The following is a 72,089-nucleotide window of genomic DNA, read 5'->3' on the forward strand; positions in this document are numbered from 1 at the left end:
GAAAATTGGCTGGGTCCTTAAGGGGTTAAATGCTATTTTCCATCCAGTCACTATTTTCCAGTGTATGTGCTGGATTATTATCCTTTTATTTGAGGATCCAGTACAGTTACATTTATTTTACAATATTCTTATTAGGGTTAGGATATTTAGTGCTTATCGGTAGCACTGACTAATGGCAATTGCCTGTGAGCAAGTGCTCTTTTATTAAACTTGTAGATAGTGGTGCAGTTTAAAATCTGTGTGTACTGCTACATCCTACATGTTTCGCCACTAGAGCGTGGCTTTCTCACGGATGACAGTAGCAAACTTATTTTACTAATTCAAATCAAAAGTTAAGTTTTATGGTGGAGGAATATACTGTGTGAGGGATTAATGCCTATTGGGCATCCTTGCTGTTGGAAAATAATGGTGGACACACAAAATATTGATACTTGGGGCCCAATTTGGTAATACACAATGCGCTCCAGCCACTTGCGCTGGCCGTGAGCACATTGCTACCCTCTCCCCTGCTGTCGGCAAGGCTGGGATTCGTATTGCGGGATGCGCCCGCATGCAAATCCCAGCCTGTCAATTATCATGGTCCTCTGCTGCCTCCTCCACTGTGTTTCAGCTATGGCGGCCGTGTCCCAGTCTCCTAGGGTGTGCGCGCCGGAGTTCTGAAATTTAAAGGGCCAGTAATTATGTGCAACACCTGACACTACTCTATAAGTCCCTGCACCTCCCACACCTGCCGAATCTTTAGTTCCCCTAGCCTGAGATTAAGCGTTCCTATTGTCTGTTGCCTTGCCCGTGTCTTTGACCCTTCCGCTACATTATTTGACCAGGCACCTTTGCAGCCTGCCTGACCTTCTGCTAAGTCTGACTATGCCTGTACCTAAACCTTCTGTATCGCGTCTTACCCAGTTACCTGTGTGGTTGAGTAGTATTGGGAGTAGTGACCTGGGTGTTGCCTGCCGCAGCAAGTCCATCCTGCCTTGCAGTGGGCTCTGGTGAAGATCAGCAGCACCTTAGACTCCGCTCCCCGATACGGCCCTTGTCATCTGCCACACAGGTTGGAGGATCCACATGCAGCAGCACTACTTCCACTACCGTGAGTGTTACATTTCGACATTTCCGCTTAGGGGTGTACTCATTTTTCTTCTCAAGGCTTAGACATTAATGGCTGTGTGTTAAGTTATTTTGAGGGGACAGCACTCAAATTTTTTTTATCATTTTTGATCACCTTATATTCCAGAAAAAAAAACTGAATAAAAAAGCGATCAAAAAGTCCCATCTACACCAAGATTTATTAATAAAAACTACAAATCACTGTGCAAAAATAACCCCTATATAGCTGTATAGATGCATAAATAAAAATGTTTTAGGGGTCAGTATAAGGTGATTTAAAACATGTTATGTATCGGATGACAATACCAGCTCATACAATGTAGTGGACAGTCAATAGAAAATTTAGAAATGCCATAAATATAGGATTTTGCATTCAGCTATTCTCACAGCATGTTAAGCCTTCCCGTGTGACATTCTGCAGCATTCTGTAAATTGTATCTAGAATGTCAGCATGCTAAAACTGATACACTTCTTCAGTCAGTACCTTACTTGTTTCCCTAGAAATAATTTTTATTCATATCTACAGGCTTACAGAGCTTTATGTAATCTTCATAATTACAATCTATCCAAAGACCTTTTGAGTCAGAGGATTCACAGCATATAACAGTCACATTGTATCTGCAGGTGGTAAAAATAATATTACATATTCTTCTCAATATTGACAGCACTTTGTATTCTTGTAATTTCTAATTCTTTAAAAGCTATGGTTTTCTTTCAAATGTTATATTATCGAAGGCACATATGATGCAAGCATTATTGTAGAATTAAAGTATGTTTTTCCTTTAGAAACAGTTTGCCTGCTTTTATTTTTAAATAATCCAACTGCATTTATTCTTATTATTATTTATGTACTAGCTGCGTACCCGGCGCTGCCTGATTTTTCCTACTTTATCCTTGTGGGGGAAAAGCAATAAAGGAGAAAGCTTTTGTCCTCATATCCCGCCCCTAAATTCCGACCCTCTATCCCCTCCTCATATCCTGATCCCAAATCCCCTCCATATTCCGACCTCATATCCTGTCCTCATATCTTGTTCTCATATCCCGTCCCCATATCCCATCCCCATATCTCGTCCCCATATCCTAACCCCATATCCCGACCCCATATCCTGACCCCATATCCTGTCCCCATACCCCGTCCCCATATCCATGTCACGCCCCTTCCCATAGGCTTGCATTGAGGGGGCGGAGCCTTGATCAACAGTAATCAGTCCCAGAGCGAATTCGCTCCTGGGACTGATTTTTTAACGGGGTGCAGCGTGCAAGATTATGGGGGTCCCCAGCGGCGGGACCCCCGCGATCAGGCATCTTATTCCCTATCCTTTGGATAGGGGGTAAGATGTCTAAGCACCGGAGAACCCCTTTAACTATCACAAAAGGATTCAATATTTTATTCATAAAAGTGTTGAACTGTACAAAATGTTTTCAGGTTAGAAAACAAGTTACTTTAACACACCACAATGGTAAACAGTCCCCTGTTACAAATTAGTGTTGCTCGTGAATATTCGCAATGCGAATTTTATTCGCGAATATCGCATATTCGCGAATATAGCACTATATATTCGTAATTACGAATATTCGTATTTTTTTGTTTTTTTTCCACAGTACACATCATAGTGATCACCCCTCTCTGCTTCCAGCTTGTGTGGTGTAAAGAAGACTCTAATACTACTGTGTGAGACTGGCGTGCGAATTTTTGCATATGCGAAAATTTGCATATGCTAATTTTCGCATATGCGGAAATAAAACGTGAATATTACGAATATGCGAATTTAGCGAATATATGACGAATATTCGTCCATATATTCGTGAAATATCGCAAATTCGAATATGGCCTATGCTGCTCAACACTACAAATCACTCCATTTTTTTTATTTTCTTGTCCTCTTGGCTGTCGGTTATTCTGTGAGCCAAACTCACGCTTTTTCTGGAGTGATTTTTGATTTAACCACATCCATTTCAGTGTAAAATAAAAGCACTCCGAGTGTTTGCAAAGGTGTAGGTACTGATGGTGCAACAAAAATTTTGACGCATAAACCGAGAAAAAAAGTCTGTTGGACTTTAGTAAATCATTTTTTAGTAAAATGAGTTTTATATGTGTAAGCCTGTTAAGGCTGAGTTTGGGGGAGGGGCGGAAGAGAATAGAACGCCCCCCTGAAAGCAGGTTAGGGCGTGCCCGGCGGTTTTCGAGGCCGGCTTCAGTGATCGATGGGTGTTACTTCACCTCAGCAGATGGCGGAAGATTCCAACTACCAACGAGGCAGTCTGGCAGTTCAAGTCCCAATGGGGAGCTTCTTTTTGCGGTGTCTTTCTGCCACCCATACCAGCTGCTGGGGCAGCTCCCAACGGTAGTAGTCACATCGGTGCGATGGTGGGGGTGCGCGTCAGCCACGGCGTATCCCCTCGGTCGATAAACCTGCGGCGGGGACTGGGTAAAAACAAAGGTATGTTATGTGTTATACTTTTCTCTGTGACCTAAAATATTCGGAAAGCTATAGGAAGCTATTACGGGGGGCTTGCTGCCCAGCCGCCGCTGGCGGGGTCTCCGTGCAGGGATGAAGATGGTGCGGTCTGCATGAGAAGCAGGGCAGCCGTTAATGCACTCGGCTGCTGAAGTCTGCATGTGATCGGCACAAATTACTTACTAGGAGGGAAGACTATACAGACTCCCCATATGGCCAGTAACAGTATCAGGGGCCATCAGCAGTGTCATACTTCATACTGCACCGTTTTTAGTTCCCTCAAATGTTACTGTCCTTCACTATGTGTTAAATAAAAAATAAAAAATAAAAATAACCTGTTACTGCTGACTTCAGGTACACTGTGTCAACAGAGTTGCATTTATGTAAATTTTTTCATTTCTGTTGCCCATGACGCTGTAAATAGTAGTTGCATTACATACATTTCCGTCACTGCTGACTTCCATTACATCGTCACTATAAGTTACATTTTACTGTACATGTTGTTGCTGACTTCTGTTGCATTGTGTCACTAGTGTTTCATGTACATATTCTTTCACTATTGATTTGCAGCACATTGTGCATTTATACTTGTCTTGTCACTGTTGACTTCTGTTACAGTGTATCATTACAGTTGCATTTACATGTCTGTCACTGAGGATTTCTGTTACATTGTGTCAGTCGAGTCACATATACGTGTCCTATCACTGCTGACTTTGGTATTGTAACATCTGTGCTGTAAGTGCACTGGCTTGCTTGTACTGTACATATACTCGTAGCTTTATACTGTTCATATGCTCGTTGGCATTTATTCTGTACATGCGCTCATAGCATTTGTGCGGTATATATTCTGGGACCATTCATACTGTACCAGACACTGCATGTACGCTCACAGTTTCATGGCACGAACACGTTTAGCAAACGGCACATACACTCATAGCATTTACACTGTACGCACACTCATGTCATTGATACTGCATGCACGCTCTTAGCAGGTTGTTCGTTCACTCACTGCATTCACACTGCTCGCATGCTCATAGGATTTATGCTGCACATACGCTTGTAGCAGTTATATCGTACGTGCGCTTAAAGCATTGATACTGCTTGCACGCTCACAGAATTTACACGGCATGTATGCTCACAGCATTATACACTGTAAAAGGAGAAAAAAGGACAGACCGGCAAGGGGCGGCTAGTGTGATACCGTAAGGTACAATTGGCTGGAAAAAAGCTTGGAGTGAGTGGACCTGAGGTGCCCGTAGGTAGTGGATTCTCACCTGAGGCGAGTAAAATACTCGTATATCAACCCACAGCGGGATTAGATCCTGGAGACAGCTGCTGAGCCCGGGGTGCAAGAGAGGCATGGCCCGTCCTGGTGGACAACGTAGAAGCAGGAGGCAGAAAATACACTTTAGAGAAGGCGCTGCTGGAGTACAGTGAACAAAGGTATCCAAAATGGTAGTAGAAATGACCAGGCAGGAGGTTAGAGTGATGAACCACGCTGGGTCAGTTTATTAGGCAACAAGTAAAGAGCAAACAGGATAACGCATTTTGGGGGTCAGCGCCCCCTTCTTCAGATCAGACACTTATACTCTATGCACACTCATTAGCATTTACTGCACATAGACTCATAGCATTTTTCTGTATGCACGCTCATGGTATGTACACTGCACGCAAGCTCATAGTATCATAATGCACGCACACTCATAGTATCTTTAGTGCACATAGGCGTATTGCATTATACTGCATGCACACTCATAACATTCATACTGCCTGTATGCTTATAGCTTACACATTGTATGTACTTTCTTAGCGTTTATGTTGCACGTACACTCACGGCATTCATACTGTTTGTATGTTCATAGCAGTTACACAACACATATGCTCAAGCTGTCATATTTCTCACAGAATTTCACGGCACATTGTATATGCTCACAGTATGTTCTGCACTTATGCTTACAACAGTCATACTGCATATACACTCTTAGCGTTTATACTGCTCGCACACACCCAGCTTTGATAATGCACGTACGCCCATAAGCATGTATACTGAACGTCCGCTCATAGCGTCATACTGCACTTAAGCCCATAGCATTTATAATACACATACGATCATATCATTTACACTGTATGTATGTTCATAGCATTTCACTGCACATACGCTCGCATAGTTTTGTACGGCACATACGCTCATAGCATTCAAACTACACATTTGCTCATAGCAGTTTAGTGCACACATGTTTATAGAATTTATACTGTATATACCTCATGATATTTATACTACACATACGCTCATAGCATTTATTGCACACATACTTATATAATTCATACTGCATATGCGCTCATAGCATTTCACACATACACTTATAGCATTTCTACCACATATACGCTCATAGTTTCACACTGTATGTATGTTCATAAATCTTATACTGCATGTACGCTCATAGCTCCATACTGCATATTTGCTCTTAGCCGTTATACTGCACATAGGCTCATAACTGGTACATTGCCATACGCCCACATCATTTGTGCTGTTTCATGCCCAATAGTGTGGTGTGACACATAAGTGCATAGCCTTACACTGGTCATAGCATTGGTACTGGGCGTAGTGCATAGCATTTAGGCCGGGTATACATTCATAGCTTTCATACGGTACATACTGTCACGATGCCGGCTGGCAGGTAGTGGATCCTCTGTGCCAGAGAGGGATGGCGAGGACCGCGCTAGTGGACCGGTTCTAAGCCACTACAGGTTTTCACCAGAGCCCGCCGCAAAGCGGGATGGTCTTGCTGCGGCGGTAGTGACCAGGTCGTATCCACTAGCAACGGCTCACCTCTCTGGCTGCTGAAGACAGGCGCGGTACAAGGGAGTAGGCAGAAGCAAGGTCGGACGTAGCAGAAGGTCGGGGGCAGGCGGCAAGGATCGTAGTCAGGGGCAACGGCAGGAGGTCAGGAACACGGACTAGGAACAGACAAGGGAACGCTTTCACAAGGCACAAGTGCAACAAGATCCGGCAAGGGAGTGCAGGGGAAGTGAGGTGATATAGGGAAGTGCACAGGTGGGAGCCAATTAAGCTAATTGGGAAGATTGGGCCAGGCACCATCATTGGTGCACTGGCCCTTTAAATCGCAGAGACCCGGCGCGCGCGCGCCCTAGGGAGCGGGGCCGCGCGCGCCGGGACAGGACCGAGGGAGAGCGAGTCAGGTACGGGGACCGGGGTGCGCATCGCGAGCGGGCGCTACCCGCATCGCGAATCGCATCCCGGCTGAAGGCGGGACCGCAGCGCACCCGGTCAGTGGATCTGACCGGGGCGCTGCAACAACGAAGATGAGGCGAGCGCTCCGGGGAGGAACGGGGACCCGGAGCGCTCGGCGTAACAGTACCCCCCCCCTTGGGTCTCCCCCTCTTCTTGGGGCCAAAGAACCTGAGGAAAAAAAACTCAATTTTTCCGTGATGAGGTCCGATGCACATTAGGAGGGGTTCTGTGTGGAAACGTACGAGACAGTCCAATCTTTTATTGTAAAAACAATAGATGTAGAGGGGTCTGGCGAGACTGGTCACAGGAACGTAGAACCTGTTGAAGAGAGAGGCCAAAAAAAATTTTCCTGCAGATCCGGAATCCAAGAAGAGCATAGTAGAGAAGGAGAAGGTAGAGGCAGATATCCGCACAGGCACAGTAAGGCGTGGAGAAGCAGAGTTGACATCAAGAACTGTGTCACCTTTGTGCGGAGTCAGCGTACGTCTTTCCAGGCGGGGAGGACGGATAGGACAATCCTTCAGGAAGTGTTCGGTACCGGCATAGTACAGGCAAAGATTCTCCATGCGGCGTCGTGTCCTCTCTTGAGGTGTCAAGCGAGACCGGTCAACTTGCATAGCCTCCGCGGCGGGAAGCACAGGAACAGATTGCAGAGGACCAGAGGAGAGAGGAGCCGGGGAGAAAAAACGCTTCGTGCGAACAAAGTCCATATCCAGGCGGAGCTCCAGACGCCATCCGGAAGAACGCATGTCAATGCGAGTGGCTAGATGAATGAGTTCATGTAGGTCAGCAGGAGTCTCTCGTGCGGCCAGAACATCTTTAATGTTGCTGGATAGGCCTTTTTTAAAGGTCGCGCAGAGAACCTCACTATTCCAGGACAACTCGTAAGCAAGAGCACGGAACTGAATGGCGTACTCGCCAACGGAAGAAACACCCTGGGCCAGGTTCAGCAGGGCAATCTCGGCTGAAGAAGCTCGGGCAGGTTCCTCAAAGACACTTCGAATTTCCGAGAAGAAGGAGTGTACAGAGGCAGTGACGGGGTCATTGCGGTCCCAGAGCGGTGCGGCCCATGACAGGGCTTTTCCAGACAGAAGGCAGAACACGAAAGCCACCTTAGACCTTTCAGTAGGAAACTGGTCCGACATCATCTCCAAGTGCTGGGAACATTGCGAAAGAAAGCCACGGCAATACTTAGAGTCCCCATTAAATTTGTCCGGCAAGGACAGGCGGAGGCTAGGAGTGGCCACTCGCTGCGGAGGAGGTGCAGGAGCTGGCGGAGGAGAAGATTGTTGGAGAAGTTGCGACTGAAGTTGGTGCGAAATGGTGGACATTTCCGACAGCTGACGGGTTAGAAGGGCGATCTGTCGGGCTTGCTGGGCGGCCACCGTGGTGAGGTCAGCGACAACTGGCAGAGGAACTTCAGCGGGATCCATGGCCGGATCTACTGTCACGATGCCGGCTGGCAGGTAGTGGATCCTCTGTGCCAGAGAGGGATGGCGAGGACCGCGCTAGTGGACCGGTTCTAAGCCACTACAGGTTTTCACCAGAGCCCGCCGCAAAGCGGGATGGTCTTGCTGCGGCGGTAGTGACCAGGTCGTATCCACTAGCAACGGCTCACCTCTCTGGCTGCTGAAGACAGGCGTGGTACAAGGGAGTAGGCAGAAGCAAGGTCGGACGTAGCAGAAGGTCGGGGGCAGGCGGCAAGGATCGTAGTCAGGGGCAACGGCAGGAGGTCAGGAACACGGACTAGGAACAGACAAGGGAACGCTTTCACAAGGCACAAGTGCAACAAGATCCGGCAAGGGAGTGCAGGGGAAGTGAGGTGATATAGGGAAGTGCACAGGTGGGAGCCAATTAAGCTAATTGGGAAGATTGGGCCAGGCACCATCATTGGTGCACTGGCCCTTTAAATCGCAGAGACCCGGCGCGCGCGCGCCCTAGGGAGCGGGGCCGCGCGCGCCGGGACAGGACCGAGGGAGAGCGAGTCAGGTACGGGGACCGGGGTGCGCATCGCGAGCGGGCGCTACCCGCATCGCGAATCGCATCCCGGCTGAAGGCGGGACCGCAGCGCACCCGGTCAGTGGATCTGACCGGGGCGCTGCAACAACGAAGATGAGGCGAGCGCTCCGGGGAGGAACGGGGACCCGGAGCGCTCGGCGTAACACATACGCTCATAGCAGTCATTCTATTCATACGCTCATAAAGTTTTATTGGCATTAATAAATATATACCCCCCCCAGCGCATGTAAAATGTACCCTCGCAGCACAGTGCGGTGCATATATATATACTTATACCACTGCAGCACTATATGTGAAAAGCATTCTAGCAGTAGCATCGGCTGGCCCGATGCTGCTGATAGAAATTATTTTCATACATAGTGCTGCAGCGGCATATGTATATAGAAGCACTCTGGGGGGCAGATAACGCTATATGTCTGCCCCCCCAGCGCATCTATATACATATACCCCTGTAGCGCTGTGAATGAAAAGTATTTCTATTAGCAGCACATAGTGCCAGCAGCATAGTGAGGCCATATGCTGGTGCGGTTGGCCCTGGGTTCCTCCTAATGCAAGACAATGCTAGACCTCATGTGGCTGGAGTGTGTCAGCAGTTCCTGCAAGAGGAAGGCATTGATACTATGCCAGACCTGAATCCGATTGAGCTCATCTGGGACATCATGTCTCGCTCTATCCACCAACGCCACATTGCACCACAGACTGTCCAGGAGTAGGCGGATGCTTTAGTCCAGGTCTGGGAGGACATTCCTCAGGAGACCATCTACACTACTGAGCCTCATTTTGACTTGTTTTAAGGACATTACATCAAAGTTGGATCAGCCTGTAGTGTGGTTTTATATTTTGATTTTGAGTGTGACTCCATATTCAGACCTCCATGGGTTAATAAATTTGATTTCCATTGATAATTTTTGTGTGATTTTGTTGTCAGCACATTCAACTATGAAAAGACGAAAGTATTTCATATGATTAGTTAATTCATTCAGATCTCTAGGATGTGTTATCTTAGTGTTCCCTTTATTTTTTTGAGAAGTGTACAAACACGTCTGTCAAAAAGACAAAAAGTAGAAGGATTCCAGCTCTCCCAGAAAAGTGATAGAGTTAAAACTTAACATTTACTAGATATTTAATAAAATAGGACAAACCAAATAAAACATAATGAAAACAAAAACGAAACACCGTCTGTCATATATGCAAACAAAAGGACAAATTTTCCAATGGCACAGGGAAGGTAACAAAGAAGTTTCTTTTAGTGATGAGCGGCATAGACCATATTCGAATTTGCGATATTTCGCGAATATATGGACAAATATTCATCCTATGTTTGCAAATTTTGCATATTTGTTCACTTTTCTTCTATGTGAAATTTGTATTTAAATTTGTATAGTGCACATGCTCGATTATGTCTTTCAACTATCTATGGCCAACTCCTATGGGTTGCTAGGGATGTTGCTAACCTCTGACAACTGTATTTGCATCCTTCTCATTGGCCCACAAGCTAAAAGAAGGGAGGAATCAGTGTCCTCTGGAAGTGTCAATATTCGTGAATATTTGCATTTACGAAATATTCGCACTCCACACCGACTCACAGACAGTAAATAGTATTGAAGCCTTCTTTGGACCACAAGCTGGAAGCAGGGAGGGATGATCACTTTTTTTTTTACACAGTACATATCATTGGGATGTGTACTGTGAAAAAAAAAACATGAATATTCCTCATTACGAATACATTGCTATATTCTAAATATTTGCAAAATTGCAAAGTGCCGATATTCACGGCAACAATTCGCAATTCGAATATTCACGCTCAACACTAGTTTCTTAAAAGTAAGAACTAACCATTATTAATTTTACAAGCGGGAGGGTCCCACGTAGAATGACTTGTGCTATAATAATATTGCATCATACCACAATTTGTGGTCACTCAAATAAAACAACCCTTTTCACATTGTGGGGGACCTTTTCCCAACTTACAGAGTTATGATAGTGAACTCTGTTACCCCACGGGCAGACAGATATATTCCATACAGAAATGAATAAACAATAGCTATATAATATAAATACACAACTGCCACAAAATACTTTGTCTATGTATAGCACTAGATGGGATGACTCCACCCTGAAAACAATAAATCAAATGTGGCACAAGCAATGAGAAAGCGGGAGGGTCCCACGTAGAATGACTTGTGCTATAATAATATTGCATCATACCACAATTTGTGGTCACTCAACCAAAACAACCCTTTTCACATTGTGGGGGACCTTTTCCCAACTTACAGAGTTATGATAGTGAACTCTGTTACCCCACGGGCAGACAGATATATTCCATACAGAAATGAATAAACAATAGCTACCGTATATAATATAAATACACAACTGCCACAAAATACTTTGTCTATGTATAGCACTAGATGGGATGACTCCACCCTGAAAACAATAAATCAAATGTGGCACAAGCAATGAGAAAATGGGGGGAAACAGTACAGTCCCTTCCCTTAGCTTAGCTACTTACAGTAGTCTAGGCTTGCTTTTGACTAATGTTTAAAACAATGAAAAATTTTTGCCATGTGCACTCAGTTTGACAATAAACTATAATGATTCAGCTTTATTCAGCTAATACTGATTCAGCTAATACTGCAGGTCAAATCCAACAGAAAGTCCACAATCTGTAAACAGACAGAACACAAAGTGCAGGCACCCCCCAGTTTCCCTGGTAATCTGAGTTAGTTATCTGACTGTGTTTAAAGGTATCAAGCTAGTCCTGAACCACATAGCTAGCCGAAGTAGTGTAAGTCAGTACTTGTAGGGAACCAATCAACAGATGTTAGCATATATCGTTACCTTACCATTCCGTCGCACCAGCCATGGTCCCATCACCTCGTCTTGATTGATAGCTCGGGTCACCGCTCTGCTCCGTCTGCTTAGGGAGCAAAATGATGACGCCAGCCAGTTAATCAAGCCGACGTCCAGAGCAATGGGGAGCAATGGGTGCGGGAAAGTTCCCGCTCAAGGGACTACTTGCAGGGCGGCCGAAGGGAGGGGGATGGGGTTCAGGTGGCGGATATCGATTTTAGCATTTATAACGCGTTGTCAAGTGTCATATATGCCAAAATCTGCTGATAGGTTCCCTATAATAATTGCAAATGGTTGGACAGGGCAATGATTTAAAAACACACTTGCTGCCACCCAATGGTTCTTCCCAAGAGTGTAGGTGGCCTAGAGCCCTGCTTTGCCAGCAGCTACACAGCCATGGGTACAGCTCGAGCTGGGCAGGAGGTATACATCCTAACCAGTCAAGAAACAGTTAAGAGTTAACTCTTCAGGAAACCAGTGATTTCTATATATCTCTGGTCCCTGTGTGCCCCCCCCCTCCTCGCAGAGCTGAGTGCTCTGTGCCGTACCAGCAGGGAAAGAGTTTAGTAGCTATGCTGTGCTTTGCCAGTTAGCTCCTTTACTTCTTGTTACGCCGAGCGCTCCGGGTCCCCGCTCCGCCCCGGAGCGCTCGCTACACTCTCCTCACTGCAGCGCTCCGGTCAGATCCACTGACCCGGGGCGCTGCGATACCGCCTTCAGCCGGGATGCGATTCGCGATGCGGGTAGCGCCCGCTCGCGATGCGCACCCCGGCTCCCGTACCTGACTCGCTCTCCGTCAGTCTTGTCCCGGCGCGCGCGGCCCCGCTCCCTAGGGCGCGCGCGCGCCGGGTCTTTGCGATTTAAAGGGCCAGTGGTTCCAATTAGTGTTATCACCTGTGCACTTCCCTATATCACCTCACTTCCCCTGCACTTCCTTGCCGGATCTTGTTGCCATCGTGCCAGTGAAAGCGTTTCCTTGTGTGTTCCTAGCCTGTGTTCCAGACCTCCTGCCGTTGCCCCTGACTACGATCCTTGCTGCCTGCCCCGACCTTCTGCTACGTCCGACCTTGCTTCTGTCTACTCCCTTGTACCGCGCCTTTCTTCAGCAGCCAGAGAGGTTGAGCCGTTGCTAGTGGATACGACCTGGTCACTACCGCCGCAGCAAGACCATCCCGCTTTGAGGCGGGCTCTGGTGAAAACCAGTAGTGACTTAGAACCGATCCACTAGCACGGTCCACGCCAATCCCTCTCTGGCACAGAGGATCCACTACCTGCCTGCCGGCATCGTGACAGTAGATCCGGCCATGGATCCCGCTGAAGTTCCTCTGCCAGTTGTCGCTGACCTCACCACGGTGGTCGCCCAGCAGTCACAACAGATAGCGCAACAAGGCCAACAGCTGTCTCAACTGACCGTTATGCTACAGCAGTTACTACCACAGCTCCAGCAATCATCTCCTCCGCCAGCTCCTGCACCTCCTCCGCAGCGAGTGGCCGCTTCTGGACTACGACTATCCTTGCCGGATAAATTTGATGGGGACTCTAAGTTTTGCCGTGGCTTTCTTTCCCAATGTTCATTGCACTTGGAGATGATGTCGGACCAGTTTCCCACTGAAAGGTCTAAGGTGGCTTTCGTAGTCAGCCTTCTGTCTGGAAAAGCCCTGTCTTGGGCCACACCGCTCTGGGACCGCAATGACCCCGTCACTGCCTCTGTACACTCCTTCTTCTCGGAAATTCGAAGTGTCTTTGAGGAACCTGCCCGAGCCTCTTCTGCTGAGACTGCCCTGTTGAACCTGGTCCAGGGTAATTCTTCCGTTGGCGAGTATGCCGTACAATTCCGTACTCTTGCTTCAGAATTATCCTGGAATAATGAGGCACTCTGCGCGACCTTTAAAAAAGGCCTATCCAGCAACATTAAAGATGTTCTGGCCGCACGAGAAATCCCTGCTAATCTACATGAACTCATTCACCTAGCCACTCGCATTGACATGCGTTTTTCCGAAAGGCGTCAGGAGCTCCGCCAGGATATGGACTCTGTTCGCACGAGGCGTTTCTTCTCCCCGGCTCCTCTCTCCTCTGGTCCCCTGCAATCTGTTCCTGTGCCTCCCGCCGTGGAGGCTATGCAGGTCGACCGGTCTCGCCTGACACCTCAAGAGAGGACACGACGCCGCATGGAGAATCTCTGCCTGTACTGTGCTAGTACCGAACACTTCCTGAAGGATTGTCCTATCCGTCCTCCCCGCCTGGAAAGACGTACGCTGACTCCGCACAAAGGCGAGACAGTCCTTGATGTCTACTCTGCTTCTCCACGTCTTACTGTGCCTGTGCGGATATCTGCCTCTGCCTTCTCCTTCTCTACTGTGGCCTTCTTGGACTCCGAATCTGCAGGAAATTTTATTTTGGCCTCTCTCGTCAACAGGTTCAACATCCCGGTGACCAGTCTCGCCAGACCCCTCTACATCAATTGTGTAAACAATGAAAGATTGGACTGTACCATACGTTTCCGCACGGAGCCCCTTCTAATGTGCATCGGATCTCATCACGAGAGGATTGAACTTTTGGTCCTCCCCAATTGCACTTCTGAAATTCTCCTTGGACTTCCCTGGCTTCAACTTCATTCCCCAACCCTGGATTGGTCCTCTGGGGAGATCAAGAGTTGGGGTCCCTCTTGTTCCAAGGACTGCCTAAAACCGGTTCCCAGTAACCCTTGCCGTGACTCTGTGGTTCCTCCTGTAACCGGTCTCCCTAAGGCCTATATGGACTTTGCGGATGTTTTTTGCAAAAAACAAGCTGAGACTCTACCTCCTCACAGGCCTTATGACTGTCCTATTGACCTCCTCCCGGGCACTACTCCACCCCGGGGCAGAATTTATCCTCTGTCCGTCCCAGAGACTCTTGCCATGTCTGAATACGTCCAGGAAAATTTAAAAAAGGGCTTTATCCGTAAATCCTCCTCTCCTGCCGGAGCCGGATTTTTCTTTGTGTCCAAAAAAGATGGCTCTCTACGTCCTTGCATTGACTACCGCGGTCTTAATAAAATCACGGTTAAGAACCGCTACCCCCTACCCCTCATCTCTGAACTCTTTGATCGCCTCCAAGGTGCCCACATTTTTACCAAACTGGACTTAAGGGGTGCTTATAATCTCATTCGCATCAGAGAGGGGGATGAATGGAAAACGGCATTTAACACCAGAGATGGACACTTTGAGTATCTGGTCATGCCCTTTGGCCTGTGCAACGCCCCTGCCGTCTTCCAAGACTTTGTTAATGAAATTTTTCGTGATCTCCTATACTCCTGTGTTGTTGTATATTTAGACGATATCCTGATTTTTTCTGCCAATCTAGAAGAACACCGCCAGCATGTCCGTATGGTTCTTCAGAGACTTCGTGACAATCAACTCTATGCCAAAATAGAGAAATGTCTGTTTGAATGCCAATCTCTTCCTTTCCTAGGATACTTGGTCTCTGGCCAGGGACTACAAATGGATCCAGACAAACTCTCTGCCGTCTTAGATTGGCCACGCCCCTCCGGACTCCGTGCCATCCAACGTTTTTTGGGGTTCGCCAATTATTACAGGCAATTTATTCCACATTTTTCTACCCTTGTGGCTCCTATCGTGGCTTTAACCAAAAAAAATGCCGATCCCAAGTCTTGGCCTCCTCAAGCGGAAGACGCCTTTAAACGGCTCAAGTCTGCCTTTTCTTCGGCTCCCGTGCTCTCCAGACCTGACCCATCTAAACCCTTCCTATTGGAGGTTGATGCCTCCTCAGTGGGAGCTGGAGCTGTCCTTCTACAAAAAAATTCTTCCGGGCATGCTGTTACTTGTGGTTTTTTTTCTAGGACCTTCTCTCCGGCGGAGAGGAACTACTCCATCGGGGATCGAGAGCTTCTAGCCATTAAATTAGCACTTGAGGAATGGAGGAATCTGCTGGAGGGATCAAGATTTCCAGTTATTATTTACACCGATCACAAAAACCTCTCCTACCTCCAGTCTGCCCAACGGCTGAATCCTCGCCAGGCCAGGTGGTCTCTGTTCTTTGCCCGATTTAATTTTGAAATTCACTTTCGGCCTGCCGATAAGAACATTAGGGCCGATGCTCTCTCTCGTTCCTCAGACGCTTCTGAAGTTGAACTCTCTCCTCAACACATCATTCCTCCTGACTGCCTGATTTCCACTTCTCCAGCCTCCATCAGGCAAACTCCTCCAGGAAAGACCTTTGTTTCTCCACGCCAACGCCTCGGAATCCTCAAATGGGGTCACTCCTCCCATCTCGCAGGTCATGCGGGCATCAAGAAATCTGTGCAACTCATCTCTCGCTTCTATTGGTGGCCGACTCTAGAGACAGATGTGGTGGACTTTGTGCGAGCCTGCACTATCTGTGCCCGGGATAAGACTCCTCGCCAGAAGCCCGCTGGTTTTCTTCATCCTCTGCCTGTCCCCGAACAGCCTTGGTCTCTGATTGGTATGGATTTTATTACTGACTTACCCCCATCCCGTGGCAACACTGTTATTTGGGTGGTCGTTGATCGATTCTCCAAAATGGCACATTTCATCCCTCTTCCTGGTCTTCCTTCAGCGCCTCAGTTGGCTAAACAATTTTTTGTACACATTTTTCGTCTTCACGGGTTGCCTACGCAGATCGTCTCGGATAGAGGCGTCCAATTCGTGTCTAAATTCTGGAGGGCTCTCTGTAAACAACTCAAGATTAAATTAAATTTTTCTTCTGCATATCATCCTCAATCCAATGGACAAGTAGAAAGAATTAACCAAGTCTTGGGTGATTATTTACGACATTTTGTTTCCTCCCGCCAGGATGACTGGGCAGATCTTCTACCATGGGCCGAATTCTCGTATAACTTCAGAGTCTCTGAATCCTCCTCCAAATCCCCATTTTTCGTGGTGTACGGCCGTCACCCTCTTCCCCCCCTCCCTACCCCCTTGCCCTCTGGTCTGCCCGCTGTGGATGAAATTTCTCGTGATCTTTCCATCATATGGAGAGAGACCCAAAATTCTCTCTTACAGGCTTCTTCACGCATGAAGAAATTCGCGGATAAGAAAAGAAGAGCTCCTCCCATTTTTTCCCCTGGAGACAAGGTATGGCTCTCCGCTAAATATGTCCGCTTCCGTGTCCCTAGCTATAAGTTGGGACCACGCTATCTTGGTCCTTTTAAAATTTTGTGCCAGATTAATCCCGTCTCTTACAAACTTCTTCTTCCTCCTTCTCTTCGTATTCCTAATGCCTTTCACGTTTCTCTCCTTAAACCACTTATCATTAACCGTTTCTCTCCCAAATCTGTTCCTCCCACTCCTGTTTCCGGCTCCTCGGACATCTTCTCCGTCAAAGAGATTTTAGCATCCAAAAAGGTCAGAGGGAAAACTTTTTTTTTAGTGGATTGGGAGGGTTGTGGTCCAGAAGAGAGATCCTGGGAACCTGAGGACAATATCCTAGACAAAAGTCTGCTCCTCAGGTTCTCAGGCTCTAAGAAGAGGGGGAGACCCAAGGGGGGGGGTACTGTTACGCCGAGCGCTCCGGGTCCCCGCTCCTCCCCGGAGCGCTCGCTACACTCTCCTCACTGCAGCGCTCCGGTCAGATCCACTGACCCGGGGCGCTGCGATACCGCCTTCAGCCGGGATGCGATTCGCGATGCGGGTAGCGCCCGCTCGCGATGCGCACCCCGGCCCCCGTACCTGACTCGCTCTCCGTCAGTCCTGTCCCGGCGCGCGCGGCCCCGCTCCCTAGGGCGCGCGCGCGCCGGGTCTTTGCGATTTAAAGGGCCACTGCGCCGCTGATTGGCGCAGTGGTTCCAATTAGTGTTATCACCTGTGCACTTCCCTATATCACCTCACTTCCCCTGCACTTCCTTGCCGGATCTTGTTGCCATCGTGCCAGTGAAAGCGTTTCCTTGTGTGTTCCTAGCCTGTGTTCCAGACCTCCTGCCGTTGCCCCTGACTACGATCCTTCCTGCCTGCCCCGACCTTCTGCTACGTCCGACCTTGCTTCTGTCTACTCCCTTGTACCGCGCCTTTCTTCAGCAGCCAGAGAGGTTGAGCCGTTGCTAGTGGATACGACCTGGTCACTACCGCCGCAGCAAGACCATCCCGCTTTGCGGTGGGCTCTGGTGAAAACCAGTAGTGACTTAGAACCGATCCACTAGCACGGTCCACGCCAATCCCTCTCTGGCACAGAGGATCCACTACCTGCCAGCCGGCATCGTGACACTTCTTCTTCCTCCTTCTCTTCGTATTCCTAATGCCTTTCACGTTTCTCTCCTTAAACCACTTATCATTAACCGTTTCTCTCCCAAATCTGTTCCTCCCACTCCTGTTTCCGGCTCCTCGGACATCTTCTCCGTCAAAGAGATTTTAGCATCCAAAAAGGTCAGAGGGAAAACTTTTTTTTTAGTGGATTGGGAGGGTTGTGGTCCAGAAGAGAGATCCTGGGAACCTGAGGACAATATCCTAGACAAAAGTCTGCTCCTCAGGTTCTCAGGCTCTAAGAAGAGGGGGAGACCCAAGGGGGGGGGTACTGTTACGCCGAGCGCTCCGGGTCCCCGCTCCGCCCCGGAGCGCTCGCTACACTCTCCTCACTGCAGCGCTCCGGTCAGATCCACTGACCCGGGGCGCTGCGATACCGCCTTCAGCCGGGATGCGATTCGCGATGCGGGTAGCGCCCGCTCGCGATGCGCACCCCGGCTCCCGTACCTGACTCGCTCTCCGTCAGTCCTGTCCCGGCGCGCGCGGCCCCGCTCCCTAGGGCGCGCGCGCGCCGGGTCTTTGCGATTTAAAGGGCCACTGCGCCGCTGATTGGCGCAGTGGTTCCAATTAGTGTTATCACCTGTGCACTTCCCTATATCACCTCACTTCCCCTGCACTTCCTTGCCGGATCTTGTTGCCATCGTGCCAGTGAAAGCGTTTCCTTGTGTGTTCCTAGCCTGTGTTCCAGACCTCCTGCCGTTGCCCCTGACTACGATCCTTGCTGCCTGCCCCGACCTTCTGCTACGTCCGACCTTGCTTCTGTCTACTCCCTTGTACCGCGCCTTTCTTCAGCAGCCAGAGAGGTTGAGCCGTTGCTAGTGGATACGACCTGGTCACTACCGCCGCAGCAAGACCATCCCGCTTTGCGGCGGGCTCTGGTGAAAACCAGTAGTGACTTAGAACCGATCCACTAGCACGGTCCACGCCAATCCCTCTCTGGCACAGAGGATCCACTACCTGCCTGCCGGCATCGTGACACTTCTGGGTTGGTTCAGGGTGCTCACTCCAGTAGGGGACATTATCCAGCTTCGCTATCCAGCATCTCTCATTAACACTTTTCTTAGTGGACAGAAGGTATACATGCATACCTACTGCTTAGCCAAACTGTACCCGTGGTGCTATGTACGTCTGTATACAGTACATCCACAGAATTTCTTATTCTGTGTGCCGCACACAGAATGATCAATTCTGCGCACTGCCTGTGCCATAAATGGCATGGGCTGTACAACTTTATTTGCGGCTTTTGAAGAGAGGTTTGAATGTAGAAATATGTTCACACATGACTCCCTAAAAGCCTGTGCTATATGTCTACACATGGTTATTGTGCAATGGAGTATCACTCTACACGTGCATACCACATTGGCAAGGCCTTACAAGCCATTTCTTTTCATCTGACTAAGTAAAGAAATGGACCTATGCGAAGATAATATATGTAAGATTTTTTGTAGTTTCTGGTAAAACCTAACTTTTTTTGTTTTCATGATATAGCCCACCACTGAAGTATTCGCCAGCACCAGCTGCAAATGGACATTCAGTCAGTGGAATTCTACTGGCTATATATTTGTAGAGTGGATGAGACCTTTGAAATAATAAGCAGGGAGGAGGAGGGAGTTACACATCAGCTCAAAAAGTAAACAGAGGGAGAGAAACCTTTAAGGACAGTTCACTCAGGCTTGAGAAAGGATAGCACACAAAAGGTAGTATACATAGAGAATCATATATGCTGTACAGAAGTGTGAAATAAACATATAGTTCACACAGAAAGCTGTGAAGCTATAGAAACAATAAAGACATAAAGACTTAAAATGTTTTTCAAGTTACAGCCATTAATATAAACATGTTTTTTGTAAAACTTTTTTATATGGGCAAGAGCTGCCGGACATTAACAATCAGTTGATAACTGCACCAAGTTGAAGTAAAGGTGCATTTTGGTGCACCCCCCCCCCCCCCCCAACATAGCGTGGGCTTGAAGCACCCGGCCAACTCAGAATATTGTGCATCCCCCCTGGCCTGTAATGCATATAGTGTATGCATCGCCACTCATCAGGGGCGCACACAGGATTTTTACATAAAATAAGAACTCCACATTTTACTACTGCAGTGACTAATACTATCATACTGTTATTAAATAAAAACCACTATACACGAACCATTATCACTAATATACAAGGGAGAAATAATTTCACCACACTATAACCACTATCATTAGCACCATATAGTGACAGGGAAATATTGCTTTACTGATACTGAATAAAACCACTCTACACAGACCAGTATCAACAATAGAGATGTCGCGAATTGTTCGCCGGCGAACGGTTCCCGGCGAACTTCGCTTGTTCGCTTTCGCCTCGCCAGGTGAACATATGTGAAGTTTGATCCGCCCCCTATTCATTAACATTGCGGTAAACTTTGACCCTGTGTGTCACAGTCAGCAGACACATTACAGCCAATCACTAGCAGACCCTCCATTCCAGACCCTCCTACCTCCTGCACGGACGCCATTTTACTTTCATTCGGCATGCTGTAGGCTTAGAGAGAGAAGGGAAAGTGAAGCTGCTCTTGCTGTAATAGGGAAAGCGATAGCTAGGTGGTTCATTCAGGGTCCACTACACTCCTAAACCACTAATATAACATCTGCTTTAAGGACAGCACCCAAAAAAGCCCTTTTTAGGGCTCAAATATCAGTCTGTGTGTCTTGCAACAGCTGGTGGCACCCTGGTTGGGAGGGAACCACAGGTTAAAAGGGGTACTCCGGTTGAAAACTTGATTTCTTTCAAGCAGCTACAGTATTAGAAGGGCTCAAAGATCAGTCCGTGTGTTTTGCAACAGCTGGAGGCACTCTGGTTGGGTAACCTCTGGTTAAGGGATACTCCGCTGGCAAAAAAAATTTCAGTCCAGCAACTACAGTATTAAAAGGGCTCAAACATCAGTCCATGTGTTTTGCAACAGCTGGAGGAACCCTGGTTGGCTAACCACTTTTTAAAAGGGGTACTCCACTGGCAAACTTTTTTTCAGTCCAGCAACTAAAGTATTAAAAGGGCTCAAACATCAGTCTGTGTGTTTTGCAACAGCTGGAGGAACCCTGGTTGGGTAACCACTTTTTAAAAGGGGTACTCCGCTGGCAAACTTTTTTTCAGTCCAGCAACTACAGTATTAAAAGGGCTCAAACATCAGTCCGTGTTTTGCAACAGCTGGAGGCACCCTGGTTGGGTAACCACTGTTTAAAAGGGGTACTCCGCTGGCAAACTTTTTTTCAAAAAAAACAAACCTTTTTTGGCTGTGAAATTAACATCAGTCAGTTCACTTCACACTTGGGAGTTTTTGGGCCTGCTGGGCTCATTGTCACACTAGTGCAAATCATATGTGGTGTGACCGTAGTGTAAATTTAAAAAAATAAAAAAACTTTTTTGGCTGTGAAATAAAATTAGTCAGTTCACTTCACACTTGGGAGTTTTGGGGCCTGCTGGGCTCATTGTCACACTAGTGCAAATCATATGTGGTGTGACCGTAGTGTAAATTTGAGAAAAAAGATATCTTTTTTGGCTGTGAAATAAAATTAGTCAGTTCACTTCACACTTGGGAGTTTTGGGGCCTGCTGGGCTCATTGTCACACTAGTGCAAATCATATGTGGTGTGACCGTAGTGTAAATTTGAGAAAAAAGATATCTTTTTTGGCTGTGAAATAAAATCAGTCAGTTCACTTCACACTTGGGAGTTTTTGGGCCTGCTGGGCTCATTGTCACACTAGTGCAAATCATATGTGGTGTGACCGTAGTGTAGATGTGAAAAAAACAAAACTTTTTTGGCTGTGAAATGGAATCAGTCAGTTCACTTCACATTTGGGAGTTTTTGGGCCTGCTGGGCTCATTGTCACACTAGTGCAAATCATATGCGGTGTGACCGTAGTGTAAATTTGAAAGAAAAACAACCTTTTTTGGCTGTGAAATTAACATCAGTCAGTTCACTTCACACTTGGGAGTTTTTGGGCCTCCTGGGCTCATTGTCATACTAGTGTAAATAATCTTTGGTGTGGCCGTAGTGTAAATTTGAAAAAAAAAATACCTTTTTTGGCTGTAAAATAAAATCAGTCACTTCACTTCTAGTGTTGCTCGCGAATATTCGCAATTCGAATATTATTTGCGAATATCGCATATTCGCGAATTCGCGAATTTCGCGAATATAGCGCTATATATTCGTAATTACGAATCTTTTTTTTTTTTTTTTTTCACAGTACACATCACAGTGATCATCCCTCTCTGCTTCCAGCTTGTGTGGTGTAAAGAAGGCTGTAATACTACTGTGTGAGACTGGCGTGCGAATATGCTAATTTTCGCATATGCGAATTTTCGCGTACACTAATTTTGTATAGGCAAATTTTCACATATGTAAATTTTCGCATACGTGAATGTTCGCATATGCGAAAATAAAACGAGGATATAACGAATATGCGAATATATTATAACGAATTCGAATATGGCCTATGCCGCTCAACACTATTCACTTCACACTTGGAAGTCTTTTGGCCTTCAGGGCTCATTGTCACACTTGTGCAAATCATCTTTGGGGTGAGCATAGTGTAAATTTAAAAACAAAATACCTTTTTTGGCTGTGAAATAATATGTGGTGTGACAGCTGACTTGTCTGAACTCAGAGCCCGCCAGCTTTAAAAAAAAAAAATAAAAAAAAAATTAAAATTAAAAAAAATGTAGAAAGATTAAAAAATTTACAAAAAAATAGCTAATTTTTTTTTACAGCTCTTGCACCCCAGCCACCTGTATCAGGTGTATATTAGGTTTCTTGGATGTTTCAAATCCTGCAATGCCTGCTGAACTGTTCACACAGAGGCATATTCATAGTGTAGGGTCCGTCCCAATGAGGTCACCTTACCGTGGTGGGATGGTCCAAGCTATTTGGCCACCAAATTGCAAGCTAAGTACCTCACTATTCCTAACTTCATCATTTTATATTTTCTTTTTTTGCACCATAGCTGTATAGCTTTTCATGTTGTATCTATATACTCATGTTTTATTTATATCTTTGTGCTAACAGTGTGTTGCTGTATTCTCCTGTTGCTGTATATTTTAGCCCAGGTCCATATAATAATTTGTAACCATTAGTACAGGCTAACTTATCCTTTGGCTGAAAATTTTTTTAGCTAATGGGACACCGCAATGGAAGGTAGCTGGCCGAAATAAACATTTTTTTTAAAAAATGTAAAAAAAAAAAGCTCAAATTTTTTTTTAGCTATAAGGGGACACCGCAGTGGAAGGTACCCGGCCAAAATTTCTTTGCACAAAAGGCAATCCCCAATCTGTACTCGATTGTGCAACAGGAAGTAATGGCATGTCTGGCCCACAGTCTTGGGGCAAGGGTCCATCTGACCACTGATACCTGGTCTGCAAAGCATGGTCAGGGCAGGTATATCACCTACACTGCGCATTGGGTAAACCTGGTAACGCTGTGCAGGGTTGCCGCGGTGGATTTTGAATGAAGACGGGCCTCTTGAAGCTGATTGGTCGCTCGCTGCTGGATGGTATGGGGGCGACCAATCAGGAAAGTGCCGTACATGGCTGTGTACAGTTATGCTGTCATAGGTAAAAGTCGGTGAGGGGATGTCATCCAAACATGGGCATGGGGATGGTAGGCTTAACTCTGATTGGCTGTTCGGGATGTCTAGTGAGCCAATCAGAGAGGGGACGTATGAGTTCAGGTTGCAAGTCTTTGCCGCTGGTGGCGGCAGGATGTCTTTCAAATCTTTCAGCCAATCGCTGCTGGGCGGCAACCAATCAGGTTAAAGACGTATAATTCCTCTTTGGGGGATTCCTAGAGGCATTGGTGGCAAATCTTTTTTGAAGAATTCGACCAATCGCTGCTGGGCAGGTCCAAACGGTGACCAATCAGGTTAAAGACATATAATTCCTCTTTGGGGGATTCCTAGAGGCATCGGTGGCTAATCTTTTTTGAAGAATTCGACCAATCGCTGCTGGGCAGGTCTGGGCGGCGACCAATCAGGTTACAGACATATAATTCCTCTTTGGGGGATTCCTAGAGGCATCGGCGGCAAATCTTTTTTGAAGAATTCAACCAATCGCTGCTGGGCAGGTCCGACCGGCGACCAATCAGGGATGAGACGTGTATTTCCTCTTTTTAGAATTCCAAGAGGCATCGGCGGCCACTCTTTTTTGAAGATTCCGACCAATCATGTTCCGTCTGGGTAAGGTGGCGACCAAGGATGACTTGCGGCACTTATCCGCCACCAACTAGGGTTCAAGCCGCAATGTTTTAGGTCACTTTCTGCCTGAGACAATACCACATTTTCCAGCCATGTGTACATGCCTAATTTTTCTGGCCTCTGGTGCAGCACTTTTTCTGGTGCTGCAATTTTTCTGCCCGCTGCTTTCATCTTTATTTGATGAAAAATGTTATTTTGACAAGGATTTCTTTGTGTGTTTCTCCATCCTGCATTATAGAGTCTTCTGGACTTTCTGATAATTTAAACTTGAATTTTCCAGAGTATTAACCATTACACCATGGAACGCTTGTTGCATGTGATTTTTTAAGTTAAATTAAAAAAAAAATACAGAGAGGGATAAACTCTGCTTCTTTATTTGATTAAAAATTTTATTTAGAAAATAGTTTCTTTTGGTGGTCCACCGTCCTGCATTATGTTGTGCCTAAAATGGGTGAATCTATGTGCTGCCTAAAGGGGGGCTCTAACTATGTGCTGCCTAATATGGGGGAATCTATGTGCTGCCTAAAGGGGGCTCTATGTGCTGCCTAAAGGGGGGCTCTAACTATGTGCTGCCTAACATGGGGGAATCTATGTGCTGCCTAAAGGGGGGGTCTAACTATGTGCTGCCTAATATGGGGGAATCTATGTGCTGCCTAAAGGGGGCTCTATGTGCTGCCTAAAGGGGGGCTCTAACTATGTGCTGCCTAACATGGGGCAATCTATGTGCTGCCTAAAGGGGGGGGGGGTCTAACTATGTGATGCCTAAAGGGGGATCTAACTATGTTCTGCCTAAAGGGGGCTCTATGTGCTGCCTAAAGGGAGGCTCTAACTATGTGCTGCCCAAAGGGGGGGCTCTAAATATGTGCTGCCTAATATGGGGGAATCTATATGCTGCCTAAAGGGGGCTCTATGTGCTGCCTAAAGGGAGGCTTTAGCTATGTGCTGCCTAAAGGGGGGGCTCTAACTATGTGCTGCCTAATATGGGGGAATCTATGTGCTGCCTAAAGGGGGGCTCTATGTGCTGCCTAAAGGGGGGCTCTAACTATGTGCTGCCTAAAGGGGGGCTCTAAATATGTGCTGCCTAATATGGGTAAATCTATATGCTGCCTAAAGGGGGCTCTATGTGCTGCCTAAAGGGAGGCTCTAACTATGTGTTGCCTAAAGGGGGGGCTCTAAATATGGACTGCCTAATATGGGGGAATCTATATGCTGCCTAAAGGGGGCTCTATGTGCTGCCTAAAGGGAGGCTTTAGCTATGTGCTGCCTAAAGGGGGGGTCTAACTATGTGCTGCCTAATATGGGGGAATCTATGTGCTGCCTAAAGGGGGGCTCTATGTGCTGCCTAAAGGGGGGCTCTAACTATGTGCTGCCTAACATGGGGAATCTATGTGCTGCCTAAAGGGGGATCTAACTGTGTGATGCCTAAAGGGGGGATCTAACTATGTGCTGCCTAAAGGGGGCTCTATGTGCTGCCTAAAGGGAGGCTCTAACTATGTGCTGCCTAAAGGGGGGGCTCTAAATATGTGCTGCCTAATATGGGGGAATCTATATGCTGCCTAAAGGGGGCTCTATGTGCTGCCTAAAGGGAGACTTTAGCTATGTGCTGCTTAAAGGGGGGCTCTAACTATGTGCTGCCTAATATGGGGGAATATATGTGCTGCCTAAAGGGGGGCTCTATGTGCTGCCTAAAGGGGGGCTCTAACTATGTGCTGCCTAACATGGGGGAATCTATGTGCTGCCTAAAGGGGGATCTAATTATGTGATGCCTAAAGGGGGGATCTAACTATGTGCTGCCTAAAGGGGGCTCTATGTGCTGCCTAAAGGGAGGCTCTAACTATATGCTGCCTAAAGGGGGGCTCTAACTATGTGCTGCCTAATATGGGGAATCTATGTGCTCCCTAAAGGGGGATCTAACTATGTGATGCCTAAAGGGGGGGGGGCTCTATGTGCTGCCTAAAGGGGGCTAAAGCACGTTATTCCAAACAATTTAGGAATGTTAGGTGATTTATGCCCTTTATGGATTAAAACCAGACTCTGCATCAACTATATAATTTTCCATGGGAGCTTTGCCATGGATCCCCCTCCAGCACACCACAGTCCAGGTGTTAGTCCCCTTGAAGCAACTTTTAAATCACTATTGTGGCCAGAAAGAGTCCCTGTGGGTTTTAAAATTCGCCTGCCCGTTGAAGTCAAACTTTTGCGGAAGTTTGCGTTCGCCGTTCGCAAACTGAAAATTTTATGTTTGCGACATCACTAATCAACAATAACACCGCTATACAAGTTACAAATTATTGCACCACACCATAAACACTACTATTACCACCACCACATATTAACAGGATATTATTACCATATTGATACTACCGTATATACTCGAGTATAAGCCGACCCGAGTATAAGCCGAGACCCCTAATTTCAACCCAAAATCCCAGGAAAAGTTATTGACTCGAGTATAAGCCTAGGGTGGGAAATACCTCATCCCCCCCTGTCATCATCCAGACCCGTCATTAACATCCTCATCATCATCCCCTTGTCATCATCCCACACATCCCCCCTTCATCATCCCCTTATCATCCCACACATCCCCCCTTCATCATCCCCTTGTCATCATCCCACACATCCCCCTTCATCATCCCCTTATCATCCCGCACATCCCCCCTTCATCATCCCCTTATCATCCCACACCCCCCCTTCATCATCCCCACCCCCCTTCATCATCCCCACACCCCCCCTTCATCATCCTCTTCTCATCATTCGCCCTCAGTGGTCTTCAACCTGCGGACCTCCAGAGGTTTCAAAACTACAACTCCCAGCAAGCCCGGGCAGCCATCGGCTGTCCGGGCTTGCTGGGAGTTGTAGTTTTGAAACCTCCGGAGGTCCGCAGGTTGAAGACCACTGCGGCCTTCAACATCATCCAGCCCCCCTCTCACCCCCTTTAGTTCTGAATACTCACCTCCGCTCGGCGCTGGTCCGGTCCTGCAGGGCTGTCCGGAGAGGAGGTTGTCCGGTGAGGAGGTGGTCCGGGCTGCTATCTTCACCGGGGGGCGCCTCTTCTCCGCGCTTCCGGCCCGGAATAGAGGCGTTGCCTTGACAATGACGCAGAAGTACGTTGGCAATGAACGCACCTCTGCGTCGTTGTCACGGCAACGTGACTATTCTGAGGCCGGGCCCGAAGCGCTTAGAAGAGGCCTCCCCGGTGAAGATAGCAGCCCGGAACCAGTATCCCACCGGACCACCTCCTCACCGGACAGTCCTGCAGGACCGGACCAGCGCCGAGCGGAGGTGAGTACTCAGAACTAAAGGGGGTGAGAGGGGGCTGGATGATGTTGAAGGCCGCAGTGGTCTTCAACCTGCGGACCTCCGGAGGTTTCAAAACTACAACTCCCAGCAAGCCCGGACAGCCGATGGCTGCCCGGGCTTGCTGGGAGTTGTAGTTTTGAAACCTCTGGAGGTCCGCAGGTTGAAGACCACTGCGGGTGGGGGAGTTCACTCGAGTATAAGCCGAGGGGGGTGTTTTCAGCACGAAAAATCGTGCTGAAAAACTCGGCTTATACTCGAGTATATACGGTAAATTAAAACCACTATAGACAGACAAAAATCCCCCCATACAGTGGCCATATATAGTAGTGACCCCCCAGCTCTACACAGGCTCTGTAGACCATATAGCATTCTCCAAGCCCTCTTGCAGGGAGCACTTGGTAGGTGTTCACATTGGTGTGGTTGCACTGCTGCGGTCATTGTTGCTGTGATGCTTTGTCTGTGGGGTGGTGTGGCCAGGGGATTGGTCAGGCAGCAATGGGGCTGCCTGGCCACTGGGGCGCTCCGCCTGTGGGCATGGTGTTGCAGTCGTGGTGGCCACTGCCCAGCGATACGCCAATGTTGGGTTAGGGACCCACTCTAAATAGGTGGCCTTAACATGCCGAGTGCGCTTGTTCTTTTTGATCAAGAGGTATACTAACAACCTGTTAGTGTTTGAATTTATGCTGAGAAGCAAGTAGATCAAAATACAAATTGTGGATGTGCGGCTGTGCTTCTTTTTCTCTATTGTTGTTTTATAAATGATAACATACATTTACACCAGGTGACGTCTTCTCTGATCAGAGTCGTTCACTTTCCTTTTTCTTCCATCCAGCCCAGACTGTCATGACAATTTCTTCCATCATCAACTTGTCTCCACAGAACCTGCCAGACAAACATTTTAGAATCTGCACTCTTTAACCACCTACAGCACTTCATACATAATAATAACCCCTTGGTGTCTAACACAGTAGAATGGGTAGATAAGCAGATTGGGGGAAGAGTAGGTAGATCTCCCCCATTAAGGAGGTGTCCCAAGTGCTACCTGTAGGTATTTATTCCTTGTAGGCAGTAGCAGCCTCCTATAAGTAGAGGTTACTCCTTGTAATATGTAACTTTTAATAACTACTTGAAAAAAAAAACGCATAGGGTTCCCCGTATTTTTATTCACAGCCAGATACCAACCAAGCAGCAATAGCCTGACCTTCCAGGGTGAGCGAGGACCATTGTTACTGGCCCTCCCTTGCCTAAACAACGCCAGCCTGTTACCACCTAGGCCCAGGAACGCCATTTTTGACGCTCTGGGCCTGTTGGTACAGGCTCTTCCTGGCACCCCTGTGGCGGTGGGTACCGGGGCAATAATTGGAGGTTAGCGCTAGCTGTTTTTGGGGCTAACGCTAAGCCCCAGCTTAGTAATGGATTCTGTCTATTAGACAGCCTCCACTAAGCCGGAAAATTCAATTAAAAAAAAAAAAAAACACAACATATTGGAAAACTTATTTTATTTAAAAAAAAAAACACTCCCCCACAGCCCTGGTTAACCATTTTATTAAAAGGAAAAAAAATCCAGTTCATCTACCATTATCCATTGAATCTGCTGTAATCCTCTGCATACATGGATCTGAAATTAGAAGGAAAAAAAAAAAAACAAGAAACAAAAAGAAACAAATAATTGGTTAGGACATTTTTGACACTCTCCGCTGGTGAGAGCGCCCATAATGCAATGTCTACTCAAACAGGGAACCTTCATTTGGTGCAAAACTACAACTCCCAGCATGCCCAGACAGCCTTTGGCTGCCTTGGCATGCTGGGAGTTGTAGTTTAACAACAGCTGGAGTCTCCCTATCTGGGAAGACACAACGAGAGTGTTGTGATTGTCTGGAACCATCTGGCCAATCACAGCTCTCTGAGGGAAATATGAATAGGTGTATAAATGTAAGGCAGTGCAGGGGAACATAGAAGAGTGGCCGGCCGCATCTATACATTATACAGAAGGATCGCAACGGACCTGAGCAATCTGTCAATTAGTACAGGTACTACTACTCCCATCATGGAACAGTGTATTCCATGCTGGGAGTATTAGTACCACCGAAAAAATTAAGAAAAAAAAAGGGAAAACACACACACACTACATTTTTATTATTGTCAGCAACACTTTTAGAGCCCTAACCACCCACCTCAGGATAAAGGATATGAGGACACCACTGGTTTAATTATCAAGATATTGTTATTTATTAATTTATTAATAATAATATAAATTTTAGAGACGCAGTGAGTCGTGATCTGCAGGGCCCTTGCAGAATCACAGCACTCACTGTATGATAATATATATAAAATAAAATAGATTAATATACAATACTAAAAATTAATATAGAGTCCAAAAAATGATATACAACTGCATAAAATTAAGTAATTGATGAATAGCCCTCGTAGGTGTCCATCTGCATTTAATGCAGGCTGATACAGTCAATATCCTCAATGGGGAGAAAAATTACTGACCAGTATTCAGTATATAACATATAGTCCAGTACCAGTGTATACAGATAGTCAATGTCCAATCACCAGTATACTAAGGAGATTGCTAGTTTGTAGCAGAAATGAATGTGTAGCAGCGCTGTAATAAGTATGTATCCTGTAATATTTCAGTAGTTACTTTGTATTGCAAAAGATACAGGTTATCTCACCGCTCCAGAACACCGGCTTTCTTAGAGGATTCTGCAATCTCTCTTGCGATCCCTCCTGCGGGCTTTTGCGGTGTCTCTTAGTTTGAGTCCGACCATTCACACTCTCTGCACGAGAGGACACTGTCTGGAGACTCCGCCGTCTCCTAGGATGACAGTGTCGGGCTGGCGGTGGGTTCCGGATGAAGTGGCTCCAGCGCTTCTGCTGGCGGTCACAGCCGCGTCCTGGTGGCTCAGAGGAGCGCGCTCCTGGCTGGCAATTAGCTGGGTAAATGGCCACTGGTACTGGGGCTCTCGGGGGGCTTATGCACTGGTCTCAAAGTTCATATAAAAGGGGCTGGACGCGTTTCAAGACTATGCTTAGTCTTTTCTTCAGCAGCAATATTATAATATATATAGTCGGCATCTCTATCACTATATTATATATAGTTGTATATGTTATACTCCTCCTCTACCAAATACGTCACTTCCAGTGTAAATAGACACAAAGTAGTGGTAAAAGCATGAATGGGAATCGTAGTAAATAAATACTATATATACATATAAATACTTATAATGAATTGTGTTACAACAACTCATAATATTAGTAGCATAGGTGTATATATATTGAATATTATAATAAATTATATGTCTATGTACACTGGAAATTTAAGCAAAACATAGAGGATAGACATATAGAATCATAAATAGTACAAATGCTATAAATATACATGTATAGAATAATTTCAAATCTTTTAAAAAAATATTTAAAAATATAAAGAAACCCTTTATATAGAGAGAATATATATATATATATATATATATATATATATATATATATGCCAAAAGGTCTGGGACACAATGTAATAGTAATTTAATACAAAAAACTTGTAGATAAATATGTAGATAAATATAAAAATTTAAAAAGAAAAAAGAAAAATAAAGAAGAAAAAATGAATAGTGTCATATATAAAATGTAGGAAAACTGTAGGAAAAAAAATATAAATATATATACATACGAGTGTATAAATATGTAAAAATACCAGTAAGATCACCAGATGGAATGTAAGTGGAGGATATTAATAATAATATATGCTGTCTTGATAAATGAAATATGATAAAAATTTGGACCTAAAGGGACATATGAAGAAATCAGCATCTAATAATTGTTATGATTCGGCAGGCTGGAGGTGGATCCTCTGTGTCGGAGAAGGATTGGCGTGGACCGTGGCGGCGGACCGATTCTAAGTTGCTACTGGTATTCACCAGAGCCCGCCGCAAAGCGGGATGGTCTTGCAGCGGCGGTAGCAACCAGGTCGTATCCAGTGGCAACTGCTCAACCTCTCTGACTGCTGAGATAGGCGTGGTACAAAGGATTAGGCAAGAGCAAGGTCGGACGTAGCAGAAGGTCAGGGCAGGCAGCAAGGATCGTAGTCAGGGGCAACGGCAAGAGGTCTGGAACACTGGCTTGGGATACACAAGGGAAGCTTTCTCAAGGCACAATGGCAACAAGATCCGGCAAGGAAGGGAAGGGGAAGTGAGATAAAATAGACAGGGAGCAGGTGGAGGCTAATTAGACAGATTGGGCCAGGCACCAATCATTGGCGCACTGGCCCTTTAAATCTTAAAGAGCCGGCGCACGCGCACCCTAGGGAGCGGGGCCGCGCGCGCCGGGACAGCACAGACGGGGAACGAGTCTGGTAAGCGAGCCGGGATGCGAATCGCGAGCGGGCGCGTCCCGCATCGCGGATCGCATCACGGCTAGGGACATTATCGCAGTGCTCCCTAGGGTGGAGGTCAGCAGGTCTGACCGGGGCGCTGCGAACAGGAGAACGCTGCGAGCGCTCCGGGGAGGAGCGGGAACCCGGAGCGCTCAATGTAACAGCACCCCCCCCCCCTTGGGTCTCCCCCTCTTTTTGGAACCTGAAAATTTGAGAATTAGGTCCTCGGGTACCCATGACCTCTCCTCAGGGCCGCAATTCTCCCAATCTACAAGAATTTTTTTTTACCTCTGAGCGTCTTAGACGCGTGAATTTTTTTAACCGAGAAGACATCTGAGGACCCGGAGACAGGGGTAGGAGCAACAAGCTTGGGAGAGAAGCGGTTAAGGATAAGCAGTTTAAGGAAAGAGACATGAAAAGCGTTAGAAATATGGAGAGAAGGGGGAAGAAGGAGTTTGTAGGAGACAGGATTGATTTGGCACTTGATTTTAAAGGGTCCAAGATAACGTGATCCCAGTTTATAACCGGGGACATGGAAGCGGATATACTTGGCGGAGAGCCACACTTTGTCTACAGGAACAAAGACAGGAGGAGTTCTTTTTTTGTCGGCATGCTTCTTCATCCGGGATGAGGCCTGTATGAGGGATTTTTGAGTCTCTTTCCAGATGGTGGAGAAGTCCTGGGAAACCTCATCAACAGCGGGCCAACCAGAAGGCGTGGGAGTGGGGAGGGGGGGAAGAGGGTGAAGCTTGGCACGGGGCAGGGTGTTACCAGGACGGGGGCTATGAGGAGGAGACACAGCATAGTCCTGATAGGCCTTGGGGAGACCAGGTAAAGGAGGAGACACTGAGGTTTGACTGACGGGACTGGGAGCAGACGTGAGGCATTTTTTGTGGAAAGAAGCACCCCAGCTCTTGATCTCCCCGGTGGTCCAGTCAAGGGTAGGAGAGTGGCATTGGAGCCATGGCAGACCGAGGAGGACTTCAGAGGTGCAGTTGGGCAAAACAAAAAGTTCAATTTTTTCGTGATGCAGTCCAATGCTCATAAGCAGGGGTTCTGTGCGGTAACGCACAGTGTAGTCCAATATTGCTCCGTTGACCGAGGAAATGTAGAGTGGCTTGGCGAGACGGGTCACAGAGATGTTGAACTTATTAACAAAAGAAGCCAAAATAAAATTTCCCGCAGAACCAGAGTCCAAGAAGGCCACAGCTGAGAAGGAGGAGTTGGCAGAAGGAGAAATCCGTACGGGCATAGTGAGACGTGGAGAAGCAGACTTCAGACCAAGAGACGCCACTCCCACGTGAGCTGGGTGCGTGCGTGCTTTTCCCAGACGTGGAGGACGAATAAGCCAATCCACCAAGAAATGTTCGGTACTAGCGCAGTACAGACATAAATTTTTATCTCTGCGGCGAGTCCTCTCCTCATGGGTCAGGCGAGACCAATCCACTTGCATAGCCTCCTCTGTGAGAGGCACAGGGGTAGATTGCAAAGGATACTGTGAGAGAGGTGCCCAGAGCGGTGTGGCCCATGACAGGGCCTTCCCAGACAGGAGACCACGGCAGAGTCTAGAGTCCCCATCAAATTTGTCCGGCAGGGACAAGCCGAGGTTAGGAGCGGCCGCTCGCTGCGGAGGAGGTGCAGGAGCCGGCGGAGGAGATGGTTGTTGCTGTAGCTGTGACTGAAGTTGCTGTAGCATGGCGGTCAATTGCGACAGCTGGTGACCTTGTTGGGCGATCAGTCTGGACTGCTGGGCGACCACCGTGAATATGTCAGCGAGACTTAGCAGCTGCACCTCAGCGGGACACATGGCCGGATCTACTGTTATGATTCAGCAGGCCGGAGGTGGATCCTCTGTTCGGAGAGGGATTGGCGTGAACCGTGCCGGCGGACCGGTTCTAAGTTGCTACTGGTATTCACCAGAGCCCGCCGCAAAGCGGGATGGTCTTGCAGCGGCGGTAGCAACCAGGTCGTATCCAGCGGCAACGGCTCAACCTCTCTGACTGCTGAGATGGGCATGGTACAAGGGATTAGGCAAGAGCAAGGTCGGACGTAGCAGAAGGTCAGGGCAGTCAGCAAGGATCGTTGTCAGGGGCAACGGCAAGAGGTCTGGAACACTGGCTTGGGATACACAAGGGAAGCTTTCTCAAGGCACAATGGCAACAAGATCCGGCAAGGAAGGGAAGGGGAAGTGAGGTAAAATAGACAGGGAGCAGGTGGAGGCTAATTAGACAGATTGGGCCAGGCACCAATCATTGGCGCACTGGCCCTTTAAATCTTAAAGAGCCGGCGCACACGCACCCTAGGGAGCGGGGGCGCGCGCACCGGGACAGCACAGACGGGGAACGAGTCTGGTAAGCGAGCCGGGATGCGAATCACGAGCGGGCGCGTCCCGCATCGCGGATCGCATCACGGCTAGGGACATTATCGCAGCGCTCCCAGTCAGCGGGTCTGACCGGGGCGCTGCGAACAGGAAAACACTGCGAGCGCTCCGGGGAGGAGCGGGAACCCGGAGCGCTCGGCGTAACAAGAATAAGTATACAATAATCCATCAACTAAAATATAATAAATACTAAAATACAAAAATTCACAAAAATGGACAATGATGATATAAAATGATGACTATAGGGAAGGACCCAATGAAGTGTCCGTCGTGGTGCTGATAGAACAGCCAGACACACGACGGACCATCTAAAGGGTCCCCCCCCCCTGTCTTTATACTAATCTAAAAAGCCAAACAGCTCAATATCGTTATTCAAGCCCCTAGAGGCTAATGAGTTAAATTCAAAAGTTTTGCGGGATTCTGCTCTGGACATTTTACTGATATAGTTGCCACCTCGCCAATCCGGTTTAATTTTCTGGAGGGCTATATATTTTAGATTATTTGGGTTACCTTGGTGAAAAAGTTTAAAATATGCCGACAGGGGATGTTTCTCGTTTTGTTTTTTAATGTTACATCTATGCTCTAGAATTCTTGTTTTTAAGGCCCGGGAAGTTTGTCCCACATATTGCTTTTGGCATGGGGATTGTATTAAATAGATAACTCCCCTGCTGGCGCAATTAAAAAAATCTTTTATAGTAAAATTAAAATCACTAGCAGTGGAATTGACCAAGGTAGTCCTTTTTTTCAAAATTAGTGGCTTTGCAGTTTGGACATTGGCCACATCTAAAAAAGCCTTTTAGATTCACCAGAGTAGGTTCTGACTGTATATGAGATTTGGTCTGGCGAACTGTCGGGGCTATTTTAATTCCTAGGTTAGGAGCTCTAGCCTAGGAATTAAAATAGCCCCTACAGTTCGCCAGACCAAATCTCATATACAGTCCGAACCTACTCTGGTGAATCTAAAAGGCTTTTTTTTAGATGTGGTGAATGTCCAAACTGCAAAGCCACTAATTTTGAAAAAAGGACTACCTTGGTCAATTCCACTGCTAGTGATTTTAATTTTACTATAAAAGATTTTTTAAATTGCGCCAGCAGGGGAGTTATCTATTTAATACAATGCCCATGCCACAAGCAATATGTGGGACGAACTTCCCGGGTCTTAAAAACAAGAATTCTAGAGCATAGATATAACATTAAAGAACAAAACGAGAAACATCCCCTGTCGGCGCATTTTAAACTTTTTCACCAAGGTAACCCAAATAATCTAAAATATATAGCCCCCCAGAAAATTAAAGCGGATTGGCGAGGTGGCAACTATATCAGTAAAATGTCCAGAGCAGAATCCCGCAATTTTTTTAAATTTAACTCATTAGCCCCTAGGGGCTTGAATAACGATATTGAGCTGTTTGGCTTTTTAGATTAGTATAAAGACAGGGGGGGGACCCTTTAGATGGTCCGTCGTGTGTCTGGCTGTTCTATCAGCACCACGACGGACCCTTCATTGGGTCCTTCCCTATAGTCATCATTTTATATCATCATTGTCCATTTTAGTGAATTTTAGTATTTTAGTATTTATTATATTTATTATATTTTAGTTGATGGATTATTGTATACTTATTATTAGATGCTGATTTCTCCATATGTCACTTTAGGTCCAAATTTTTATCATATTTCATTTATCAAGACAGCATATATTATTATTAATATCCTCCACTTACATTCTATCTGGTGATCTTACTGGTATTTTTACATATTTATACACTCGTATGTATATATATTTATATTTTTTCCTACACTTTTCCTACATTTTATATATGACACTATTAATTTTTTCTTCTTTATTTTTCTTTTTTCTTTTTAAATTTTTATATTTATCTACATATTTATCTACAAGTTTTTTGTATTAAATTACTATTACATTGTGTCCCAGACCTTTTGGCATATATATATATATATATATATATATATATATATATATATATATATATATATATACATACACACACTCTCTATATAAAGGGTTTCTATATATTTTTTAATATTTTTTTAAAAATATTTGAAATTATTCTATTCATATATATTTATAGCATTTGTACTATTTTTGATTCTATATGTCTATCGTCTATGTTTTGCTTAAATTTCCAGTGTACATAGACATATAATTTATTCTAATATTCAATATATATACACCTATGCTACTAATATTATGAGTTGTTGTAACACAATTCATTATAAGTATTTTAGCTCCATTTATTTATTTACTACGATTCCCATTCATGCTTTTACCACTACTTTGTGTCTATTTACACTGGAAGTTACATATTTGGTAGAGGAGGAGTATAACATATACAACTATATATAAGATAGCGATAGAGACGCCGACTATATATAATATAATATTGCTGCTGAAGAAAAGACTAAGTATAGTCTTGAAACGCATCCAGCCCCTTTTATATGAACTTTGAGACCAGTGCATAAGCCCCCCGAGAGCCCCAGTACCAGTGGCCATTTACCCAACTAATTGCCAGCCAGGAGCGCGCTCCTCTGAGCCACGAGGACGCGGCTGTGACTGCCAGCGGAAGCACTGGAGCCACTTCATCCGGAACTCACCGCCAGCCCCGACACTGTCATCCTAGGAGACGGCGGAGTCTCCAGACAGTGTCCTCTCGTGCAGAGCGTGTGAATGGTCGGACTCAAACGAAGAGACACCGCAAAAGCCCGCAGGAGGGATTGCAAGAGAGATCGCAGCATCCCCTAAGAAAGCCGGTGTTCTGGAGCGGTGAGATAACCTGTATCTTTTGCAATACAAAGTAACTACTGAAATATTACAGGATACATACTTATTACAGCGCTGCTACACATTCATTTATGCTACAAACTAGCAATCTCCTTAGTATACTGGCGATTGGACATTGACTATCTGTATACACTGGTACTGGACTATCTGTTATATACTGAATACTGGACAGTAATTTTTCTCCCCATTGAGGATATTGACTGTATCAGCCTGCATTAAATGCAGATGGACTCCTAAGAGGGCTATTCATCAATTACTTAATTTTATACAGTTTTATATCATTTTTTGGTCTCTATATTAATTTTTAGCATTGTATATTAATCTATTTTATTTTATATATATATTATCATACAGTGAGTGCTGTGATTCTGCAAGGGCCCTGCAGATCACGACTCACTGCGTCTCTAAAATGTATATTATTGTTAATAAATTTATAAATAACAATATCTTGATAATTAAACCAGTAGTGTCCTCATATCCTTTACCCTGAGCCCCAATTATCTTCTTGCAAACAGATTTGTAAATTACTTCTATTAAAAAATCTTAATCGTTCGTGTACTTATTAGCTGCTGAATACTACAGTGGAAATTATTTTCCGTTTGAAACTGGGCTGTCTGCTGACATCATGAGCACAGTGCTCTCTGCTGACATCTCTGTCCATTTAAGGAACTGCCCAGAGTAAAATGAAATCCCCATAGCAAACGTATGCTGTTCCGGACAGTTCCTAAAATGGACAGACATGTCAGCAGGGAGCACTGTGCTCATGATGTCAGCAGACAGCTCTGTGTTTCAAAAAGATTAGAATTTCCGCTGTAGTATTCAGCAGCTAATAAGTAAAGGAAGGATTAAGATTTTTTTTATAGAAGTAATTTACAAATCTACTAAATGAAAAAGATAATTGAGGCTCAAGGTCTATAGATAAAGTACACACTTGTTTATTGATCATAAAAAATTATTTATTCATTATTAAATATCAAACTGACAATCTGGGATCACAGGGCCCTTGTGTATCCACAGAGTCAGAGAGATTTCAGATTAATAAAGTATATATCATATAAAATTATAAAATATATAAGACCACTCTAAATATAATAAATAATATATAATTGATAATAAACAATATATTATATTATATATAGCAGCTTCTTCAGATAGGCACTCCAAATATCAATTTATGTGCCATAGAGCTATTAATCAATATCCTTTAACCCCTTAAGGACCTAGGGCATATGGATACGCCCTGGCTTTCTGGTACTTAAGGGCCCAGGTCGTATCCATACGCCCGTGGGAATTTCGGTCCCTGCCGTGTGCCGGGCGGGGACCGGACCGGGATGCCTGCTGATATCGTTCAGCAGGCATCCCTTGCAAATGCCGAGGGGGGTCATCAGACCCCCCGTGTCGGCGATCGCGGCAGATCGTTAGTGAATTCACACTAACGATCTGCCGGGATTCGGGTCATACGGGTCACGTGTGACCCGATGACCCGGAGATACAAGGTGATCGGGGGTATACAATACACCCCCTATCACCCACTGTATCTATGGGGAGGTGGCGATTTTGTCAACCCCCCAGGAGCGCTGCTATTGGCTGGACGATCGTTCAGCCAATAGCAGCCGGCAGGGGAGGGGTTAACTGCATCTTCTTGCAGCTCTGCCCGTTAACTGAGTTCAGTCAGCGGGCAAAGCTGCTCGAAGGTGCCAGGGACCCCCCCTCTGTGCGATCAAAGCCCCCTCAGGGAAGAAGATCTGCAGGGACAGAGCAGGGAAAGAATACACTCCAGGGCACGGTAGGAGTGAGTGTAAAAAAAGTTAAAAAAACGTTAAAAAAACAAATAAAAAATCCCCCCCCTGACCTCCTAATAGGTCCCCAAGGGTCCACCACAAATTTTTCAGTGTGACCCGGGCCCTATTAGGGGTTCAGGGTGCTGCATTTGCCCCCCCCCCCCCATTTTTTTTGTCCGCAATTTTTTTCCCTCCCTCATATAACGGTGTGTGATTTCTAATCACACACCGTTATATCTAATAGTTACACCAAGCACTCACTACATACATCCCCACCCCCCCCACACACACACCCTGCCCCCCCCCGCCACCGACCCCCCCCCCCCGCCACCGTAGAAAAATGGCATTTTCGGCAGCGGAGGCATACGCTTTTCTTGCCTCCGACTCCGAATCTGTCAGTGAGGACGATGAAGATCCAACATTCCTGTGTTCTTCATCGTCCTCATCATCTAGTACTGATGATGAGCCCCCTGCGCGGCGGCGGAGACGCCGCCAGGCGAGGCCACGCACCTCCCATGAAAGTGGCCCAGTGGCTGGCACTAGTACGAGAGACAATGCCGCTCGTACTAGGAGTCCGACCCCCCAGGCGATTTTACCGGAGCCCCCTTCCGGTGAATCTGTCTGGAGACCCACAGAGGCCTACGTACCGCTCAGGGACCTCTCTGTAGATGAGTCTCTCATCAGTTTTAAGGGGAGACTCATATTCCACCAGTATATTCCCTCAAAGCCGGCGCGGTATGGAGTGAAGCTTTATAAACTTTGTGAGAGTACCTCCGGGTACACTTACAAGTTTAGGGTGTATGAGGGACGAGATTCCCGTATTGAACCCCCAGATTGTTCCCCCACTCTGGGTGTTAGCGGGAAAATCGTTTGGGACCTTATGTAACCATTGCTGGATAAGGGTTTCCATGTGTAGGTGGACAACTTTTATATCAGCATCCCTCTCTTCCCATCCCTTGCCGCCAGATCCATGTCCACTTTTGGGACCGTGCGGAAGAATCAGAGAGGCCTCCCTCAAAATTTTCTGCAGACACCTATGCCCAAGGATGAGTCCCGTGCCCTTGCCCATGAAAACCTATTGCTGGTCAGGTATAAGGATAAGAGGGATGTCCTTATGCTGACCACTATTCATGGCAACGGCAGCTCACCTGTCCCTGTGCGAGGTACCACAACAACGGTCCTCAAGCCCGATTGTATTCTGGACTACAATAGGTATATGGGGGGAGTTGATCTTTCTGATCCAATCCTGAAGCCATATAATGCCACGCAGAAAACACGTGTATGGTACAAGAAAGTTGCGGTCTACTTGGTACAGGTTTCCATGTACAACTCTTTTGTACTGTACCAGAATGCTGGCAGCACAGGGACATTCCTCCAGTTCCAAGAGGAAGTCCTAAAGGCCCTGATCTTTGCTGACCGGGAAAGAGCAGGCCGGAGTTCAGAAGGAACTGAAGTAATAGGTGCCAGGATCGTCCCAGGCCAATACTTTCCAGGTGAGATCCCCCACAATGGAAAGAAGGGACGAACCCAGAAAAAATGCAGAGTGTGTCACAGGAGGGGGATTCGGAAGGACACCACCTATCAATGTGACACTTGCCCCGATCATCCGGGCCTCTGCATTAAAAACTGCATCAGGGAGTATCACACTTCCATGCAGTACTAAATTTTCCCTTTTCATTTTAATTTTCCATAATTTGAGCCCAATGTACCAAGTCCAGAGTACATTCCAAATTTTAACCCCATAAAACCACTAAATTGCCCCAAAAAATATTTTGCCAAAAAATAAATAAACTGATAAGACCTCTGGGGGTATTTTTTCAAAAAAACGGGTCATGGGTCACTGAGTCACTATCATCGGAGACTTTTTATGTTGCCTCAAATGCGCAGCGCTCTCTCTCCACCTGAGCGGGGTGCGCATTTGAGGCAACAGGTTAGGGATGGCCACACACATCACATTCCCAGAATGATGATTCAGAGCATAGGGTTTGGGGTGGGTATATTCTTTAGTTTTGGCTATGCTCTGGGTCATCATTCTGGGAACATAACCTGTTTTATAATTTTATGTCCCACTGTACCCCATTTTAGTAACTTACCCCATGTAACGTTTATAATTTCGCCATGTAATGCCCCTTGAGGGGGGTCCCACTTCTCTGGCTCCACAGGCAGCGATTTCGAAGCTCAAGGCCCCTGACTGCACTCCTGTTCTTCTGTAACTGGTCCAGATATGAGGTATGACCTTATTCCAAAGAAATGTATTTACAAATTTAATTTTTTTTGCTGTTCTGGCACTAAATGCGACATGCCCCCCCCCCCCCCCCCATTTCAGCAAAATTTGCAAATGTGACTCCTTCTCTTCTGAGCATTGTAGTGCGCCTGCAGTGCACTTGACATCCACACATGGGGTATTACCATACTAAGAAGAGATGGGGTTACACATTTTGGGGGGCATTTTCTCCTATTACCCCTTCTAAAAATCTAAAATTTCGGGAAAAAACTGAATTTTAGTAAAAAAAAAAAAAAAATTTACACATTCAAAGTAGTCAAACACCTGTCGAGTGGTAAGGCTCACTGGACCCCTTGTTACGTTCCTTGAGGGGTATAGTTTCCAAAATAGTATGCCTTGTTTTGTTTTTTACTGTTCTGGCACCATAGGGGCTTCCTAAATGTGACATGCCCCCCCAAAAACATTTCTGCAAAATGTGCTTTCCAAAAGCCAAATGTGACTCCTTCTCTTCTGAGCATTGTAGTGCGCCCGCAGTGCACTTGATGTACACACATGGGGTATCACCATACTCAGAAGAGATGTGGTTACAAATTTTGGGGGGAATTTTCTCCAATTACCCCATGTAAAAATTTTAAATTTGGGGGAAAACCAGCATTTTTGTGAATTTTTTTTTTCTTCATTTGCACATCCGACTTTCACGAAAAATCGTCAAAAACCTGTGGGGTGTTACGGCTCACTGTACCCCTTGTTACGTTCCTTGAGGGGTGTAGTTTCCAAAATAGTATGCCATGTGGTTTTTTTTAACTGTTCTGGCATCATAGGGGCTTCAAAAATGCGACATGCCCTAGAAAAACCATTTCAGCAAAATGTGCTTTCCAAAAGCCATATGTGACACCTTCTCTTCTGAGCATTGTAGTGCACCCGCAGTGCACTTGACGTGCACATATGGGGTATTACTATACTCAGAAGAGATGGGGTTACAAATTTTGGTGGGCATTTTCTCCTATTACTGCTTGTAAAAATTTTAAATTTGGGGGAAAACTAGCATTTTAGTGAAAAAAATTTTTATTAACGCATCCAACTTTGACATAAAATCGTGAAACACCTGTGGGGTGTTAAGGCTAACTATACCCCTTGTTACGTTCCTTGAGGGGTGAAGTTTCCAAAATAGTATGCCATGTGTTTTTTTACTGTTCTGGCACCATAGGGGCTTCCTAAATGCGACATGCCCCCGAAAAACCATTTCTGCAAAATGTGCTTTCCAAAAGCCAAATGTGACTCCTTCTCTTCTGAGCATTGTAGTGCGCCCGCAGTGCACTTGACGTACACACATGGGGTATCACCATACTCAGAAGAGATGGGGTTACAAATTTTGGGGGGCATTTTCTCCTATTACCCCATTTAAAAATGTAAAATTTGGGGGAAAACCAGCATTTTAGTGAAAATTTTTTTTATTTTCATTTACACATCCAACTTTAACAAAAAGTTGTCAAACACCTCTGGGGTGTTAAGGCTCACTCTACCCCTTGTTACGTTCCTTGAGGGGTGTAGTTTCCAAAATAGTAGGCCATGTGTTTTTTTTTAACTGTTCTGGCACCATAGGGGTTTCCTAAATGCGACATGCCCTAGAAAAACCATTTCAGCAAAATGTGCTTTCCAAAAGCCATATGTGACTCCTTCTCTTCTGAGCATTGTAGTGCGCCCGCAGTGTACTTGACGTCCACATATGGGGTATTACCATACTCAGAAGAGACGGGGTTACAAATTTTGGGGGCATTTTCTCCTATTACTCCTTGTAAAAATTTTAAATTTGGGGAAAACTAGCATTTTAGTGAAAAAAATAATAATTAACACATCCATCTTTGACATAAAGTCGTGAAACACCTGTGGGGTGTTAAGGCTAACTGTGCCCCTTGTTACGTTATTTGAGGGGTGTTGTTTCCAAAATAGTATGACATGTGTTTTTTTTTTGCTGTTCTGGCACCATAGGGGCTTCTTAAATGTGACATGCCCCCCAAAAACCATTTCAGAAAAACTCACTCTTCAAAATCCCATTGTCGCTCCTTCCCTTCTGAGCCCTCTACTGCGCCTGCCGAACACTTGAAATACACATATGAGGTATTTCCTTACTCGAGAGAAATTGGGTTACACATTTTAGGAAGATTTCTCTCCTTTTACCCATTGTAAAAATTCAAAAACTGGGTTTCCAAGAACATGCGAATGTAAAAAATGAAGATTTTGAATTTTCTCCTTCACTTTGCTGCTATTCCTGTGAAACACCTAAAGGGTTAACGCACTTACTGAATGTCATTTTGGATGCTTTGAGGGGTGCAGTTTTTATAATTGGGTCATTTGTTGGGGTATTTCTAATATGAAGGCCCCTTAAATCCACTTCAAAACTGAACTGGTCCCTGAAAAATTCCGATTTTGAAAATTTTGTGAAAAATTGGAAAATTGCTGCTGAACTTTGAAGCCCTCTGATGTCTTCCAAAAGTAAAAACATGTCAACTTTATGATGCGAACATATTGTGTATGTGGATCAATGTATAATTTATTTGGGATGTCTATTTTCCTTATACTCAGAGAGCTTCAAAGTAAAAAAAATGCTGAATTTTCAATTTTTTCATCAAATTTTTGAATTTTTCACCAAGAAATGAAACAAATATCGACAAAATGTTACCACTAACATAAAGTAGAATATGTCATGAAAAAACAATCTCTGAATCAGAATGAAAGGTAAAAGCATCCCAGAGTTATTAATGCTTGAAGTGACAGTGGTCAGATGTTCAAAAAATGGCTGGGTCCTTAAGGTGTATTTGGGCTGGGTCCTTAAGGGGTTAAAGTGCAGCTGCAGTCATAGAAAAATCACAGTTCCTCACACTTATTGTGTGTCCTTTGCACTGTAACAATTTTGTAACAGTTATGTGTCAATCAGGTTTCCCCACATCAAAGATCGCCAGTGCAACAATGTTCCTCAATGTAGCAATCTGGAAACAATATCAGGATACTGTGTTTGCTCAGTCAAATAGCGCTGGTTAAAATAGTAAATGCCGGCAATTGATTTAAACTATGCGCATAGAAAAATATTGAAATTCTCTCACCAATCTAGAAGTGGGATGAAGATGTTGTAGTGACCGCTCAGTGCTTGCTGGAGGCAATGTGTAGCAGCCGTCTGTACCCGGTCTCTGGCCGGAGAGCGCACCGCTGGAGTCTTGGCCAACTCCCAATTCTGCGGAGCTTTCGAATGGTGGGCAATGTTCTCAGGGGCTGCAGCTCTTCCACAAGCAGATGCTCCTGAGTGGCGTCCTCGTGGAGATAGTGCGCGTTCAGTGGCGTTGCGACCCGGGTGCGGGGGATGCGGCCTGCACCGGGTGACACCAACCTAATGAGGTGACACCAAGACACTCCGCAGCACCCCCCCATCTGTGCCTGACTGGCCTCCCATCCGTCATCCGTCAGCACCCTCCCCTGTGCTGTTTGTGCGGTGCGCCCGTCCGTCAGCAACCCCCCTCTTTCACCTGCACTGTGCGCCCGTCCGTCATCACACCCCCCCCCACCTTCACCAGCACTGTGCCCGGCCTCCGCTCCCACGTCTGCGCCAGCCTGACGTCACACCGCATGGCCGCACAGGAGGACGTCAGTTACGTCACTCGCACGGCGCCTGGTGAGGAGTGCTGCGCTGGATGGGTGAGGGTGAGTTAGGGTGAGTGTGTGTATGTGTGTCTCTGTCTGTCTCTATCTATGTTTGTGTGTGACTGTGTGTGTGTGTGTGACTCTCTGAGTGTGTGTGTGACTGTGTGTGTGTGTGTGACTGTGTGTGTGTGACTGTGTGTGTATGTGTGACTCTCTGAGTGTGTGTGTGACTGTGTGTGTGTGACTGTGTGTGTATGTTTGTGTGTGACTGTGTGTGTGTGTGTGTGACTGTGTGTATGTGACTGTGTGTGTGTGTAACTGTGTGACTCTGAGTGTGTGCGTGTGACTCTCTACCTAATGTGGGGAAACTACTACCAAATGTGCGGAGTCTATGCTACCAAATGTGCGGAGTCTATGCTACCAAATGTGCGGAGTCTGTGCTACCAAATGTGCGGAGTCTGTGCTACCAAATGTGGGGAGTCTATGCTACCTAATGTGGGGAGTCTATGCTACCGGATGTGGGGAATCTGTGCCACCTAATGCGGGGAAATTGCTACCTAATGTGGGGAATCTGTGCTACCTAATGTGGGGTAACTGGTACCTACTTAATGTGGGGGAACTTGTACCAAATGTGGGGAATCTATGCTACCTAATGTGGGGAATAGATGCTACCTAATGTGGGGAAACTGCGACCTACCTAATGTGGGGGAACTGCTGCCTATCTAATGCTCCCCCCCCTGGCAGTAGCACCCTCATCATCCACCAGCAACACCCCCCCAGCAGCACCTCCATCAGCAGATCCTGATGGTGGATGATGGCGGTGCTCCTGCCAGGAGGATGATCCTGCCGATGGATGATGGGGGTGATACTGCCAGGGGGGATGGCCAGTAGCACCCTCATCATCCTCCAGCAACACCCCCCCAGTAGTAGCACCCCCATCATCCACTAGCAACACCACCAATACCCCCCTCAAGTGGTAATAGCATCAGCTAACGGATGTTGAGGGGTGTTACTGCAGTTGTGGTATTATATTCAGAGGGTGCACTATATGGCAACGTTATATTCAGAGGTCGCAGTTTGTGGTAGTATTATATTCAGAGGGTACAGTGGGTGGTAGTATTATATTCAGAGGGCGCAGTTTGTGGTAGTATTATATTCAGAGGGCGCAGTTTGTGGTAGTATTATATTCAGAGGGCGCAGTTTGTGGTAGTATTATATTCAGAGGGCGCAGTGGGTGTTAGTATTATATTCAGAGGGCGCAGTTTGTGGTAGTATTATTAGAGATGAGCGAACTTACAGTAAATTTGATTCGTCACGAACTTCTCGGCTCGGCAGTTGATAAAGGTTCAGCCTTCAGGTGCTCCGGTGGGCTGGAAAAGGTGGATACATTCCTAGGAAAGAGTCTCCTAGGACTGTATCCACCTTTTCCAGCCCATGGGAGCACCTGAAAGCCAAACTAATTTATGCAGGAAAAGTTATCGACTGCCGAGCAGAGAAGTTTGTGACGAGTTGAATTTACTGTAGTTTGCTCATCTCTAAGTATTATATTCAGAGGGCGCAGTGGGTAGTAGTATTATATTCAGAGGGTACAGTATGTGGCGGTATTATATTCAGGGGTACAGAATGTGGCAGATTTATATTCAGAGGGCGCAGTTTGTGGTAGTATTATATTCAGAGGGTGCAGTTTGTGGTAGTATTATATTCAGAGGGTACAGTATGTGGTAGATTTATATTCAGAGGGTACAGTATGTGTTGGTATTATATTCAGAATGTACAGTGTGTGGTAGTATTATATTCAGAGGGTACAGTATGTGGCAGATTTATATTCAGAGGGTACAGTGTGTGGCGGTATTATATTCAGGGGTACAGTATGTGGCAGATTTATATTCAGAGGGCGCAGTTTGTGGTAGTATTATATTCAGAGGGCGCAGTTTGTGGTAGTATTATATTCACAGGGCGCAGTTTGTGGTAGTATTATATTCAGAGGGTACAGTATGTGATAGATTTATATTCAGAGGGTACAGTATGTGTTGGTATTATATTCAGAATGTACAGTGTGTGGTAGTATTATATTCAGTGGGTAGGGTGTATGGAAGGTTTATAATCAAAGAGTATAGTGTATAGTAGTATTATATTTAGAGGATACAGTGTCTGGCAGGTTTATAATAATACTTGTTTTCATATAGAGGATCAGAATGCGCTGACATAGTGAGGAGACGTCTGGGCGTCACATTCTGCAGAGAGAAGTTTTAGCTGGAACAAGTCCTGGCGGTATGTACCATCTGAATTAGATAAGGAAAGACTATAGAGAACACGTCACCTGTAGTCACTGATGTCATTTTGTATTCTCCTCACTATAGAGAAGACGTCACCTGTAGTCACTGATATCATTGTACATTCTCCTCACTATAGAGAAGATGTCACCTGTAGCACTGATATCATTGTACATTCTCCTCACTATAGAGAAGACGTCACCTGTAGTCACTGATATCATTGTGTATTCTCCTCACTATAGAGAAGATGTCACCTGTAGTCACTGATATCATTGTGTATTCTCCTCACTATAGAGAAGATGTCACCTGTAGTCACTGATATCATTGTGTATTCTCCTCACTATAGAGAAGACATCACCTGTAGTCACTGATATCATTGTACATTCTCCTCTCTATGTCCTATCAGAGCTGTAGTCACTTGTCAGTTCTACAGTTAGGTCAGTGAAACTACAACTCCCAGCATAACCTCACCACTGCTCAAAGGGGTACTCTTCTGGAAAACATTTTTTTAATCAGCTGGTGCTACAAAGTTAAACAGATTTGTAAATTACTTCTATTTAAAAATCTTAATCCTTCCAGTACTTATTAGCTGCTGTATGAGCGATTCACAGGAAGTTATTTTCTTTTTTAATTTCTTTTCTGTCTGACCACAGTGCTCTGTGCTGACACCTCTGTCCATGTCAAGAACTGTCCAGAGTAGGAGCAAATCCCCATAGCAAACCTATCCTGCTCTGGACAGTTCCTGACATGGACAGAGGTGTCAGCAAATAGCAATGTGGTCGGACTGGAAAGAACTACACAACTTTCTGTGGAGCATACACTAGCTTATAAGTACTGTAAGTATTAAGATTTTAAATAGAAGTAATTTAAAAATCTGTTTAACTTTCTGGCACCAGTTGAAGTAAATGTTTTCCAGTGGAGTACCCCTTCAAGTAATTATGGGAGCTGTATATTTCAATTGTGAAAACTTCTTTAACACTTTCCTATTCTGTGGCAACTGGTATATCTGATTATTATACTGGAATTTCTCACAATGCGCTACAACAGTGGTGTCTGTCACAACAGGCTAAAAACTTACTGGGGGAAGGGGGTAGGTATGGGGGTGACACCATTTTCTACCGCACCGGGTGACACCAACCCTAGCAACGACACTGCGCGCGTTCCTAGTCTCGGACGGCGCGTTCAGGAGGCAAGTCCCTGTATGTGATTTCTATGGACTGCAGATAGTAATAGGCATATAGGTGGTTTTAAATTCTCTAAGGGGAGTCGCTGGACGCGTTTCAGCACCCACTAGGGGCTTTCTTCAGCAGCTTAAGTATATAGTGTGAGGAACTGTGATTTTTCTATGACTGCAACTGCACTTTAATGGACATTGATTAATAGCTCTATGGCACATAAATTGATATTTGGAGTGCCTATCTGAAGAAGCTGCTATATATAATATAATTTATTGTTTATTATCAATTCTATATTATTTATTGTATTTAGAGTGGTCTTATATATTTTATAATTTTATATGATATATACTTTATTAATCTGAAATCTCTCTGACTCTGTGGATACACAAGGGTTCTGTGATCCCGGATTGTCAGTTTGATATTTAATAATGAATAATTAATATTTTATGATCAATAAACAAGTGTGTACTTCATCAATAGACCTTGAGCCTCAATTATCTTTTTCATTTAGTAGCCGTTTGCAGACACCTTAGGTACAGGTGCCAGTTTTAGCTGCCCAGGTCATTTGTGAAACTTTCCACAAGAGCCTCTCCCCCTTTGTATAATTTACAAATCTGTTTAACTTTCTGGCACCAGTTGATTTAAAAAAAGAAAAAAAAAGTTTTTCACCGGAGTACCCCTTTAACTCCTTGGGGACGGAGGGCGTATGCATACGCCCTCGCGTCCCGTCACTTAAGGACGGAGGGCGTATCTATACGCCCTCCGCATTTCCGATCACCGCCGCTCGCCGGGCGGTGATCGGACCAGGATGACTGCTGATATCTATCAGCAGGCATCCCGTGGCAATGCCTAGGGGGGTCCTGAGACCCCCCCATGTCAGGGATCGCGGAAAATCGTTGGTCAATTCAGACCAGCGATTTGCCCGCGATCCAGGCTAATCGGGTCACTGGTGACCCGATCTCCCAGAAAATAAGCATGATCGGAGCTGTCAGAGACAGCTCCGACCATCTTAAAGCATAGGAGCAAGGTGGCAGTGTTGCCACCCCCTCCTATCCCCTGCCATTGGTCGGTCAGGCTGACCACCAATGGCAGGAGGGGGGCAGGGGGGTTAGAGTTAATTCCCCACCGCTCTGCCCACCGATCGGAAGTCGGTGCAGAGCTGGGGGAATACGTGAGGCAAGGGGGGAGCATGGTCCGGCTTACCCAGACTGGTGGAGGCATCCTGGACCAGCGGCAGCGGTGGCGATGGCGATCGCAGTGAAGATCGCGGCAAGTGATCTTCTCTGTGGCCTTCTTAAAGCTGCAAAACTACAACTCCCAGCATGCCCACACAGCCAAAGGCTGCCTGGGCATGCTGGGAGTTGTAGTTTTGCAACATCTGGAGGGTCACAGTTTGGAGACCACTGTATAGTGGTCTCTAAACTGTGGTCCTCCAGATGTTGCAAAACTACAACTTTCAGCATGCACTGACTGTCTGGGCATGCTGGGAGTCGTAGTTTTGCAACATCTGAAGTGGCACAGTTTGTAGACCACTATAAGGTAGTCTCCAAACTGTTCTTTCCCAGTTGTTGCATAACTACAACTCCAAGCATGCCCAGACTGTCCAGGCATGCTGGGAGTTATAGTTCTGCAACATATGAAGGGCCAGATATTGCAGAACTACACCCCCAGCATCCCTGACTGTCTGGCCATGCTGGGAATTGTAGTTTTGCAACAGCTGTAGGCACACTGGTTGGGAAACACTGAGCTAGAGTCTGTTTCCTAACTCAGTGTTTCCAACCCATGTGGCTCCAGCTGTTGCAAAACCACAACTCCCAGAATGCACTGGGAGTTGTAGTTTTGCAACAGCTGGAGGCACATTGGTTGGAATCACTGAGCTAGAGTCTGTTTTCTAACTCAGTGATTCCCCACCAGTGTGACAACTCCCAGCATGTACGGTCTGTCAGTGCATTCTGGGAGTTGTCATTTTGCCTTTTGCCACAGCTGAAGGTTTGGAGTGCCCCCCCCCCCCATGTGAATGTACAGGGTACATTCACACGGGCGGGAGTTTACAGTGGGTTTCCTTCTACAAGTTTGAGCTGCGGCAAATTTTCCGCCGGAGCTCAAACTCCCAGCGGAAAACTTACTGTGAACTCCCGCCAGTGTGAATGTACCCTAAAAACACTACACTACACTACCAAATAATAAAAAGTAAAACACTACATATACACCCCCTTACACGTCCGTCCCCCCAATAAAAATGAAAAATGTCGGCAATGTTTCCTAAACAGAGCCTCCAGCTGTTGCAAAACCACAACTCCCAGAATGCACTGGGAGTTGTAGTTTTGCAACAGCTGGAGGCACATTGGTTGGAATCACTGAGCTAGAGTCTGTTTTGTAACTCAGGGGTTCCCCACCAGTGTGACAACTCCCAGCATGTACGGTCTGTCAGTGCATTCTGGGAGTTGTCATTTTGCCTTTTGCCACAGCTGAAGATTTGGGGTGCCCCCCCATGTGAATGTACAGGGTACATTCACACGGATGGGAGTTTACAGTGGGTTTCCTTCTACAAGTTTGAGCTGCGGCAAATTATTCGTCGGAGCTCAAACTCCCAGCGGAAAACGTACTGTGAACCCCCGCTTGTGTGAATGTACCCTAAAAACACTACACTACACTACCAAATAATAAAAAGTAAAACACTACATATACACCCCCTTACACTCCCCCCCCCCCAATAAAAATGAAAAACGTCGGCAGTGTTTCCTGAACAGAGCCTCCAGCTGTTGCAAAACCACAGCTCCCAGTATTGCCAGACAGCTATAGACTGTCCTGGCAGGCTGGGAGTCTTGCAACAGCTGGAGGCACCCTGTTTGGGAAACACTGCTATAGGGTTTTACTGTAGTTAACCGGGTCCGCCCCTATTGCAAATTCCTTATTCAGGCCTCAAATGCGCATGGCGCTCTCTCACTTCAGAGCGAGCCCTGTCGTATTTCAAGACAACAGTTTAGGGCCACATATGTGGTATTTCCATTCTCGTTTTGGGGGGCATTTTGGGGGGCATTTTCTCCCATTACTCTTTGTAAAAATGAAAAATTTAGGGAATAAACTGCACTTTAGTGAAAACATTTTTTTTCATGTACACATCCAACTTTAACGAAAAGTCGTCAAACACCTGTGGGGTTTTAAGGCTCACTGGACCCCTTGTTATGTGCCTTGAGGGGTGCAGTTTCCAAAATAGTATGCCATGTGGGAGTTTTTTGTTCTTCTGGCACCATAGGGGCTTCCTAAATCTGACCTGCCCCCCAAAAACCATTTCAGCAAAATTCACTCTCCAAAATCCGACTGTCGCTCCTTCCCTTCTGTGCCCTCTACTGCGCCCACCGAACACTTGACATACACATATGAGGTATTTCCTTACTCGAGAGAAATTGGGTTACACATTTTGGGGGGCTTTTTCTCCTATTACCCCTTGTAAAAATAAGGCCTTGCAAAAACTGGGTCTACAAGAACATGCAAGTGTAAAAAATGAAGATTTTGAATTTTCTCCTTTATTTTGCTGCTATTCATGTGAAACACCTAAAGGGTTAAAAAACTTTCTGAATGTCATTTTGAATACTTTGAGGGGTTCAGTTTTTATAATGGGGTCATTTATGGGGTATTTCTAATATGAAGGCCCTTCAAATCCACTTTAAAATTGAACTGGTCCCTTAAAAATTCTGATTTTGAAATGTTTTTTGAAGCCCTCTGATGTCTTCCAAAAGTAAAAACATGTCAACTTTATGATGCAAACAGAAAGTAGACATATTTTCTTTGTGAATCAATATATAATTTATTTGGAATGTCTGTTTTCCTTACAAGCAGAGAGCTTCAAAGTTAGAAAAATGCAATATTTTCAAATTTTTCATGAAATTTTGGAATTTTTCACCAAGAAATGATGCAAGTATCGACAAAAATTTACCACTAACATGAAGTAGAATATGTCACGAAAAACATTCTTGGAATCAGAATGAAAAGTATAAGCATCCTAGAATTATTAATGCTTAAAGTGACAGTGGTCAGAATTGCAAAAAATGCTCCCGTCCCTAGGGTTATAATGGGCTCCGTCCCCAAGGAGTTAAATACAATTTTTCCATCACTGCTGTATCTTTTTTATTAAATTTTTTTAATGGTACCTTAAGAAATTTTAATAAGAAAGGTATCTCCATCACTTATTTGGATCGCTAAGGTCCAAAAAAGAATAAAAAACACCTTCAAAAACGCCAAAGTTTAAACCCACATGGTGTTTTTCTTAACTCCCATAGACTTCAATGGGAGAAAAACGCCAAGATTTTCCAGAAAAAATGCCAAAGTCTCAACAAGAGGTTGTTTTTGAAAAACTGCCAAGGAGCCCAAAATAGCATAAAAACGCCAAAAGGATTTAAAAAAATGCCAAACGCATTTTGCAGTACCCTATTGACTTGCAGCTAACATCTGGCCCCAGCGTTTTTTTCAGAAAAAAAATACCATGTGGCAGAATGGACATTTTTATTGGTGCTTTTGCCCCCCCACAAAAAAAAAGCATGTGGAAAACTAGCCTTACAGAGAGTGGAAGATAGCTGTGTGTTGCCTCATACATCTCAACAAGCTGCCTCAACTTCATAAACCTTAGCAGAGGAGGTAGGTCTATGTTCCACAACATATCATGTTCTGGTTATACTAGTCTGTAGACTGTATAATACCCAGCAGTCCATTCCTAATAGTCTTTGCCAGAGTAGCATTTTGTGTTTAGTACACAGCTTTTTTGTGCTGCAGCACTGTTGTGTTCTGCTGTGGTTGTGCAAAAATAAGTTTTTTTAAGCATACTGTACCGCATTTTTCTGCCCTAAGTGCATACCACATACCTACATCTAAGTGGTGTACTATTTTGTGCCTGTTAATCTGTCAAGGGCCTACATACTGTGAAAGTCAAGGTAAAAGTACTCACCGGCTGGTGTTTTACTCAGATACTTTTTTTTTTAAGTGTACTGTAGTGCATTTTTCTGCCCTCATAAGTGCATACCACATACATACATCTAAGTAGTGTACTATTTTGTACCTGTTAATCTGTCAAGGGCCTAGATACTGGGAACGTTTCGGCAAAAGTAAACACCTGCTGCTCTTCTAGACAAATACTGTTTTAAGCGTAGTGAAGCATATTGTACTCCCCTCATATACGCACTAAATATGTCATGCAGAGAAATGCCAGGATGTGAACACAGGAGTGGCAGAGGCATAAATTCATCAGGCAGAGGTCGCAGTAGACTAGGGGCGAGTGGCAGCAGGGAGAGGCCTGAGCTCCTGGTATTAGCTAGCGGTCGTTTCTCGACCAGCAACCCATCAGCCATCATCGATTGGTTAATGAGGTCATCCACTTCATCACAAGTGACAAGTCAACAGTCCGTGGGTTCCTCAAACACAACCCTCAGTTGGCAAGGCCTGGGAGCAGTCCTTGTCCTCCCATTGCCTCTGTCCTAGGCTGTTCCCTCCCCTACAGAAGAATCTTATGTTGTGGGTTCTGCTCCACTATTCACTGAGGACAATCTAATAGAGGACAGTCAGCAGCTACTGCCCAGCCAACAAGTGGAGGAGACATCCGCCGCTTCCTCCACTAGGCGGGCAAGTAGTGATGAGAGAGATGTGGGAGGCGGTGTTGCCAAGGTTCATGGTCCTGAATCAGACCCTATTGAGGAACTTGAGGAGGACATCAGTGATGTGCAGACACTTGATAATGATGAAGCCGATAGCAATTGGGAGTCGGGTGCAGAAGGGGCTTCATCATCAGGAGAAGAGAGTTGCAGGCTGCCCGTGAGGCAACAGCTGAGCCAGCAAATTGGAAGCATGGTTGGCAGTCATGCTGAGCATCGTGGCAGAAGTGGAAATTCTGGAGCCAAACTTGTCTGGGGGAGACCACCTGCTTTGCGGCAGTCTACCTTCCCGGTAGGTAGTGGAACAGGGGTTCCTGGAGATGGCGGCAGTAGCAGCCAATTAGTGCGGACTGTTAGTGGGAAAATCAGCTACTCGGTAGCTGTAAGTTTTTCATCAAGCATCCGGAGGAGGTTCACATAGCCACATGCAAGATATGTCGGCAGAAGGTAAAGCGTGGCCAAGATCCCAATGTTGGCATCATGGCCCTGCATCAACATATGCTTCGCCACCATAAAGCGGCCTGGGAGAACAGTGCCTCCGATGTAGTGGTCCAGCCTTCTGCATCACCCAGGGGCACGCCGCTCCCTCTTTCAGTCAGCCAAGGCTCCACCACCTCAGCCGAAGGGAGATGTGTGTCATACCCTCCTTCTGTCACTCCAGATGCTCCTGCTCCTTCTACTTTTAGTCAGCCATTCCGCCAACAATCCATCGGCGAAGCCATGTCCAAGAGACAACAGTATGTGCCCACTCATCCAATGGTGCAGAAGCTGAATGTGCTCCTGTCCAAGTTGCTGGTGCTGCAGTCCCTCCCTTTTCAAGTGGTGGACTCTGCACCTTTCAGAGAACTGATGGCTTGTGCCGAGTGGAGGTGGAAAGTGCCAAGCCGTCATTTCTTTGCAAAGAAGGCAGTACCAGCCCTGCACAATTTTGTGGGAGAGAAGGTTGTCCAGTCCTTGAGCCTGTCTGTGTGTACCAAAGTGCACGGCAGCTCCGATGTCTGGAGCTGTAACTATGGTCAGGGACAATACATGTCCTTTATGGCTCACTGGGTGAATGTGATTCCTGGTGAGCCACAACAGCAACTTGGACAGGTCACGCTGCTTCCTCCTCCACGCTCTCAGGCCGTTGATCCTGTGACAGTGTGCGACTCCACCTCCTTATCCTCCACCGTGTCCTCAGCCTCCACTGCCCAGACAATTATCAGTGGCCCGTCAGCATATCAGGTGTGCAGGGCACGGAGTGTCACGCTGTTCTTCACATGGTTTGCCTTGGCGAAGAGTCTATCAGGGGAGGAACTGCTAAAATTAATTCATAAAGAAATCGGGGCATGGCTTACTCCACGAAAACCAAATTAGCCAAACCAAATTAGCATTTTTTCTATCTTACAGGAGAGGAGGAACAGGGATGCCGGGAGCATTTGTGGTCCCCTAGTAGCTTCGGCGAAAAGGGACATCGAACCTGGAACCTCGCAGGTACCTTTTGGTCCGGAGGCGAAGGGTAAGGTTTGTTGGGGGGCCTCTCTCCTATCGGAGAAGGGCTTGCGATAGACCGCATCCTTTGTGCACGTTTTTTTAGTGTGACACGTTTGCACTTTTTCTTGCACTTTGGGTGAATCGAGAGCTCGTTCCTCGGCTTTAAAAAAAAAAAAAAGCCACCTTATTTGACCCTCACTACCGCCACAAATTGGGGGCCTTTTTTTTACACCCACAGAGAGGGAGGACTAAGTGCTACAGAGGCATCCTATGTAGTCAGTTGGCTGATGCCTATCGGTGCCATCGTCCATCCTCTCGCAGGTCTGACTTGGGAGCCCTCTGTGCTACCAATGCCATGGCTGCTGGGGAGGCGTGGGGTGGCGGGAGCAGTACCAGCTCCAACAGCAGCAGCCTGAGTCTACAGTCACTGATGAGTAGCTTTCTTCACCCGCACAGTGAAGCAACTCATCAGCAGCAGGTACACCTGGAGCAGGACCTGAACCAGCAGGTGGTTGCATACCTTGACATGCCCATGTCAACACACCTTGAAGATCCGCTGAACTTGATCGGACCTGCGGACCAGTCGGACCTGCGAGAAGATGGACAATGGGGCAGATAGGCATTGGCCAACTGACTATGTAGCATGTCTCTGTAGTAGGTCAGTTTGTCCTCCCTCTCAGTGGATGTAAAAAAGGCCCCCATTTTGTGCCGGTGACAAGGAGGAGAGCCAAAAGTCATCCTGCTGCTGAATGGTGACAATTCGGCAGTCACTACGCAAGTGAGCATGCATCATGCCATTTGTGCAAGTGACTCGAAGGGACTCCCTGGTTCCATCTCTACTGCATACTGCCACTGTGTCTAGGTCCTCTCTCTCGTCTTCCTCACCACCCTTAAGCTCCTCCATCTCCTCTCTTGTCAGCTGAGTATCAAAACCACCCATTTCGCTATACATTGCCTGTGCTCCAATGTCCCCCTCCCCCTTTTCCAGTTCAGCCCCCACAGGGCTCATGTGGCCGTGAGATGTAGGCACCACATCTCCTGTGCCCTGACCAGCCATTGTTTCCACCATCTGTTGTAGGAAATGAAGCAGTGGAATGAGGTTGTTCATCCTGTAATCCTGGCGACTGACTGATAATGTGGCTTTCTCAAAGGGCCTGAGCAAATGGCAGGTGTCACGTATGAGCTGCCACTGGTTGACATTGAAGTTACACAGGAGAGTGCTTCTATCCGCTTGGATCATCTAGTAATCATTGATGGCCTTTCTCTGTTTGTATAGTCATTCTAACATATGGAGGGTGGAATTCCAACGGGTGGAAATCTTAAATATCATTCTGAACACTTTAGGAACCGCTTGACAACCAGATTGAACACGTGTGCCATACAAGGTGCATGGCTCAGGCTTCCTTGACGCAGCACAGACAAGATGTTCTTCCTATTGTCGGTAACCATGGTTCCCATTTTCAGTTGCTGAGGAAAAAGCAATGATTCCATTTCTTGACAAATCACTTTAGGCAGTTCCTCCCCTTTGTGACTCCATTCGCCAAGACAAACCATGTGAAGAACTGTGACACCGCCGTGCCCTGCACACATGGTATGCTGGAGGGGCACTGTGACTTATCCATGCAGTGGAGGCTGAGGACATGGCGGAGGATGAGGAGGCGGAGTCGGACATTGTCGCAGGACCAACAACATGAGAGCATGGAGGCGGAAATGGCGTGAGTGTGGCTGTGTAGGAACCACATTCACCCAGTGGTCCGTAAAGGACATGTATTGTACACATCGAGAGGCTTAAGGACTGGCCCACTTTCTGTTCTACAAATTTGTGCAGGGCTGGTATAGCCTTTTTCAAAAAGAGATCATGGCTTGGGACTCTCCACCTCGGCTCGGCACAAGCGATCAGTTCTCTGAAAGGTGCAGAGTCCACCACTTGAAAAGGGAGGGACTGCAGCACCAGCAGCTTGGACAGGAGCACATTCAGCTTCTGCGCTGTTGGATGAGTGAGCACATACTGTTGTCTCTTGGAAATTGCTTCGGTGATGGATTGCTGCCAGAATGACTGATGAGAAGTAGGAGGAGCAGGAGCATATGGACCAACAGAAGATGGAAATGACAGACAGCTCCCTTCGCCTGAGGTGGTGGAGCCTTGGCTGGCTGAAACAGGGAGCGGCGTGCCACTGGGTGATGCAGCACGCTGGACCACTACATCAGAGCCATGGTTCTCCCACGCCGCTTTATGGTGATGCAGCATATGTTGACTCAGGGCTGTGGTGCCAACATTGGGACCCTGTCCACGCTTCACCTTCTGCCGACATAGCTTACATGTGGCCATGTTAACCTCCTCCGGATGCTTGAAAAAAGACTGCCACACAGCCAAGCAGCTGATTTTCCCCCAACAGTCCACACTGACTGACTGCTACTGCCGTGGACTCTGGGAACCCCTGCTCCACTACCTCCCAGGAAGGTAGGCTGCTGCGAAGCAGGTGGTCTACTCCGGGCACGTTTGGCTCCAGACTTCCCACTGCTGCCAACCTGCTGTCTCCCAACCATGCTACCACCTTGCTGGCTTAGCTGCTGCCTCATGGGCAATATGCCACCCTCTTCACCTGATAATGATGAAGCCCCTTCTGCACCCGACTCCCAAGTGTGATATGCTTCATCATCCTCAAGTTCTTTAACGGTGTCTGTTTCAGGAGCCTGAACGCGCGCAACACCACCTCCCACGCCACTCTCCTCATCACTACTTGCCCGCCTAGCGGAGGAAGTGGCGGATGTCTCCTAGTGTGTAAGTATTTTAGTGCTTTTACCCTTACTGCACCATATTAGCTTTAACCAGAATTTTTTTTTTTTTTACTGCGGAGTGTGTATATTGTTCACTTTTTTTTAGAGTAATACGCGCAGTAAGATTGCACCAGAAATAAGCGTAACAATGTGGAGTCACAGTGCTTCCTGTGATGATCTCAATTGGCAGACTATGAAATGACCTCTGTACTCTCCCTGCCTGCCTGCAGTTATGCGGGCTTGAGGTAATTTGATTTCCCCTGTGCTGATCTCTCTGTATTCTCATACATGAATGAAGCGTTTTGTTACCACGAAGCGCGAGGAAATTTGAATTAATTCCGAAACGAATTTTTCATGAAATTTGGAACGAATTGGACTTCATCAACTTCAATTCACCTATCTCTATCTGGAGCTATCACCCAGTCACGTGGCTGTCTATAAAACAAATGATATTGATGTAATGACATATTGAATGTGAACAGCGCCACAGTAACGTTCTGTGAATACTAACCTTGTTAAGTCTAGAATATCTGACACTAATTAAGTACAGACTAGAGGGCATGTGGAGACTACATTAAGACAAGACATGTGCGTAATGTAATACATTAGTCTGGTGGCGACCGTAAGAATATATTAACAGAGTATTTGTAATGGTTTTATAACAAGTAGTTATTAAAGGTCTCCTTTTTTTTCCTATATTTTTTTTGTGCTGTTTTTTTGGGAGACCACAACACAAAGAACATGAACTAAATATCCAAGCAGTGTGATGTTATTCCCTGTAAGTTGTAAGTAGGTCCCATTGTAGGTCCCATTATAAAGTTGCTGTCTCCAGTATATAGTTGCAGCCCAACATATAAAGTAGTAGAAGCCCCCACATATAGTAGTAGCAGCCCCACATTTAGGTAGTAATAGTAGTAGAAGCTCCCTTTAGGTTAAAGTAGTATCAGCTTCCTTTAGCTAGTAGTAGCAGCCCACTGTAGGTAGGTAGGTAGTAGTAGTAGTAGTAGCAGCAGCAGCGCCTTTTAGGTACACATATACACACATCTATCATACATACATACATCATACATACATATATCATACATACACACATACATCATATGTACATACATCATACATACACACATCATACATACATCTGTCTAGTAATATGAAGAAATTCCAGTGGCACTCACCAGGTATGTTTCTTCATGCATTAATGAATATTTATAAGGTGCAGGTTACAGTTCAAGAGCCTCGCTGTGTACGTGCAGATGCTAGTAATTGTCACCCATAATTAAGCTAAATTCATCGGCGTCTACACTCACACGACGAGACGCTTGTACTCTAACCTGTACCTTATAAATGTTAATTAATAAAGCATGAAGAAACATACCTGGTGAGTGCCACTGTAATTTCATATTACTGACATCCTATTACTGATGTCAAATACTGTAATTCAGCACAATAGAGCACCACCTGTATATCTGAACAACCTTCTTCTGTAAGTTCAGGGGAGCAATGGGGATTTTAATACTATAGTGCCACTCATCTACCCTTTTTAACAGCACATACATCTGTCTAGCTGACAAACATCTATCATACATACATTGCATACACACATCATATATAAACACACATCATACATACACACAATACATACACACACATTAATGCACACTTGCACACATCATACATGCATCTAGCTTACACACATTCTACACACATCGTACATACCCACACATCATACATACACGCATAATACATATACATACACACACATCATACATACACCCACCACCGCCGCCCCCACATCATACATTACATACAAAGACATTTTATACATACACACACAAATCATACACAAGCATCATACATACACACGTCATTCATACATACACATGCAAATCATAAAATGTTGAAGTATCTTGTAATACCTTTTTTATTGGACTAACAGCATTTTGTAGAGACAAGCTTTCGGGATTCCTCCCTTTATCAAGTCCAAAGCAAATCTAAGCTCACAAGCAGAAGACACAGGTTACATCTCACAAATATGCAGGGGTTAAGACAATAGATGTGGAGAATTCACACTAAGATGGGCCATAAATGGTCCTGTTATGGGAACATAGACTGAATAGATAAGGATGAGAAAAAGGGGGAGGGAGGGGGGAACAGGGGAGAGACTGGAGCAGGACATAGTGAGATGCAAAAGAGAACACAGTGCAGGTTATAAGATAATCCAGAATATTGCAAAGGTTATAGGAAATTTTGATAATGAGATAAGAAGCTCAAATCCACATTAAGTCCCCTGTTTTTCGAGTCAAAAAACAGTATAATTTTGTCTTCAAATGTCTTTCTCTCTAGTGTTTTTGAAGTTCCCTCTCAGTATCTTGATTGTAAGGTCATGTATGGAGTGGCCTGTTTGGGTAAAATTGTGTCCAACTGGGGTGCAGTAGTCATTTTCTTTATGGCGGTTGATAGAATGTCTGTGTAGATTCATCCTTTCGTTGAGTTTCCGTCCGGTTTCACCAATGTAGCATCCCATGTCACACTTGGTGCATTGTATCATGTAGACCCCATTTGGGGATGTGCAGCAGTATAGTCCCCTAATGTTATAGGTCTTGTTGTTGTGGGTGGCTTCCACCTTGGTGCAGATATGTTGGCAGAGTTTGCAGCGTGGTTTGTTGCAGGGTTTGGTCCCATTGTCTGTGTCTGTTCTTTCTGTAGGGAGGAATCCCGAAAGCTTGTCTATACAAAATGTTGTTAGTCCAATAAAAAAGGTATTACAAGATACTGCAACATTTTATGATTTGCATCTGTATCACTGGGCTAATACGGCTACTCAATTTTACTACATACATACACATGTAATACAAACACACATGATACATACACATGATACATATACCCATACATCATACATACAAAGATCATTATCTCATCAAAATACCATTCACTAAATGTGGAACCAATGTCCTGATGTTTTTTTTTTTTTTTCTTTTTTACTGGAGATAACAAATACTAGGAAACTATACTGAAACTAATTGTAAAGACATTTTATAAGATTGTCTATTAAAAGAGCCATTATATAATTTGTACATATCATCCTAGGAACTAGTCTGCATACCGGCATGATGCTGCTTACCCTGATCAATACGTGGGTACTGTTTATAACAAGAGAAAACAAATAACATTATCATTGCATATTTTGCTTTTTCTGATTAAAAAAAATAATTAAATTTTTAATGATTTCTGTATTTTAAAGTCCCTCCTGTTCTGTACTGTACTGTGCCACCATATAATGCCCCTATATTACACCTAATAAGCACCAGAAACTATACAGTGGAGTGCAGGTTGTATGTGATCCGAATCCCCTGCCAGTGGATTATTATGACCCCCCCCCCCCCCATCGCCAGCGCCCTAATGCAGCCACTTTGGCTACCTTAGGCTAGCACTGGCCCTGCAGACAGGGCAGTTTGTTAGCACCCTAAAATCAGACCCTCAATAAATATACTAGTACAGGACTGAAAAGTGTTATTAAAAAATATAATGAAAAGGCTTACTGAGGCACCTTATAAAAGTGCTTGTAAAAGTTTTGGTATGCTACCATCTTAAAACCTGTAGTAGTGATAACTTTCATGGGCTTTTATACCTCATCTCCATTACATGTCCAGCAACATTAATGGAATATTATGCTTGAAAATTCTGCAACAGTTATCCTATTTTAAGAAACATAATAAAGTTATGTAAGGTTTTAGTCACATAGACATTTTCTTATTCTGTTAATAATAAAATTATAATAATAATAGTAGTAAAAAAAAATTGTATTTAGTGTTACTCAATGAGACCTCAAATCCCATAATTTAAAAAGAGGACAAATGAACTGACTACAAAATGTAACCAGAGCGCTTGGTTCTCTATTTCCATCTTCTGTTATTATTATGCCAATTTTCTCAATACTGTAGTAAAATATCCTAATAAAAGTGTGCTAGGACTATGAATGATAAAGTCATGTATAAATAGACACGACAGCTGTGTACTAATACTAATTCAGCCTATAGACTGCAGGAAAGCTATCTGCAGTATCTCGTCATTGCTTGGAATATAGCAATGATTGGCAGTGTATTGTGGTGCACATATGATGCACAGCATTGTCTGTTTCTCTTCAGTAGTTTCAGACCTGGACTTCGTACAGGCATTTTATCCTAACCGACATATTTTATAAAGTGCTGTATTAAAGACAGACATTGTACTTCCATGATGTAATATAAGATTTTTATATCAAACTGGCTAAAAGCATAAGCAGCGGGGCAGTGCAATGGAAAATACAATGTGCCAAGCTGCATTTTGGATGGGTTAGTGTTTATACAATGAAATTGCCATAGTTTATATTCTCCCACGCATACCCACGTATACAACCTGAAAATCCTCACATAATAAAAGGTGGCGTAAAGAAATCTTTAGTTTAACAACAGGGTCCTTCAAAATATCCGAAACTTGACGTCAATGCTCAGATGCTTCAATAGATCAAATAGGGTATTTATTGGATTTTCTTGTCTTTTGAATTAATTCATACTTAGGCAATACTTAGGCAATGTTCATATGGTGTAAAATGTCCAGAATTCTGCACATTTTAATAATTGGGTGACTGCCAGGACCAATCGGAAATGCGCCGTCTCATAGACAGCAAAGCATTCCCGAGCGAAATCCAAAAAAATAATAGACACTATGGGGGAGATTTATCAAAACATTGTTGTGCAGTTGCCCGTAGCAACCAATCAGGTTGCTTCTTTCATTTTCAAAGAGCCCTGTCAAAAATGAGAAGCCCTGCCAGAGAAGCAATTTGATTGGTTGCTATGGGCAACTGCACCACTCTCCTTCCACACAGGTTTTGATAAATCTCCCTCTATATGCGGACACTGGAATCGGGATCACAGAAAAATGATGGTTTTAGATAAATTGCAGAAGATTCCAGACAGTGGCACTCACCATTCAGCTCATAAACAACTTTATTCAGTTCATATTAAAACATAAAGCTGACAAGAGAAGCTTAAACCTTGGCCCAAGGCTGTTTGACGGTCAGTTGTGCTTTGTTAAGGCCTTCACATAAATTATTTTCCCATAACTGCGCATAAAATATGACACAACCTAGCGCTGCACACGAAGAGGATTAGGAAGTGGTAAAAGCTAGTGTGGGATGAATTAAAGGAGGCCATATGACTCATAACAAAATTGAAAGTTGTAATTCAGCCCTGCAGGGGCATAGCTATAGGGGGTGCAGAGGTAGCAGTTGCACTGGGGCCTTGGTGCCTAAAGGGGCCCTAAAACACAACCAATGTCACCTCCGTTTCTGGTGAGCGGCATCACATGTCATCCTAATGATGGTCCTGCACATTTCGGGTTGGTTCATCGCTATTATTTGGCTGTCTCAGCCTATCAGGAGGTGGGAATGCTGGGCCAGCTCAGGAAGCTCACTTGCTAATCTGCCAATGATTGTAGATTGTTCCCTTCACTAGCATTTTAAACCTACTTCTATTCTGTGACCTTACCTGATCTCTGCTTGTGACCTGACATTGCTTCTTACCTGATGATTTTGTACCACGCTACTCTCTAGGTTTTACCTTTGCTTGTCCTGACATTGCTTCTGGTTCTGATTTTGTAATGTGCTGCTCTATTTTTTTTTACACTTTCTGGTTTGTTACTGTAATGTTCGTTTCTTTGTTTTTGCATTTTTGGTTCTAGGTCCTGTTCAGACATTAGTTTTGTGTCTGAACAGTTTCTGTGCTCATTCTCCCTGGTTTGGGAAGAGTTAAAGGGGTTATCCGCCATAAGGTGATTATAGTACGTACCTGGCAGGCAGTAATGGACATGCTTGAGAAGGATCTGCGCTTGTCTTTGGGCTAAATGGCTATGTTGTGAGATTACCATAATACTGTGGCTAGCTTTTTGTGAACTGATATTTCCTGTTTCAATTTTCTTTTTTTGACTACAAATCCCATAATTCCATTTTCCTCCCTCCCACACATCAGCCACCCCACCCATTGAAACATAAATGAGCTGCATCCTTTCAAAAGACCTGTGGTTTTCAATCAGGGTACCCACAGCTGTTGCATTAGTTGCAGATTGATCTCTCTCCCACCAAGCGATCACTCCACCCATTGAAGCAGACAGGCTCCCTGTCATCGGCTGCATGAGTCAGGTCTCGGCTGCATTGCAACCTGTGAAAAATCTGAGACAGTTTTGTATGCTGTTAAAAATATATATTGGGGTGACAATCACAGAAGAATTGTGAAAAAAAACGTCCCACACACAGGTACAGACACTATATTATGAACTATACTAACTTTACGGCCCCGGTAGTATAGTCAAATAAAAAAAAATCCTGGAATACCCCTTCAATTCTCTCAGCCTATGGCATCTCAAGTGTGGTTATTTAGACCCGAGCTCGGCTGGAACTCTTGGCTGGTAATTAGACCTTTATTCTTACAACTGTACTCTGACCATGTCTGTATTATGCACTTTTGTCTGTTTTGAGGACATATCCTAAGTTTTACCCATGGTTATCTGTCCTGTTTGATATATAGATTTTTTCCTGTTTTGTTTTAGTATATTGTCGGGTTTCAGTATTTGTGTATGTTCGTTCTGCATTTACCTTGATATTTCTTAGTCCGTGTCCACACTGTGCGTTATGTCAGTACTGTTTTAACCTAGTTCATTACTGCTACTCCGAGGATAGAATTCTGCTCTGAGCCTTGTGCTACTCCATCTATTATAGTGTCTGTAGTAGATATTAACCCTACAGAAGGTCCGGATCATTTAAACTTCCCAGCAATAAGAATAAATTATAAGGGGGGGGGGGGGGGGAACCCATGGGGAAACCCACAGGAAGTGCTCTAAAATATAACCTTTAATAGTTTACTTATAAAATGCACCAATTTTCATGACCCATAAAATAGGATTAAATGTGAAATGCACCAATATATGTCCTAAGCCCTAAGCCCAACGCGTTTCCACTGCATCCAGCAGTTTCCTCAGGGGACAACTAATATAGGCACAATGGCTCAAATGGTTAGAGTTTATACCAAATGAGTAAAATTTTAGCACACAATTATCAGCCATAGATAAATGCAGCTGTTAATACACATATGTTGCTCTGGCAACCATCATAATGCTCTATTTTATATTTTAGATAATTTTAATAGATGTTGCAGTGGCAATCATCTTACTATCACCGGACCAAGGAATCTCTCATGGACACCTAAAAGAAAAATAAACAAATAGTGGTATAGTTGATGTATCCACAAGTATTATTTAACTGTGTGTGTCCGCTGGTGTTCACCCAGCCATACCTCAGGGTCCATGGGATACCTAAAGAGAAAGGAGGATCCCTATAAATAAATATAAATCAGTTCCTAGTACCTGGAAAGGAAAGCTAGTGGTGTCCAATAAGGCTACTCACATTTATGTTGTCCGGTGTCCAGATGGAGTCGAGCGCACACCCACAATGGTGGGGAGCCTATTCTCATGCTACGAGCGCTCTGCTCCATGTTGCCGACGTCCGGACTTATATCGTGCGAGTCCCGATCATGTGATCGCGTTCTCGCGATGTTACGCGAAGGGGAAGTGAGTCACGTGATACCTCACATGACCCCGCCGCGCTCTCCTCACTGTAGTGGATTGCAACAAGCGATCTCATTCAGGGGGGGATTTCCGGGAACGTCACTAGTCACCTGATCCATCAGGTCACGTGACCCGTTTTGTTTACTCAAACTATACATAGTGGGAATTACGTAGTGTAGGATATAGTCCCGCCCACCTCTGCTGTGTGAATAGAGTAAACTTGTATTAGACAGAAAGAAAAGTGATTTACGGCTGTTGTAATGAAACTTATATCACAATGACATTGTATTTTAATAACTAATGTGCAATTCACAGTTTTATTAGATAATTTTTTAGATCATTTTTAGAACAAATGGCATATGGCAAATTAGGGTTAATGTATTGATAAGTAAGTATAGATTATACATGATGTTATTATCCTATACTCCTCTAGGGAACACAGGGCCCCTCCCCTGCCCTATCGGCAAAAAGAGTGTAAATGGATTTATCTTCTGAATTCAACTACTCCTGAGGGCCTTAACGAGTCACTGTTGGTAAGGTAGGAACGTCCGCAACATTTCAGAGGCAACGCCTCCTTTGTCAGGTTGAACGCCGCGTCTAAAGTGAAAGTATGCCAGTTAGCTCAGTGGGCTGTTCGGGATAGCTGCGGCGAAATCGCGGCATCCCGAACAGCTTACAGGACAGCAGGAGGGTCCCTACCTGCCTCCTCGCTGTCCGATCGCCGAATGACTGCTCAGTACCTGAGATCCAGGCATGAGCAGTCAAGCGGCAGAATCATCGATCACTGGTTTCCTATGAGAAACCAGTGATCAATGTAATAGATCAGTGTGTGCAGTGTTATAGGTCCCTATGGGAGCTATAACACTGCAAAAAAAAAGTGGAAAAAAAAAAGTGAATAAAGATCATTTAACCCCTTCCCTATTAAAAGTTTTAATCACCCCCATTTTCACATAAAAAAAACACAGTGTAAATAAAAATAAAAATAAACATATATGGCATCGCCGCGTGCGGAAATGTCCGTATTATAAAAATATATAGTTTATTAAACCGTACTGTCAATGGCGTACGCGCAAAAAAAATCCAAAATCCAAAATAGTGCATTTTTGGTCACTTTTTATATAATGAAAAAGTGAATAAAAGCGATCAATAAGTCCTATCAATGCAAAAATGGTACCACTAAAAACTTCAGATCACGGCACAAAAGATGAGCCCTCATACCGCCCCATATGCGCAAAAATAAAAAAGTTATAGGGGTCAGAAGATGACAATTTTAAACGTATTAATTTTCCTGCATGTAGTTGTGATTTTTTCCAGAAGTACGACAAAATCAAACCTGTATAAGTAGGGTATAATTTTAATCATATGGACCTACAGAATAAAGATAAGGTGTCATTTTTACCGAAAAATTTACTACATAGAAACGGAAGCCCCCAAAAGTTACAAAACAGCGTTTTTTTCAATTTTTTCTCACAATGATTTTTTTTTCCGTTTCGCCGTAGATTTTTGGGCAAAATGACTGATGTCATTACAAAGTAGAATTGGTGGTGCAAAAAAAAAAAAAGCAATCATATGAATTTTTTATGTGCAAAATTGAAAGAGTTATGATTTTTTAAAGGCAAGGAGGAAAAAACGAAAATGCAAAAACAGAAAAAAACCCGGTCCTTAAGGGGTTAAGTTCAGTAAACTTGCTTAGCTATGTTATTTGGCAGAGTTTTTTTTTTTTGTGTGCTGTTGAGGTACCTTCAACAGTCTCCAGAGTTAACACTTTTTTATGTACCTATTGTGAAATGCTTGGGACTTAAACAGGCTTATCTGTTAAATATATATGATGAAGACAGTCTTAATGAAGAATAATATCGTTTTGTCTTTAAAGCCTTTTGTGATGTTGTCACATTAGCTCAGCTGGCTCTAGAACAGGGTATGTTAATCACTGAGGGAGGCTGCATGTGTCAGCACTGAAAATCTGTGGGGGGGGAAAGAATAATTATCTTTGAAACCAATTTAATCCCACAAATGTTGTTTACTTCTGTCTAGTAGTTCTTCGTGGAGAACAAATAGGTATGTGGGATGTGTTCCTTTCCAAAGGGTCATAATAATATCCTCAAAAATATAAAAATATTTAAGTATGGCTCTGAAATGACAAATACAGTTGTGTTTTATTGGTCTTATAATGAATAATACTTACTATATATTCTATTAATTATTCTATGGTACAAATATTAATTATTCTATTGTACAAATACACCCTACCCTGAAAATAAACCCTAGCTGGATTATCGGGGTGGGCTGAAATAAAATCCCTACCCCGAAAATAAGACCTAGGCCAGGGGTACTCAACTGGTGGCCCGCGGTCCGGATCTGATCCGGACCGCGGCCGCCAGTAATGTGGAGCGGAACGCTCCCCCCCGCTCCCCTCCACCCCCTTTGGCTGGTCCCTTGGCAAGTTACATGAGCCGGGGCAGGGTCGCTGTCACTTTAAAACGTCCACGCGTATGCACGCCCGAGCAGAAGGAGATCCCACTGCCGAGAGCTGCAGCTTCAGTTGCGGACGCTATGAAGGTGGGGTAGTGCTGGTTTCCGCTGTAGATGAAATGTGAAGTTTATTATGGCAGAGGGGTGGGGGCACTGTAGGAGTCTGGAGGACGACGGGGGAAGGGGAGGATGGGGGGGCTGTAGAAGTGTGGAGGATGGGGGCCGCAGGAGTGTGGAGGATGGGGAGCTGTAGCAATGTGGAGAATGGGGGGGCTGCAGGAGTGTGGAGGATGGGGGCTGCAGAAGTGTGGAGGATGGGGGGCTGCGGGAGTGTGGAGGATGGGGGGCTGTGGGAGGATGGGGGGCTGTAGCAGTGTGGAAGATGGGGGGGTGGGTGCGGCATCCTCCACACTGCTACAGACCCCCATCCTCCACACTCCCACAGCCCCCATCCTCCACACGGCTACAGCCCCCCATCCTCCCACAGCCCCCATCCTCCACAATCCCACAGCCCCCCATCCTCCACACTCCTGCAGCCCCCCATAAATAAATAAGCCCTACCCTGAAAATAAGCCCTAGTGTGTTTTTTGTGACTAAAATTAATATAAGACCCGGTCTTATTTTCGGAGAAACACTGTGTATATATATATATATATATATATATATATATATATGTATACACAGAGAACAATATGATGCAGCACGCCACAAGGTTGCAGAAAATGGTGGTTTATTCCATCATGTGCATAGACAACGTTTCACCAGTCTCACACTAGCTTTTTCAAGTGAAAAAGCCAGTGTGAAACTGGTGAAACGTTGTCTATGCACATGATGGAATAAACCACCATTTTCTGCAACCTTGTGGCGTGCTGCATCATATTGTTCTGTGTACTGATTGAGGAACCAGTGGACCCAGGTTACAAGTATGCGGGCACCCCGACTTCCTATTTTATTTTTGACTCGGGTTGTGCAGTTTTTATATATATAAATAACCAAAGAATGATATAGACCTGGCTTACAGGTGCAGGCTGCTGGGCTAAATATACAGCAACAGGAGAATACAGCAGCACACTGCTAGCAAAAAGATATAGATAAAACATGAGTATACATGAGTATATAGATAGAACATGAAGAGCTATACAGCTGTAATGCAATAAATGAAAATATTAAATTATGAAATTATGAGGTACTTAGCTTGCAAATTTGGCAGCCAAATAGTTGGACCGTCCCACCACGGTAAGGTGACCTCATTCTGGGACGGACCCTACACTATGAATATGCCTCTGTGTGAACAGCTCAGCAGGCATTGCAAGATCTGAAACATCCAAGGCACCTTATATACACCTAATAGGTGGGTGGGGTGCAAGAGCCAACATGGAGGTAGCCACTCCCCCGTATGTGTAATACAACCAAAGAATAAGTTGGCCAGCACTATTGATTCCAAACTATTATATAGACCTGGCTTACAGGTGCAGGCTGCTGGGCTAAATATACAGCAACAGGAGAATACAGCAGCACACTGCTAGCACAAAGATATAGATAAAACATGAGTATACATGAGTATATAGATAGAACATGAAGAGCTATACAGCTGTAATGCAACAAATGAAAATATGAAATTATGAAATTATGAGGTACTTAGCTTGCAAATTTGGCGGCCAAATAGCTTGGACCGTCCCACCACGGTAAGGTAACCTCATTCTGGGACGGACCCTACACTATGAATATGCCTCTGTGTGAACAGCTCTGCTCACACAGAGGCATATTCATAGTGTAGGGTCCGTCCCAGAATGAGGTCACCTTACCGTGGTGGGATGGTCCAAGCTATTTTGCTAAGCTAAGTACCTCATCATTTCATAATTTAATTTATTGCATTACAGCTGTATAGCTCTTCATGTTCTATCTATATATACTCATGTATACTCATGTTTTATCTATATATTTGTGCTAGCAGTGTGCTGCTGTATTTTCCTGTTGCTGTGTGTATATATACATATATATATATATATATTTTTTTTTATTTTTTTTTTATTTTTTTTTTATGTTTATTTTTTATATGGGTAAAAACATACATACATTTACCTTGTTCAGCCATCATTGTAGTTAAGAAAATATTGTCATTAGGGCCCTTCAAAATAGGGGCAACAGCTATTAGCTCTGCTTTATGAGCTTATGAGTTCAATGGGAGTTGTGTAAATTCATATGCATATGAAATTCATATATGCATGCATATGAAATTCATATATCTTAGTCCATGTTCACACTGTGCGTTATGTCAGTTTTTACCTAGTTCATTCTTGCTACTCCGAGGATATAATTCTGCTCTGAGCCTTGTGCTAATCTGTCTATCTAGGAGTGAGTGAGTCTTGTGCCTGTATCGTGTTTGCTTGTGTTCAGTATTTCTGTTTGCTCCTAGGCCAGTATCCTGATCACTCGGTAGTAGCTCTTTATGAAGGACAAATAGGTATGTGGGATGTGTTCCTTTCCAATGGGTCATAATAATATTCTCAAAAATATTTAAGTACGGCTCTGAAATGTCAAATACAGTTGTGTTTTCTTAGTCTTATAATGAATAATACTTTCTATATATTCTATTAATTATTCTTTTGTACAAATATTAATTACCGTATTTATGGGCATATAACATGCATTTTTTAGGCTAAAATTTTTAGCCTAAAGTCTATCTGCGTGTTATATGCCATTCCGGGATGAAAAATAAAAGAAAAAATTTTTCTCTTACCTGCCTAGGCCTCTTCTTACTTCCTGTTAGCCCGGCACGTCACACGGAGCTTCAACCTATCACCGGCCTCAGCGATGTCCCGCCTCGGCCAGCGATAGGCTGAAGCTCCGTGTGACATGCCGGGCTAACAGGAAGTAAGAAGAATACAGCCCGGGGACCGAACGCCCGTACCGGAGCACCGGGGGAGCGTAGGCAGGCAAGAGAAAGCTTTTCTTTTTTTTTTTGCAGCCCGGAACGGATACAATAAGAAAAGTGAGCACAGGACATGTCCTTTAACTGCAGCGGCTTTTGCAGGTCCAGAGACCTGCCGTTGCTGCCCGATTCTCTGCCCCTGCCTATCCTGGGGTCCAGAGACTGCCGGCTCTGCTGACCCATTGCCTCCCCCATCCCCCCCCCCGGTATTTCTGACCCCGCAGAAGCCCCCAGGAAAGGCAGGGGAGAGAGGCCGTCGCTGCCCGCTTCTCTCCCCTGCCTTTCCTGGGGTCTAGAGCCCTGCTGCTGTCGCTTCTCTCCCCCTGGCTATCGGCACAGCTGCCCCATTGCCGGCGCCGCTGCCCCATGGCCTCCCCCATCCCCGGTTTTATGATTACCTGTTGCCGTGGTCCGCGCTGCTTCTGGCTCCGGTGTGGCGTCTATTTGTCGTTGCTATGCGCTGCGAGGTGCAATGACAAGTGAGTCGATGTCACTCGTCATTGCGACTCGCAGCGCATAGCAACGACGCATAGACGCCACACCGGAGCCAAAAGCAGCAGTGTATCGGGGTATACACATGCACCATCATTTTACCAACGATATTTGGGTAAAATACTTTTTTTGCCCAAATATCCTTGGTAAAATGAGGGTGCGTGTTATAGGCCGGTGCGAGGTATACCCCGATAAATACGGTATTCTATTGTACAAATATAATTCTGTGTATATATATATATATATATATATATATATATATATATATATACATATATATATATAATTATTTTTTATATGGGCAAAAACATGCATACATTTACCTTTGTGCAGCCATCATGGTAGTAAGGAACATATTGTCATTAGGGCCCTTCTAAATAGGGGGAACAGCTATTAGCTCAGCTATATGAGCTTATGAGTTCAATGGGAGTTGTATAAATTCATATATAGTGATCTCTCCTTAGTGGTAGCTTCAGTCAGCAAGAATTTTATAACTTCATTTTATAACTGTGTAAGGTAAGCAAGGGGATATTTTATAAATGTTGTGAATCCTTTCATGCTGGGGCCCTGGGAAGTGGGGAAA

This window comes from Hyla sarda, chromosome 1 (genome assembly GCF_029499605.1).
Source record: "Hyla sarda isolate aHylSar1 chromosome 1, aHylSar1.hap1, whole genome shotgun sequence".
In the NCBI taxonomy this organism is placed as follows: domain Eukaryota; kingdom Metazoa; phylum Chordata; class Amphibia; order Anura; family Hylidae; genus Hyla; species Hyla sarda.